Raw genomic sequence first — 72,089 nt, 5'->3', positions numbered from 1 at the left:
ATTGAAGTTAATTGGAGCTAGTCTGTTTAGACTTTTTTTTTTCGAAAAAGGTGTTTCCTATATAATTATCTAGCGTTTTGTATGATAGAGAAATTCTTTTTTTTGAGATAGTATTACAGAAAAGATTTGGAAGGTTCCCTCTTCATGAGCTTGGGGTAGCTAGAAACGGGCGAATGTAGGTTGAGCAGGTTGAAGGTTTAAAATAAAATTAGAACAATCGTGAACAATGGTCAATGTTTAATTAGACTATGTAGGCTAAATGATTAAATGCATGCATGTATTATAATAATAATAATAATAATAATAATCTTTATTATCCGTAAGGAAATTTGTCTTACAATTTGTGCATTACACCAAACAAAAAACATTATAACTATAAGAAACCAAAGTGTACATTCACATCAGACGCACTCATAATTTACATGTGACAAAGTAAACATACTTACTAAAATTATCTTCTCTCTACGTGAAGCTGGTTTAAGGATGCCAGTAATTATCGGGATTGGTGTCGGAAGTTTTGTCCTTCTGCTTCTGATCTTCTGCCTCATTTTTTGTTGTTACAGAAGAAACAGGAAACGGAAAAGGTATTTTTCTTTTTCATTTTTTTTTTCTCTTTTTCTTTCTTTTCATCATGTTTAAGTTTTTTTTTTTATATTAAAAGACATTTTAAGACAAATCGAGCAAGAACCTTAAACTAAAATGCTCTTTAGACCAATTTTACAATGTGCGTCCTCAAAAAAAAAAAAAAATCTTAAAGAAACTTTAACAGACGCTAAATATATCTAGTCTTCTTCTTCTAGCCAGCTTTTTGCTGCTGAGCTGTAAGTTCTTTCTCAGACTGTGCCAAGGAAAAATAGTGAGCTGTTCTCTTCAGTTGCTCAGCCAAGGGTGTTGGTTATGTTGGGCTGGAGAGGTGGTAGGGTGTGCCTGAGGTGGATTAGGAAGGGGCATTCAAAGAGGATAACGTTTATTGTTTCATAAGGTTGGCCTCAGTGTATATAACGGGATAGGTGTGTGTGTGATCTTTTTTTTGTTTAGAATAGTTTAGATGGTAATTTAACAGAGGTGAATATCCAGTTTGTTTGGCATGGTCATTTTTTAGTACATGGCTCTGCCTGTGTTTTCTGATGCCAATTAGTTGAGCCACTCCTCTCTGTGATTGTTGACTAACATTGACCTTAAGGTGAGGTCTCCGCTTCTTAAAGTAGTATTGGCTTAACAATCGGGATGAAGTGCCTGATCTTTGTAGTGGTGCTTATTTCCCTTGATCTCCAGCTGTTCTCCAGCTGATGGAAGGCTGCTTGAAAATTACCAATGCTGGTTCTCTGACAGATCTACAACAGCTTGGGATTAGGGCGTGGAGACGAAAGGCCCAGAAGAGATCTGAATGGAGGGATGTGTTGAAGCAGACCAGAGCCCTCCATGGGCTGTAGCGCCTCTGGGATGGATGGATGGTTCTGACATCTGCATCTGTTACTCCAGGTTGTGCAAGATACTGCCAAGATAGGTGAAGCTTTCCACCTCTTCTAGCGACTCAACTTGCACTGCAATTGTTGTGTCTAGAAACTCAACGTCTATTAGCTGCTTCTAAAGTCTCCACTGTATAACGTTCCGCCCGCTTCTGGTCTGCTGCTGTCTTTATCACCCAATCAATGGCTAGCATGAGCAAGAGTAACCTTGCCTCACTCCTGTTAAAGCTTCAAGTGTCTGTCATTAGTCTGCCATGCATTAGTCTGCAAGTCATACCTTTATTTACTTTCTGGTGATGTTTCTACTTTTTCCTTTTCTTAAAACTCTGTTTTATTTTAATGGTTGGTTTTCTTGCAGAGCCCAGACAAACCGCAGTGTAGTCTATGTACCGGGAAGTTCCGATGGACAAGTTTACCAAGAAGTTTTGGATGATAAAGTAAGTGTAAATAACTGAGAAGAAATATTATTTAGGGCAAAACTGAATTAAATCGAGACATCGTCAAGTAATTAGCTCGATCTACTACCAATCTCTCTCTCTCTCTTTTTCTAATAAAAATGAATTTATTAAGTTCTTCTTTGAATTCTACAAAGCTAGAAACTGAATAATTTCAAAACATTTCTGTGATTTATTCAGAAAAGTTTTCAAACTACATATAAAACGTGGTGGATGAGTGGTTAAGCATTTGGTTTCCGAACCTGGCATTCTAGGTTCGAATATCAGTGAAAAATGGAATTTTGAATTTCAAGATATTTAAGGGGCCCCTGAATCCACCCAACTCTAATTGGGGAATGACAAGGCGGTTGCTATTTGTGCTGGCCACATGACACCATGCGTTGGCCAAAGAAACAGATGACCTTAATATTATCTGCCCTATAGATCGCAAGGTCCGAAAGTGGAACTTAAGTTTCATCTATTTTGGTCTAATAAGTTACCTTCAATCTGTAGATCTACAACATGTGGAATTATGTAGGCCCCTATCTTAAATAGTGAAGATGTTTTTAATAACTATGTGATAGGTAACTAAATTTTAATTTTAACAAAAATTTATCACCAAGTTATATGACACTGAACGTTTTCTATTAATTGAGTTGGCGCATATCTTACTATAGACCATGTGCAGTAAATTCATAAAATAGATAAATTGTCATTTGTGTTCATTGCTTTGTTTCAGTCTTACAACAGCTACAGACAGTCTCCTCAAGTCAATCCTCCGTCTCTACCATCCAGATACATTCAACATACGCCAGGAGCTCAGGACGACGGAGGTTATTTGGATCCAGTCATGATAGGAATGAAGTACAGGTAGATAACTCCTTATTATGTTTTCCTTAATTTAATTGATCTAGATCACGTGATCGTTGACACATTCCAGTGTGTAAATCAGAAGAGGAAGAGCCTGCTAGCCACACGTGTGTGTTTTGTGAATGCTGTCACACATGACAGCACATAATAATGGCCGATGGAGCTACAGTCTTTTTTAGAGATTTTTTTTGTATTGTATTATCTCCACAATCATCTTGCAATAGGTGGATTCGGAGGTGCCTAGAAATCTACCCACACACCACTAGGACACAGTGAAGCAATGCGCTGAATATTTTTGTTTTAAGTTAAATATTTTCAAACTCAATCCAATAAAATTGTTAATCCAAAATATGAAATACTTTTCTCTATTCAAGTCAAAACTGCGCGGAACCTGAACACGGATCTCAGAAACGGCTCTAACGACTTTCCCAGAAATTCAACAGTTGATTTATATCGCTGAGAAAAGAATTACTAGCGTTTCGGTCACACTAGGAAAAGTCTAGTTTGACCATTATAATTTTTCGACGTTTGGGGTACAATTTAAATTTAGCTTGAGAACTGGGTCTAAATCTAGATCCAACTTATGTTTTGAAAGGACTATCGGTTCGGGTAACGGTAAAAAGTTTGTACATGTTATACCCACACCCAATCTCGGATCAAGTTGAAAATTTCACAAATATTTCTTTTACTTGACAAAACACAAAATCTATGTAAAAAAAAATCAATTAATATATTAACTCTTGGCAATTAATTATTTTGTTTGGAAAAAAACATGAGAAAGAAATCGTTCCTGACAGATGTAGTGAGCTGAATTAGTCCCCTTGAGGAGGTTTGAGCCTCGATACTCCTTTCTTCCCCGCCCCCTTTTTTTCCCACCTGGTCCAGACAAAGTGATAGGATCATAGCACACTGAGAAAGCTAAAAGCTAAACAAAAACAAATCGTAAACATATTTCTAGTCACACATCGATATTATGTCTGGTATATACGATCACATGACCGATCCAAACTAATTAATACAATTCTATTTAATATAAGCATTGATTTTTTTAAAAATGTCTTTCTTGTTTGTAGACCCATGCCGCCAATTCCTCAACAAAATTCAAACCCTGAATACGATAACCCACCCCGCTACAGCGAGTGTGACAAAGACGATGTGGACAATGGCTACTTCAAGCCTTTAGCAGACCCCGTCAAGGACGTCGCCAACAGCAGCAAGCCATCCACAGCCACGTCTGACGTTTCTGGCTTGGAGCGAGCTAGTGATCCAGATCCTACAACCCCACTGGAGGACGCCCCTGTACCGTCAAGTGTTCTGTTGGGTCCCGTGCCAGCGAAGAGAACTAAAAAAGATGATAGAAAAGTGGAGTCTCACTATTACTTACTTGAGGACGGCGCCCAAAAAGATGGCTTGGAAACAACACATTTGAGCGAATAGTTAGAATTAGTAATGAAAGTATTTAGAGCTAAAAATAATTGAAATACCCGACGCATAATAGACCTATATCATTATAAGCTTTTTTTTAAAATCCAAAATAATGCGTGGATTATAAGAACAGCAAGAGTATGAAAGACTGTTACGTAAAAGAGTGTTACATAAAATAGTGTTATATACAAGAGAGTTACTCTTTTTTTAGTGTTACATAAAAGAGTGTTACAGACCTTGTGTGTAGTTCGTCCATAGTGGTTCGATGATGACCACTTTTGTCATCAAGGGGGCTGAGGACTTTACAGATCATAATGTGTATATTAAACACTCTAACTCTTAATCAGACTTATTTCAATGTGTTTTTGTCAAAGTTTTAAATGCATGATTTTAAGTAGAATGTAAGGTTTCAACTTGATACAACTTTGAAATATTATAATAAGTACATACGTTGTTTTGAGATGTAGAACTCTGTAATGTAGGCGTGCAAGTCTGTGAGTATGTAACATATAGATATTAAGACAATGTACCCAATTAGTGAAAACACATTCAGTGAATATTTCACTAAGTTTTTCGACCCAAATCATTTCATTATTTTGAAATCTTTATTTCTGAAATATGTTTTTAAGACTCTCGATCTACTTCTCATTTCATCCCTTGGCTTTCGTCAGTGGGCGCTGCGACAGTTCGTAGTTTTGCTGTAACAGTTCATAGTGGTGCTGTGACAGATCGTCGTAGGGGCGCTGTGACAGTTCATCGTAGGGGTGCTGCGAAAGTTCGTTGTAGGGGTGCTGTGAAAGTTCGTTGTAGGGGTGCTGCGAAAGTTCGTTGTAGGGGTGCTGTGAAAGTTCGTCGTAGGGGTGCTGCGAAAGTTCGTTGTAGGGGTGCTGCGAAAGTTCGTCGTAGGGGTGCTGTGACAGTTCGTCGTAGGGGTGCTGTGACAGTTCGTCGTAGAGGTGCTGTGACAGTTCATCGTAGGGGCGCTGTGACAGTTCATCGTAGGGGTGCTGCGAAAGTTCGTTGTAGGGATGCTGTGAAAGTTCGTCGTAGGGGTGCTGTGACAGTTCGTCGTAGGGGTGCTGTGACAGTTCGTCGTAGGGGCACTGTGACAGATCGTAGTTTTGCTGTAACAGTTCGTAGTTGTGCTGTGACAGTTCGTCGTAGGGGTGTTGTGACAGTTCATCGTAAGGGGCGCTATGACAGTTCGTCGTAGGGGTGTTGTGACAGTTCATCGTAGGGGTGCTGTGACAGTTCGTCGTAGGGTTGCTGTGACAGTTCATCTTAGGGGCGTTTTGACAGTTCGTCGTAGGGGCGTTTTGACAGTTCGTCGTAGTGGTGCTGTGACTGTTCACATAACCAAATCCCTGCACAGCAGCTTAGCAGGCTATCAAAAGAGAGGCCGGTCCATTCTTTTACGTTATCCAGCTTTTCTTTGGACGTCCCTTTCTTCGTGCTCCCTCCACTGTACCATGAAGAATGACTTTTACTATTTAATCATGTCTTACAATAGGACCGAACCAGCTCAGCTTTCGTCTCTTCACAGTATTGAGTTCTTCCTTCTTGCCAGCCAGAGAGTACAAACACTATCTAAGTAAGTCGGAGTATTAAGGAAGAGTGCGGTATTTTACGAGGCTACGCTAGCCCAGCCGTGGCCTCATATTTGATCACATCCTTACAGATAAAACCACTGTCTCTGCCCACATTTTCTCTACCACCATTGCAGTCCTTTGTAGTAGGTTATTAAATGTATACTTTAATTATATTCTTTTTCAATAATTAATTATAAATACATGTACAGCCATTTGATTCAGCTATTTGTATATGAATTTTTTAAAAAGTGTAATCAATAAAACTTTAGAAACGGATCCATTTCGTTAAAGATATCCTGATGAATTTAAGTCTTAATAATAATTGCAACGTGTTTGATATCACAGATGAAGGATGAACGCTGAGTTTAATTAATGACTCAACATTTCAATGCATAGCATCTCGTCTGACTTGTATGGGTACTTTAAGCGGTACCTGACATTAGTTGGGGAAAGTAAAGGCGGTAGAACCAGTGATCATCACAATCATTTCTCTTCTTGATCTAGTGAAAATATTCAATGTACCCAATATAGTTCCGTTTAGTTTATAGGACGCTACAATAACTTCTCAAGTTTATTTAATTAAACGATCTAATTGTGTTTGTTGTTTTTTATTTTGTTTTGTGATAAGTAAAAATAACATTAATCACAGTTTCACAGCTAAATTTATCAAAATAATTAATTGAATAAAAAGATAATTTGATAAAACATCATCAGACGTATCGATATCTCATATAAACGAATACGCTGTAATAAAACTGTCCACTTTATACAATTACACATCTACAAGTATTCGCTTCTGTAGATAAGAAAAAGATTCCAAACACTAATTGACTGAAGCAGGAAATATATATATTTGTATTGTCTCCCTTGGACTGCTTACGAATTTATTAGTACAGAAAAGTATACGCTGTTTAAATGTCGACGATCTGATAAGTCAGACATTTTTATCCCAGGTTTATCTCAGTTATCTCAGCGTCATTGTAACCATAAGTCGATTTTATGTCAAATTTACGTGTTTTTTTTTTCAATTTTATCTCAACGTTATTACGAACTGTCGCAGCGCCCAGAAGGATATTCAGTTACCTTGAAACAAAATTGGCTTGAGGTTCTGAGAGCGTCTAACATGATGAAAGTAGGCCGTACCCAACTGTAAGATGTAGACACTCAACAGGAGTTTCAAGCAGATGACGACTAGGAGGTGAGCAGTTAAAAGAAGAGACTGAGGATTTCAATTTGGAAACGGGCAAATGATGATATAATCCTGCAGAATTTTGAAGATATACACTTTATTGACAGGGGTGTTTCTAGTAATTATTGTTTCATTGTTATGGAGTCTGTGTGTGCGTGTGAGAGAGAGTTTCTATGGTGACGGTGACAAGAAGTTAGCGATTGGTTGGTGGCTATGCAGTGTGAATGATGCAAGAGAAGCAACATTGCTGTACGCTGATGGGTAGGCAGTCGACTCCAAAATGCCAGAGTGATAAGACGTGTTTTTATAGTGAGTTAGATTTTGCTTAAAATTCTATTTTATATTATTACTAAAGTCTCAAGTTGAATTGCCTATAATGCAATAAAAAGTTGTTTTTACTTTTGTTCACAAAGAAGTAATGTAATTTATTTCAAGTTTTACAGAATACAATATAATACGCCTACAGAGTTGTCTTCCAGCACTTTGGTCTACAACAGTCTGTGCACACAAGTAGCTTGGGAAAGAAGTTTATACACGTTTACATAAAAAAAACCAGCAAGGCTTAGAAGCATCATGACACAACACACTTGCATGATTTTATGTTAATGTCTGTCAATAAAAACAGTCTACAAGAAATTAATTTGGACACAATCCTAAACAATTAGGCAGTGAGAAGGTCATCTATAAGGTATCTTCTTCTGCTTTGAACATTTGAATAGGGACGTCAGAGCTATGTTAATACACCAAGAACTTTTTATTTACACTAATTTACCGTTTAGTAATATAAAATAGTTTAAGAATCGTGTACTAAAAATTATTATACAATTATTCACTATTCCTAGCTATTCACCTTGGCTGCTAGTAGAAATACAATTCGTTATGTAACAGCAGGCTTGTATGAAGTTAAATGTTGTATATATATATATATATATATATATATATATATATATATATATATATGGCTCCTTTTGTCTCGAAATTCAATGGATGCGCCCAAATGAGTCACTGGTTTTGGCTTAATCTTGAGACGGGGCAGAATCTGGTGTGGCTAATCAAGCCAATTCTAGAACGGCAGACTTTGCCACAATTCGTACATGTGTATGCCTCTGATTTAGGGCTAGCAGACAGGGCAGCTTTCTTTTTATCCCTCTTGATTAAAGCCGCTTCAATTCTTTTGTTCTCAGCAAGGGTTGTCCCAGCACGCACAGTCTGTCTCCATGCACTCCGGTCTTTGGCTATATTTTCCCACATACTTTCGCTGATGCCTGAGGCTCTCATGTCTCGCTTGCAGACATCTCTATATGTTAGTCTTGGGCGGCCCTTGGGTCTGACTCCTTCCACAAGCTCAGAATATAAGATATCTTTCGGGATTCTAACCATCTGGCATGCGGGTGACATGTCCGAGCCAGCGTAATCTTCTTTGTGTCAGGAGAGCATACATGCTGTTCATATTGGCCAATCTTAAAACTTCCTGATTGGAGACATGGTCCCTCCAAGAGATGCCCATTATGCGTCTCAGGCAGCGCAAGTGGAAACTATTCAATCTGTGCTCTTGGTACATGTATGTTGACCAGCTTTCACTGCCATAAAGGAGAGTGCTCACAACACAGGCGTTGTAGACTAGGATTTTGGTCGCTGTGGTCAATTTACCATTTTCCCAGACGCACTTGGAGAGTTTTGCCAATGCTGTGGTAGCTTTTCCTATCCTTTTTGTCAGCTCGATGTCTAAGTCTAGGTTACTGACAATTGTTGAACCCAAGTAGGTAAATTCCTGCACCACTGAAAGGGTGTGGTTCCCAATTTGTATTATAGGTATTTCTGCGACGTCTTGTGCCAGGATTTCGGTCTTGGAGAGACTTATAGTAAGGCTAAACTCTTGACAAGCAGCTGCTAAGGCGTTCACTAGCTTCTGTAGACCTCCTTGTGAGTGAGATACGAGTGCCGCGTCATCGGCAAACAGCAGCTCCCTTATCAAGATACGACTCCTTTTCGTTTTGGCTTTAAGACGTGCCAGGTTAAAGAGCCTTCCATCGGATCTGCTATGGATGTATATTCCGTCTTCCAGGGATTTAAAAGCCCTGGATAGTACGACTGAGAAGAAGATGCCAAATAGTGTAGGGGCCAGTACACATCCTTGTTTTACACCGCTCTTAATGGAAAATGGCCTGGAGGAAGAACTTTCAAACTGAACGGTGCCCTGCATATTTTCGTGAAAAGCTGACACTTGTTTTCTTAACTTATTTGGGCAACCGATTCTCTCTAGTACTGCAAACAGACCGCTTCTGCTAACAAGGTCAAAGGCCTTGGTCAAATCAATAAATGCTATGAAGAGGGGCTGCTTTTGTTCTCTGCTCTTCTCCTGTAGCTGCCGAAGAGAGAAAATCATATCTGTTGTAGATCTACCTGCCCTAAAGCCACACTGCGACTCTGGATAAACACGATCTGCCAGGATTTGTAATCGCTTTAGTAATACTCTAGCAAAAGCCTTTCCGACTATGCTAAGCAGTGAGATGCCTCTGTAATTGTTACAATCAGAGCGGTCGCCTTTATTTTTATAAATTGTAACAATGTTGGAGTCTTTCAATTCCTGGGGGACCATTCCTTGTTCCCAGCACAAGCTTAGCAGTTCATGGAGTGGTTTGATTAGGGCATGTTTTCCAGCCTGAATTACTTCAGCAGGAATGCCATCTCCTCCGGGTGTTTTCCCATGTGCAAGCATGTCAATGGCAATGCTCAGCTCCTTTACTGAGGGCGTTTCGTGTAATTCCGTCAAAACTGGAAGTGATGGAAAGTTGGAAACAGCATTTGGTGAGATGGCGTTTTCAATCTGGTAGAGTTCTGCATAGTGTTCTACCCATCGTTCCATTTGCAGCGCACGATCGCTGATGATTGAGCCATCTTTTGACTTGAGCGGAGCACACTTGCTGGTGTGAGGTCCAAAGGCTTTTCTCATGCCCTCATATAGTCCTCTTATGTTACCACAGTCGGCACAAGATTGAATATCTTCGCATAGCTCCTGCCAGTATTTGTTAGCACATTGTCTCGCTACTCTTTGGGCATTGTTACGTGCAGCTCTGAGCCTTTTAAGTTGCTTGGGGTGGGATCCTTCTTGTAGATTAGCATGGCTGCTCTCTTGTTCGTAGTGGCAGTTTCCATTTCTGGTAGACTAGCTTCAAACCAGTCTTCGCTTTTCTTGGTTTTGTTTCCAAAGACCAGTGATGATGTTTGGTAGATTGTATCACGCATAAACGTCCAGCTTTTTTCTACCTCAGTCACAGAGAAGTTTTTAAAAGCTTCCTCTAATTTGTTCTCAAATTCGGTGCAAAGATCAGGATTTTTTGTGCTAGTAGTATTCAGGCGTGATTTTTTTTCCCTGTGATGTGTGGATCTTAGTTGGCAGCAGTCTTGTCCGGCAGGACACTAAAGTATGATCAGTATCACAATCCGCGCTTTGGTAGCTACGTGTCAGCAGTATATTTCCAATGTCCTTTTTTCGTGTCAGTATCATATCCAGCTGGTGCCAGTGCCCAGACCTAGGGTGCCTCCATGAGACACAGTGCTGTGGTTTTGTTCTGAAGTATGTGTTGGTAATGCAGAGCTTATGGTATGTGCAGAATTCAAGCAGTCTTTGTCCGTTCTCATTCATCTTTCCGATTCCAAAAAGCTTAAGACAGTCTGGCCAGGTAGTGTGATCTGATCCTACTCTGGCATTGAAGTCACCTAGAAGGATCATATGTTTTTTTTGAGGAATGTTTGCAATGGCTTCTTTGAGGTCTTCATAGAACTTGTCTTTGTCCTCCTGAAGCGAGCTTAGTGTGGGGGCATAGGCACTAATTAGAGTGACTTTTCCAGATGCTGTCATCATACTTATGCTTAGTAGCCGTTCCGAGCCACCAACTGGAGGGACTATCATGGGAAGATGACTGTTCTTGACAGCAAAGCCCACACCATGTATTTGAGTCTCATCCTGTGCTTTCCCTTTCCAAAAGAAAGTGTAGTCAGTCTCGCGGAGCATGCCGTTTTCGGCCAGTCGGGTTTCTTACAGGGCTGCAATGTCAATATGTAGCCTTTTTAGCTCGTTGTTTATAACTGCCGTCTTCCTTGCGTCGTCGATCTGCCTAAGATCATCAGTGAGACCAGGACACATTGTCCTGACATTCCAAGTGGCCAGTCGCATGACAGGGATTTTCTTTTTCAGTTTAATTTTTCTTCTTTTGTTGCTTGGTGCAAGTTTCCAGCCTACTTGTCGTTATATATATATACTCTGGTTCACTTGGACTCTAAAGGGCTAAATCAAGTAAATCATGTGAATGCATAAAAATGTTGTTGTTTTTTAAATCACACGGTACATCAATCCATACTCGGTGATTTCGATTCACTTTTACACAAAATGTGAGTTTAGAATTTATGACATCTATGGTATGTGATGTTATCGTGTCTCAATACGTGCCCCTCTGTGCAAGTCCATTTAAGTCAATGTTCTAGAACAGGGGTGGGCAACATTTTTGTATCGAGGGCCGCATTAAAAAAAAGTTTGGGAATGGCGGGCCGCATATATATATATAGTGTTACGAATGAACAGTGACAGGTAGAGGTCACTATGTGTGACCCCGGCGAGATGACACAGCACCGAGTGTTATCTGGAATCTATGCATGTAAACAAAGACAGGATGGGACGTGCCTCACGTGTTGTTCCAGAGGACGAACAGATTTACGAAGGGGGGCATTGTGACAAATGAACAGTGACAGTTAGAGGTCACTACGTGTGACCTCGGCGAGATGACACTGCAGCAGGCATCCTCTGGAATCGACATGTATAAACAACAACAGGATGTGATGTTTCCTCCCATGTTGTTCCAGAGGGTACTAGCAGTGTTTTTGCAACAATAGACAAGCGATTAGGGACTCTTTATAAACCAGAGATGTTCATGTGAAAAGAGTCAGTACAGTCGTCGATACTGTTCTCTACTGTGCGAGACAGTAGAAGAGAGTGGACTTGAGCCGTTACAGTCGATACAGTCGATGTAAGACGTATACGCTACATGTTACAGTGACGAATTGTTATAGTTATAATTCAATAAAGTTATTTAAAGCTGAAAGTTGAGTCGTCAAGTTCTTTGCAGTGTTTCTTTTATTTGTGTGCCTAGTACATTTAGCCAGAAAATCAGAAATACGTAACAATTGGTGTCAGAAGTGGGATGTTTTCTGGCTGAAATGTCTTCGAGGAAACTACTTAACCAGCTGTTGGTCAAAGAATTAAGGCAAGAACTTCGTGAGAGAGGTCTGCAGCTCAATGGTAACAAAGAAACACTAACAGAACGCCTAAGACAGGCCCTTATTGAGGAAGATCAAGATCCAGATGAATACATATTTGAATTAAACCCAGATATGACAGAGATCCTGAGTAACATGCAGGGCCAGATGGACTTAATGAAGGAGAGCCTCAAGAAAATAAACGCCATGAATGAAAAAGTAAATGAACAGATGAGCTCTATGAACGAGAAGATTGACCAGAGAGTCAACACTGTGGAAAAAGAAATGGAAGAGATAAGGACTCATGTCCAAGAACAACTGAGTAAGGAACGGGGTACTAGAACAAAAACATTAGTGCCCGAAATCTCTGGGAAGATAAAGCCGCCTGTGTTTGATGGATCCATCTCATGGACTGTTTACAAAAGACAGTTTGAGGCAGCGGCCAAGGTTAATAACTGGAACACTGAAGAAGAGAAAGCGACTGCTCTGGTGTTAGCTTTAAGAGGGAAGGCAGCAGAACTGCTCCAGTCAATAACAAATCAACAAGATTACGCTGCCATTGTTAAGGCTATGGAGCTCCGTTACGGAGACGAACATTTACAAGAAGTTTATAGAGTTCAGTTGAAAACCCGACAACAACGCTCCGGTGAAACCTTGCAAGAGCTAGAGGCGGATATAGAACGTCTTGCTCATTTGGCATATCCAACAGCAGCACAAGACTTTCTGGACGTCATTATCACTGATGCATTCATTGATGCTATTCGAGATCCAGAACTGAAGAAGGCAATAAGAATCAGTGGTAAGCGCAAATCCAGCGAAGCTCTGGTCTACGCCCTCTCCTATGAAGCCGCCAAAGACGCCTCTAAGAATATCCATCATGGGCGTATGCTGGAAGTCCAAGAAGAAGATCTTACACAACTTCTCAGAAGGGTAACTGAAGTGCTAGAAGAACGCAGACCAAATAAGAAGCAAGAAGGACAGAATAGAACCAGTGTACGTTGTTGGAATTGTGGAGAACCTGGCCATCTACAAAGGAACTGCACGAGAAGATTTCCCCGACAAACAGAGTATCAGCACAGACCGGAGACAGATGCAAGGTCAGGTGCTCATGTCTACCAGGGAAACTAACTTTCGCCGGTTTTATGGGGCAAAAATCGGCGATCAAGAACATGACAGCCCCTGCAACTATAATTCCAGTCGCTGTGTTAGGGAAGAATAAAAGTCTGTACATCAATGGTAGAATTGGATCTCGAAATTACCGTTTTCTTCTAGATACTGGTGCCTCACGTTCAGTCATTCGTCCAGACATTGTCAAAAAGAACGAAATCAAGAGAGTGAACTCTTACTCCTTGAAGACGGCCAGTGGAGAGATGATGCCTATACATGGACTGACAAATATAAACTTTGAGCTCGGGCATCAGTCATTTATACATGAATTTCTGATCGCTAACATTACGGATGACTGTATTATTGGGCTCGATTTTATGCAGAAATGTGAATTCTCTCTGAACATCGGAGGTGGTACTTTGAAATGTGGTGATGTTGAGATTCCCTTGCTCGGGGATGAAGATGAAGAGAATGGTCAAATAAGAAGAATCCTTTTAACAGAAGATACAAGTTTGCCAGCTCAGTCTGAAGCAATTATCTGGGGAAAGTTAGAGCATGGTCAAACTGCAACGATGACGGCGATAGTGGAAGGCATTGAAAATGACAACAGCGGAATGGCAGTAGGAAAAACATTGGTCCTTGTCGGAAAAGATCAAAAGGTGCCCGTCAGAATCATGAACCTCGGCCTACAGGAGAGACATCTAGAGAAAGACAGCCCCATCGCAATATGTAATAATCTTGACCTGATAAAAAACTGTAATAATGATATCACGATCGTTAATTCCACCAAACCTTTCAATCCACAAATTACCAAGCTCCTGACAGAAATGAAAGTGAATTTATCAGATGAGCAGTTCAGCAAAGCGGAACAGTTGATCATTGAGTTTGAAGATATTCTGCCATCTGATGAAACAGACTGCGGACGGACAAACATGGTACAACATCGAATAGACACTGGAAACACCAGACCGATTCGACAGCCACAACGTCGCTTGCCGCTAGCAAAGCAACAAGAAGCTATGGACATGATAGAGGGCATGACGCAGCAAGGAATCATTGAGCCCTCAAATAGTCCTTGGTGTTCGCCTATTGTCTTAGTAAAGAAGAAGGATGGATCTATGCGATTTTGTGTAGATTACAGAGCTCTGAATGAAGTCACACATAAAGATAGTTATCCACTTCCTAGAATCGACGATACTTTGGACACGCTTGCAGGGTCCCATGTATTTTCTACTCTCGACCTAAAGAGTGGGTATTGGCAAGTTGAAATGCATCCCAATGATAGAGAGAAAACCGCCTTCTCTGCTGGCAATGGCCTCTGGCAATTTACTGTGATGCCATTCGGTCTCTGCAACGCACCAGCCACCTTTGAACGATTGATGGAGAGGGTTTTACGAGGACTTCATTGGACTACATGCCTTGTTTACCTTGATGACATTATTGTCATTGGCAAAACGTTTGAAGAGCACCTTGCAAATCTGAAGGAAGTATTTCAACGGATAAGAAGTGCGGGAATGAGACTCAGCCCAAAGAAGTGTTCCTTATTCAGGAAAAACGTTAAGTACCTTGGTCACATTGTGTCAAATGACGGAGTCAGCACTGACCCTGACAAAGTTGAGGCAGTGAAACGATGGCCTACGCCAAGTAATATCCATGAGCTGAGAAGTTTCTTGGGACTCTGTACATACTACCGACGTTTCGTGCCAAATTTCTCAAACATCTGTAAGGTCCTTCATCAACTGACAGAGCAAAAGAGGCCATTTATTTGGACATCTGAATGTCAAGAAGCTTTCGAGAGGCTGAAAAACACACTATCCTCATCACCAGTATTGGCCTACCCCATTCCAGGGAAGACATTCATACTCGACACAGATGCAAGCAACACTGGAATAGGCGCAGTCTTGTCCCAAAAGGTGGATGAAACTGAACGAGTCATCGCATACTTCAGTCGAAGCCTATCGAGAGCTGAAAGGAACTACTGTGTGACGAGACGTGAATTGCTGGCTGCTGTGGATGCAATAAAACATTTCCACAAGTACCTATACGGGCAGAAATTTATCTTAAGGTCAGATCACGCAGCTCTGCAATGGTTGCTTTCGTTTAAGAGCCCTGAAGGTCAGGTGGCAAGGTGGATCGAACGTCTTCAAACCTATGAATTTGAAACTAAGCACCGAAAAGGGCAAATTCACCAAAATGCTGATGCACTGTCTCGACGACCTTGCAAAGCAGAATGTAAGCACTGCAAGAGGGCTGAAGAAAAGGAGGTAGCTGTCAATTGTCTTCGGCTCGGAGTAGATGTTTCCGGACCCTGGTGTGATAAAAGGATTCGAGAGGACCAAATGCAAGATGAAGATCTGGCTCCCATTCTTCTATGGAAAGAAGATGGACAACGGCCAGATTGGAAAGACATCTCTGAGAAGGGGGTAGCCACCAAGGCGTACTGGGCTCAGTGGGACTCGCTGACGTTAGTCAATGGTGTCATCAAAAGAGTTTGGGAATCTGCTGATGGAACATCCAATCGCCTTCAGCTGATGTTACCGAAGGTGAGAGTTGCTGAAGTACTGAAAGAGATGCATAATGGCGCTAGCGGATCTCATCTTGGTGTCAATAAGACTCTGGAAAAGGTTCGTCAGCGGTTCTACTGGTTCAGATATAGAGAGGATGTAGAGGAATGGTGTCGAAGGTGCGACATATGTGCGGCAGCAAAAGGCCCTCGACGCAAAACTAGGGGTCTTTTGCAACAGTATAATGTTGGTGTTCCATTCGAGAGGATCGCAATAGATGTAGCAGGCCCATTTCCTGAAACCAAGAAAGGAAACAAATACATCTTGGTAGTCATGGACTATTTCAGCAAATGGCCAGAAGCTTATGCCATACCAAATCAAGAAGCTATCACAGTGGCCGAAACACTCGTGGATAACTGGATCAGTCGCTTTGGTGTACCTAATGAGTTGCACTCTGACCAGGGCAGGAACTTCGAGTCCAAAGTTTTCCAGGAGATGTGCAAGACACTTGGCATCGAAAAGACTCACACGACAGCTCTCCATCCGCAATCTGATGGGATGGTGGAGCGATTCAACAGAACCCTAGAACAACATCTGTCTAAGGTTACTGATGACCGACAAGACGACTGGGACAGCCATATCCCCATGTTCCTCATGTCATACAGAGGATCCGTTCATAGCACCACAGGATATACCCCAGCGAAGATGTTATTTGGTCGTGAGCTTCGTCTACCATGTGACCTGTTATTTGGGATTCCGAGAGATACGCCAGTGTCTTCAACTGAATATGTCACCAATCTCCGAAGACGATTGGAGAATGCTCATGTATTGGCCCGCAGAAACATCAAGACCAACAGTGACCTGATGAAAACGAGGTATGACAAACGGGCCAATACGTCGGGGTTCCATGAGAATGATCTAGTGTGGCTCTATAACCCACAGAGACGAAAAGGCAGATCCCCGAAACTCCAAAGAGACTGGGAAGGTCCATACCGTGTCGTAAAAAGAATAAACGACGTGGTCTACCGGATACAGAAAAGTCCACGGTCCAAGCTGAAGGTTGTCCACGTTGACCGACTCCATCAGTACCGTGGTGAAATAGAATCTGTTCGGGACGAACAGATCTAAGAAGGGGGCAGTGTTACGAATGAACAGTGACAGGTAGAGGTCACTATGTGTGACCCCGGCGAGATGACACAGCACCGAGTGTTATCTGGAATCTATGCATGTAAACAAAGACAGGATGGGACGTGCCTCACGTGTTGTTCCAGAGGACGAACAGATTTACGAAGGGGGGCATTGTGACAAATGAACAGTGACAGTTAGAGGTCACTACGTGTGACCTCGGCGAGATGACACTGCAGCAGGCATCCTCTGGAATCGACATGTATAAACAACAACAGGATGTGATGTTTCCTCCCATGTTGTTCCAGAGGGTACTAGCAGTGTTTTTGCAACAATAGACAAGCGATTAGGGACTCTTTATAAACCAGAGATGTTCATGTGAAAAGAGTCAGTACAGTCGTCGATACTGTTCTCTACTGTGCGAGACAGTAGAAGAGAGTGGACTTGAGCCGTTACAGTCGATACAGTCGATGTAAGACGTATACGCTACATGTTACAGTGACGAATTGTTATAGTTATAATTCAATAAAGTTATTTAAAGCTGAAAGTTGAGTCGTCAAGTTCTTTGCAGTGTTTCTTTTATTTGTGTGCCTAGTACATTTAGCCAGAAAATCAGAAATACGTAACAATATCTTAGAAAGATAAGCTTGCTGTGTAGAATGTCTTTTAATTCATATATACACTGTATTACGATTTTTTTAAAATTGCTGTTGTCTTTTTATATCACAATAGCCCCACAAATATACAGTTGTACTTAATGTGCAGTATTTTACTTCTTACACTCGTGCATAATGTTTCTTAACTGTGAAACTATCTTACTAGTTGCTACCCCTGTGTGTGACTGCTGTCAAGTTACAGTCAGTCAACATTGACCAGTAATTATACTTGTTTAGTTTCCACAAAAAATACTTGCTAAATGAATGAGACAATTTATGCTCTGGAAGTTAAATGTCGGGACGAACGAGGCCTTCCTTGTGAAGCATCACCAGAGAATGCTGACCATGTCCGTCAATGGTGCATACTAAATCAAAGGACCCGAACAAGAATCTCCAAAGACTATTCGGAGAACTGCCTGATCTGGAAGCCACTCTAACCACTACGCGGTTCATTTCAGATATAGGATTACTGATCTGAACTCTACAACATGTAAAATGAGAACGAAGAAGAAGAACTGATGTATGTGTACCCAAATAGTGTGAACAGCAGCAAGGTTTTTTAAAGTGTAGAAATACAGCTTCTGGCAACCAATTATACTCCCGTGGTAGTGCTGACTGGAACTTCTCTTTGCTCTGGAGCTGAATCGGCTTCTCTTAATAAGTGTTGTACTTTTAATCATTTCACTAAAGATAGTTTCACCTTTCAGCAAAAGAAAATGACAAAACTATTTTTTTTTGCTTGCCTGTAGAAATGGGAAAGCCTTGTTTGAAAAGATTTAACATGCATTTACATTTCATATGTAAACAATCAATTGGAGCAGTGATGATAGAAAACATGAAATTTAGTCTTCCACTCTTCAATAGAAATATTGGTAACAAAGACACAGTCATTGTCCTTCAAGTAACATAACAATTTCATCCTTGAGATTTTATTCTTCTCCGTTGCCTTGCTCATGCTAAACTAGAGTAAACATGGGATTATTTATCAGAACTACCCGTGGTTAGCTCCCCTAGCTCTACTTTGTTTTATTATTTATAATTGTTGGTAATGTTAAAGTGAATATTATATGCAGCTTTGTGCAAACTTTCCTGTTTCAAGTTTATGGTTCTCACTCAAAGATCGAGCTCCATCAGTTGTCACACTTGCCATCTTGTTCCAAGCCTACCCAACACTCAGACATTGTGTCTTGAATTGAGTGTATTGATGTAGGCCTATAGCCAATAAGCAAAATCTTCTTTTACTGAAAACTTTTTATAATGAGACAGTTTCAATAATTTATATAGATATCATTTTTTTTAAATATTTGCATTTTTATACATATATACTGTGGGCACACCTGATTTCTGCAGGTGTCGGCGGGCCGCATAAAACACCTTGGCGGGCCGCATGTGGCCCGCGGGCCGTAATTAGCCCACCCCTGTTCTAGAACATTGATGCAAGACCTAATTCGAAGTACGGGCCATTTTAATTTCCGACACTCGTGTCGCGTGCTATATGAACGAAAAGTTACAGAAACGAAATGAAATTGACCTGAAACTATTTGATTAGAAGCCTGTGGAGCTAGTACTTACATTAGTTAATGGTATATTTCACTAACATCTTTCTTTCTTTTAAGCGAGAATATGGCTTCATTTCTCTACTTCAAAAATGAACAACATTGTAGCTAGCTTTACCACAGACTCATTTTCTTGTTTTCTTTTTGGTAAATATTCCCATCGATCCTCCAATCTCTAGGCGAATTATAACAATTTTTTATTCTCTGTTCAAATCAAGAATACCGTCATATTTGTTATATCATGCCGTTTATATGTTGATCTTTTTTTTTAAAGAACTGGTTTGATCATAATGTTAGACAAGACTAGCTGTCAAACATCATCATTCAAGATACAGAAGTAAAAAAAATACAAAGAAAGCTAGATGAACATCTTGATGTACAAAGTCTGCCTTTCTATTCTTTTTAAGCTAGGAATATATATTTATTCAAACAAAATTATTTTATTTTTTTAGGTTATCGTATTACAGATTCTTGGTTTTTAAACACACACACACAAAACTGTAAATAAAAAAAAGTTTATTTTAAAAAATACGCCTATTAGACTTTGAACCATGTACCTTTGGCTCTAAAATCCAACATTCATCGTAAAAACCACTGGAACGATGTAAATCTGACAAATATAAATATATTTTGAATTGAATTTTCTTTTTAAATCTACAAATTTTCTTCTTTACTATTACTTCAATATTTCTTTAAAATGATGAAATTTATAAAATCAAAACATTAGGTTTGATTTAAAACAGTTTAGTGCAAAAAAAAAAGATAATGTTTTGTGTAGTTGGCTTTAAAAATGGAAAAAAATAGTAATTTTTTATATAAATTAAAAATAACTGACATCTTTTTCCAACAGTTATCAGCCTTTGACGATGACCTTTCGGTAGAATTTTTTCGTAGTACATTGATATAGAGAACTCTGTGGACTTTTTATTAGCAAAATTTTGCATTTTACGTCCAAAAAAAATTGTTATTTAAAGTAAATAGAAAAATTATCATAACATATATAAATTCTAGTTAGTGTTACATATTTTAATAATGTTAACAAATAAATTATATATTATTTATCTATTTAAAACACAATAATAAAATGTTTAAACTTGTACATTTTGAATAAAAACCAATTTTACATTGTATATCATCTTTATAAAAGTTTGAAGACATAGACACCTATGTGTTTGCATCTACTATAACGGAGTAACAATAGTACCACTTTTCTTCACTCTGTAGTTCACGTGGACAGGGGAAAAAATATTTGATAAAAAAACAAAGGTATTTAAAAAAAACATGACTTGAAAGTCTATTCGTAGTTAAAATCGTCCTCTCTAAATGTATTGTAACACCTTTGGTTAATGAGAAAAGGAATTACGTACACTTACTGATGATATGCTTTACCTAAGTTTACCCTTAATTTAAATAGATTGGTAGGAGATACTCATAGAAGTGCAGCAAAAAATGCATTCTTTCCTAGACAGTGGCCTAGAAAAATGCTCGACAGTAACGCTAGACAGAGCATATATCATGCATTAGAAATGACCTTGCGCATAGGTAATTACTTTGGTAAACTGAAAGTTGATAGGCGTAACAAAAGTGACTCCCGAAAACGTTTAAAGATCAGCTTAGGCGCCATCTTGCTTGAACTTACATAGAAGAGAGAAACATAGACGCAGGCAGCTTACGAACAAGGCAGTTGGAGATTTAAAAAAAAATAACCTCGCCCTATTAAATAGAAGAAGCGCCCATCCTAACATTTTGTGAGCATATCACACATACACATTTTGAATTAAATCCTAGAAATCTGTGACTTATAGAAATACCTTGCAAGTGCAGTGGTGGCGCAACGCGTAGGTGACGTGAGTATCCACCCAAGGCCACGCGGTTTGTGGGGCCTCGCGCAGGGACAGAGCACCAAATAGCAATGCAGACAAGCTTCAGGCATTCAGCAACACATTTTTACGACATATATCTCAGCTGCAAGAGACCTGCATATCAGCTGTAAGAGACCTGTATATCTCGTGCCAGAGACCCGTATATCATCTGCAAGAGACCAGCATATAAGCTGCCAGAAACTTATATATCAGTTCCAAGAGACCTTCATATCAGCTACAAGAAACCTGCATATATGCTGCCAGAGACCTGTATATTAGCTGTTAAGACGTGTTTATCAGACTGAAGCATACCACAGTCATCAGATTCTATAAGCGTAGCCAAGAGTTGTTTTTTTTTGTTTAAAAACCCACTCCAGAGGACTTTCAACACCCTCCTAATGGTTTTGAGTTTAAACCCCACTACAGATAGTTTTGTTGTAAAAAAAAAACCCTCTTCATTGTTATTCTAACACAAACTATAGTCACCAAATTCTAAGAGCGTAGCTAAAGGGGTTTTGAGTTTGTTTTTAAAAATGCAGGATAATGCACCGTAGATACCTCAGAATATGCATTTTTTGTGTGTTTTAAATAACGGAAATAATGCTCCGCACCGCACCCAGGGAGTTCGCAGCGCTCCTCCAGACCCCCCCCCCCAGCTGGCAAGGGCAGGGTGTCTACAAATTTTCTACTAACTCCAGGAATAACGTATTCTAGTGTACAATAAACGTCTTTCAAAAGAATGAAGGATCAGAATAGAATAACGATTAATTACGTGTGCGTGTACACACACCCACACACACATACACACACACACATACATACATACATACATACATACATACATACATACATACATACATACATCGAGGGGGGGTGATACCCCGAAAAAAAGATCCTGGTTACGCCCATGTTGACATTCATGGCTGGGAAAAACTAGCTCTCGATAACTCCTCATGACGTGAAGACGTCAGTGTCGGAGTCTCAAGATACGAGTCAAGGAGAGCGGCCAGTATGAAAGAATGCAGAGTTAACAGGATGAGAGAAGAAGCAGGCTTAGACCACCCAACTTACCCATGCCAAGTGTGTGTCCGGTTTTTTAAAAGAGGGTCGGACTCTATAGCCATCTTCGTGTTCATAAGAATTGAGAGATGGGCTCATCTTCGACCACGAAGGAGGAGCTTTCATTCTAAACTATATCTTACAAACAGAAGTTCACAACTTAATACTTAATCAAATACTGAATTGAGAGTTGTAAAGCGTAGCGCTTTGTTTAGTGTGAGAGTTTTTGCCTATGGCAATTAGACCAAACATGACAATAGGACAAACTGAAATCTGGAGCAGCTGCCAACTACGCTGAATTTGATCCTAAGATTCTGTATCGCAAATGAGGAAGTGATTTGATGACTACGTTCTGACAACAATGGTCTCTGTCTCAGTTTCAGTGTCAGTGACACACTTTGTATAATTGTATTGAAGTGTCTGACTTTATCATAGGCAGGCTTAATAGTGAGTAAAATCAACAACAAATGAAATGAAGTTTACAAACATTATTATCTCTAAATTTTCTTCTTGATAGCTTTCTGTAGGCCAAAGGACCCCATTGTCAAATTGGTGAGATATGAACCTCTTAAGTGAATTTGTGAAGGGATCTACAGTTGAAGCCGGAAAGACAGAAACACTTTGAACACATTATTGCTTTGTGCAACACTTTAAGATATTTAGTTTCCATACGTTGAAAATTTTTTTTTAATCAATATAATGTCCTTTTGACAGCTAGAGTTTGAGGTTGTTGGTAATCTGAGATGTTTGCTGGTGTTCTTTTTTTATGCAAATTTAGGAAAGCTCTTTTATTTTACAGTTAAAAGTAAAGATTGGTGCTCAATCTCATATTCGGATTTACTAATAGCGTAGGAGATTTTTTTATATTAAACAACAATGGCGGTAGACACATGTAATGCAGTTGGTAAGTTTCAAATGTGGCTGATATAAACTCTTTCTACTTTATTCTTCAAACATTTCAAAGTACTCTGTTTAGTTCAATCGCAGAATAAGTGTGGAAATGTTTATAATAGATATTTTAAATCTTATAGATTACAGAGGTCACCTCAAAAGAGAAGATAATTACGTTCTATGCATTTAATGTCTCAATCTAGTCATGCATGTTAATAAACTTTTTTTTATGACACGTGAAATTAGTAAACCTCCAATATTTTCGTGAATAGAGATACTTCATTCATTCGTGGTTAGTATAAGATTTAAACCAATTCAAAGAAAAAGTTTTTGCTTGCATTTTTATAGAATGAATTTTTAAAAAAAAATCTTCTACAGGAACCTATGCTGATTACATTAAAAAATATGCAGATATCCTGAAAAAGAAGTGCTCTAAACTGACTGACTGTATAGACCAACTACTGGCAGAGGAGAATCAACTGACAATCATTAGAGGGGAGAATCTAAGTCTCAATAAAACATGCGGGTATGTTTGAATCAGGCTTAAGAGAAATCCAGGCTTTTTATTTTGTGAGGAAAATGGTTGAGTTTAATTGGGTTTTTGTGGGTTTTTAAATGCATTGCATTGAATTATATCTAGTTTTTATAAAGATAATATAAACATAGTCGCATAGTAATAGTTAGCTTTATAATTAATTGGATTTTTTAAAATTCTTAACGAATCTCGTTCTTGGCAGTGCTAGGAGGAATTATTGACTCATGGAAAAAAAACAACTAATATTTTTAGAAGCTCTGTTAACCTAAATAATGTATGCTGAATGCACATCCTAGAGGCACCTTTCTTATTCTATATGCTAGGACTAATTCATACAAGTGCTGATTCTTCCTTAGTGCCATTAGAGAATGGAATGGGTTGTCTGAATCAGCCAGGAAAGCCAACGACTTAGCAGAGTTTAAGTCACTGATTAAAGAGCGTGACTAGATTGACACATGAAATGCGTAGGACGTAATTATCTTCTTTTTTTGAAGTAACGTCTGTAATCTATAAGAAGATAAGAACGACAGATAAAAGAATAGCCAAGTGTGGAGGTAGGCCAGGTAGGGTACACTGAATGCCATTTTTTATTGTCATGGTTCGCTCAATGACCAATACAAATATCAAGGACGGATAATATGTATCTAGTCACATCGGGTGAAGGGAGTTGACCTACATTTTAAAAATTATTTAAAAATTTAACTTCAACTAATTATAAACTTAAAAAAAAAAATATTTTACTAAAAGCTAATCACCAATATTAAAAAAAATATATAACAAAATTGAAGAAAAATAAATGTTTAATGGCATCTACGATTATCTTTATCAATACGTGCAAATGACGCATAACCAATTAATGTTCACATCAAACTGTAATAACGTTAAGTTTATTATGTAATAAACTGGTGTACAATAGTTATACCTAAGCGAACTCTAGATTAATAATATCAATGATTTGCACAATCTAAATGTTATTGACTGTATTGTCGTTATGACGTTTGTATGTAGAAAGTCAGGTTTGAGGATACTGCAATGAACATTCCTTCAACGTCTGCTGAATTTGGAAGTGTTCGAGTGGCTATTATTGACTACTTAACGTTCCCAATTTCTCTATTTCATGCTTGATAAAGATCCCTCGCATAGAATCATTTCTTTCATCCATGTCCACTCGTGGCTTGGAAGAAACACCTTTTAAGTTTCGGATGCAGTATTGACGCTATCTCTAGTGGTAGCTCTTTATGACATAATAGTCTAATTATAAGAAACGCGTCTAATCCACGAAAAGGGAAAGAAGTTTAATATGATTTTAACAAAGCTTATATCAGCTCACTCTGTCTGTTTGTCTGTCTGTCTGGCCGAAAATTTTTACACGTTATTTCTCCGGCACCCAATATCGTATCCATCTGAAATTTTGCACAACTATTTCTTCTACCTGACAACACAAGAATCAATTTTAAAAAACAACAACCAATTAGTTACTTAACTATTGGTAATAAAGTTCTAAGTTTGGTATCTAAAATAAGTTGTAAGGTTAGTACTCCATTGAAGTGGTGGTAGAAGCTAAATTAGTCCCCTTTATAGATTTTCGACTGAGGCTTATTACATACTAATTGATACACTTAATATAAGATTTGATTTTAGCTTTTAGCTGCTGAGCCGTGAGCTCTTTTTAAGTTGTTTTTTTTAAAAGTATTTTGCTTGTTTTACATTGCGTTTTAATTTTTAAAAAATTCTGCTTTGGTTCTAGCCTGGTGTACAGAACTAAGAATGAGACATACACAACTCTGACAGGAAAGTGCTCGGCCACTGAACGGGAAGAGATTCGAGAAGACCTTGAAAACAATTTGCGGAATCAACTCGACAACACCAAAAACAAGACGTGGCAGGCCATTAATAAATGTTTGAAAGAATTATATGGGCACACTGGGAGAACAAACAGAGTTGAGGAAATATGTCTGTTAGTAACACAAACTTTTGATATGTAACATGTTATATAAAACTGGGTCGTTCTTATTAATAAGTTAAGCTCCATTGATGATGAAGGTTAGAGGTCAACTAACTGAACACAATGGCAGAATTGTCACCAAGTGTTGTAAAGTGTTAAACGAAAAATGCCAAAACATATTTTGTGATGGTCAGTGTTTAGTGACGCACTCTTGGTGTCAACTAAAAATAACAACTATTTCTTTTAACAAACCTTATTTCAACTGACTCTGTCTGTCTTTCTGTCTGTCTGATAACAAATTTTTACACGTTATTTCTCCCGCACCCATTCTCGGATCAAATTGAAACTTCGCAGAATTACTTATTGGCATTGACAAGGCATGAATCATTAAAGAAAATTAACCTATTAGTCAATTAATTACTAGTAAATAATTATTTTGTTTGAAACGACAAGGGAAATTAATCCTTCAGTATGCACATATATGACTAACTTTATTGGGTTTAATCCCTATAAATAACTGTTAACGCTATTTCTCCCTCGCGCATTCACCGATCATGTTGAAACTTTAAACAAATATTTATGGTACCTAACAAAACATGAGTCAGTATTTAAAAAAAATAAATAAATTTGTCCACTAATTATTGGTAATTAAATATTTTAATATCGAATAAGGGAAATAGCTTGTCCTTTATTGAAAGATATTGTTTTAAGTCGGAGCTCTTCCCCTTTAGATAAGCTTTTGTTTTTTTTAAAGGATTTATTTTATTATTATTTTTTTAATCATTGTAATATATACTACACATTAAAATGAAAAAAAAAATTACCTAACTGTCTCATGCGACCAACACAATGACCTAACGCCTTCATGTTTTACCCTAATTAATATCATGAACACATTCTAGCTTAGCGTGAAACATAAATGTAAAAATTAGAAATCTAAGACGTCACCAGGATTCAAATGTATAAACATTTCTATTCCTCCTCTCGTTATTAAAGCGCAGCAACTGCGACTACTTCCTCATTCCATTCTTTACACCTTAAACCTTATTATTTATTTATTTTTTTGCTATAACCATGAATTGTGAAGCAGCTTAATATCATCACTACGTTGTACCCACTGGGCAGGATTTCGGCGAGATCAGGCGGAGCTACTGCCACGGGATATCCACACACACAAAAAAATAAATATCCAAATATCGACGAGTCATCAACTTTTTTTTTTTTTAAGCATTTTTACTTTAAATCTAAGTCTATAAAACTATCTTTTGTTATTTATGATATGAAACTACATGCACTGTAGCTAGCCATTATGCTTTTAGTTACTAAAATAATAAATGGCACCCAGTGTTGTTAAACGTTTAGGCTTAAAAAAAACAACACTCTTTGTTTTTGAAACCCGATTTGCATCCCGTTCCGTTTATGTTTGCAGTTTGGTCTTCACCTACTGAAAATCTTGGGTAGAGCAGACCCGGTTACACTGTACTGCCTCAACGTGACACTCGGGTGGAAAAGATTGTTAGAGGAAGCGATTAGGCTGAATAGGTAGCAACACAAGACACCAGTGGGACTGTGAGAGCATTCCCATCGCACAGTGCGGAGTTGTAAGAGAAATCTCCACGACCTTGTCAAAATCCATGCGCCGTTCGTCAAAGGACCGTTACGTCAATGGCGAGTCCTGCACGGTTAGCTTGGTAAACTGTATGACAATAGCGGGGTTTCCCGGTGTGCTCGGCCTTTGGCCACGTACTCTAGTCCGTGCGTCCGGTGAGTCCGACCCATTTGTGAGCAGGTCAGGGTGGCGCTAACTGAGTGAGGCCTTTTTATGGTATCTGCTGCTCATCATTTATTCAATATTTTTACAGTAGGCAGGTGGTAGCTCTACTGGGTGGGCCCAATCTGTGCACCTCGGTCAGCGACCAAGGGGCTAGAGTCGCCTAAGCAACCAGACAGCACAATTAAACTAAACTAAACTAATCTAGCTAACTAAAAGAACAAACTAAACTAAATTTATAAAACAAAACTTATATACAATTTATTTACAACAAACTTACAAAGCAATAAAAATATAGATGAATACGAAAAAAAAAAAAATTTACAAAAACAACTAAATAAACTTAGAAATAAACAACTAATCAACCTGACTATACCACTACAAACACTAATAAGAAACCCAAATGTCTAACTATCTTTACTAGATTACACCTAAAAATACCAACACTAAACACAACAGTACAGCAGACAGCTTAACTGTGACAGTAATATACTAATAAAGGCAGCTAGGCAGCAGGCGGTAATAATGGCGGTACTACCGCACAGTTAGGCAGTAGACGTAACGACAGGAATTATAGCAGGCGGTCCCAGCTGAAATTTACACTACAATTAAATAACTATTAACTCCTACATTGTCACACTGACCAACGGTCAACACCGGAAAAAGAAAGAACTGACCGCACCCTTTCTATTTATAGAGCCAGGTCATGACTCACCTAAACTAACTCTAACATTAAAGAGCTGGCGGGAACCATGCATGCACTCGGCACTAGCCTAGATAGTTTACCAATTAAAATACAGATATAAATAGATAAAAAATTAGATCTAGGAGCGCCAGCTCACACATTGTATATTAAAGTGTTAAATATGAACATTAGCTTAGACCGCACCCAGACAGTGCGCTTTGTTCAATCAAGCTTCAAGAGTTTCGGCTCAACTCTGTTGACAGCACAATGGATAGACCCCAGAATTAATTATCCCAACAATAACGTAATCTAAGTGTGAAAAGGTGTGAACTTTATCAAGAGCTATTTTCCTAATTTAAAAAAATGTAAATAGTTGCTCCATTATGTCTGGGGGAGGGGAGGGTACGGACTGAGTGGTAAAGCGCTTGGCTTCCGTACGGAGAGGTACCGTGCTCAAATCTCGGTGATTTTAAGGACGCCCCTGAGTCCACCCAACTCTAATCGGTACCTGACTTTAGTTGGGGAAAGTAAAGGTGGTCGGTCGTTGTGCTGGCCACAAGACACCCTTCTCGTTAACCGTTTGCCAAAGAAGTAGATCATCTGCCCCATAGATCGCAAGGTTTCAAAGGAGGTACTTTACTTTTAAGATAGTGTAAGTCTAAACTATTTAAAGACATTAATTAATTGATTAGAAATATTCGTATGGTTTCAATACATTCCCTACTATAAGCTATCACTATAAGCTCCCACTATAAGCTACGACTCTGCATGTAAAAAAAAGTTAGGATGTGAAAAGGCGTGGCTGTAAGTTTGAAATTCCCGAAACTGGCAATGATAGAGTGTCAAGCTAATAACGCAAATGTCTTGGGTTCGATCCTCATACAGGCAATTTTCAATGACGAACTGATCCGATCCAATCCAATCCGATCACTCTAATTCTATCCAACTGTATTTGAGCATAAAGTAGGAGTCTAGGAATCCCTTTTTTTTTGTTACAAAGCTTACATCAACTCATTCTGTCTGTCTGGTACAAAGTTTGTACACGTTTTTTCTCCCACACCCAATCTCGGATCAAGTTGAAATTTCGCAAATTTTTTTGTTACCTGACAAAACAAGAATCAATTAAAAAAATTAAATTAAATTACTATAGGTAATTAATTATTTTCTTTGTTATTAAAAAGGGAAAGAAATTGTACTTGACTGAAGTGGTGGTATAATTTGAATTAGTCTTCTTGAGGAGGCTTGAGCTTGAGTTCGAAAAAAGACGTACAACTTTTTTTAAAAATACATTTAAAAAGCAATCACGGTAACATTCCCACAGATACATATTTCTCTCTCTTTGAGAAAGCTAAAAGCATGAAATTGTGCTAAACGAAAACATTTGATAAAAATATTTTTAATAGCACAGATTTATAATTTTTTTTAGTCTAGATCAATTGCAAATGACTGATGGCTGGCTGATCCAAGCTAATTGATACAATTACAAATAATTGTTAAAATTTTTAAAAATATTTATGTTTCTATTTTTGTTTAAATTTTGAATTGCTTTAAAAAAAACGTTTTGTTGTGTTGAATCGAGTGTTTGTTTGCGTATCCTTTTAAATTATCTGTTTACATTCCGATTAAGGCGTGCCAAAATCAGAAAGGAAATCTGTAATTCTACCCAAAATCATCGGACAGTGGAATCATTCTTCAACAGTGAAATACAGAGTCTGCAGTGCAAGTGTCAACTTTTAACACAGTCAGGTAGATAAGTTTCTCTTTTCCTAAGTTGTCGCTTATGTAGACTTAGAATTAGGTCCTCCCGCGCCGTTCTACGCATTGGGCAGCAAGCTGTCTCCACAAAGATATGTCAATGTCTGAAGCCTCTTCCCAGCTGGTGTCTACTGCCCTGAGGTTCTCCATGAAAGTGTGGCGCCAAGTTATACGAGGACGTACCTGTTTGCGCTTTCCTCGTATTGGCCTCCATGTCATTGCGACTCTTGGTATGTGTAGTTCATTTTGTCCCGCAAACCTCTTGCGACAATCTGTCACAACCTCACTAAGTGGTGGACTTCCAGTTCTAAAATCGTGGAGATCGGGTCTCAAACGAGGAAATCCTATGCCGAACTGGGAGTCAACCACTTAGGCTGATAAAAAAAAGGAAAATTGCAGGGATATCTAAGATTTCGATAAATTTAGTTGTTGTTTTTTTTTGTTTCTATTAATCTAGATGTGTGTACTGGATGTAGATCTGGAAAAAAAAATTGCACAAGGTTTTTGAGAAGAATGGTGGTTTTTACAAAGCTCACTCTGTCTGTTTATCTGTCTGTACGTCCGTCTGTCTGTCTGGCCAGAAGCTTATCTGCCACATTCTATTATTAGTTCCTTTTTTTTGTTATAACAAAGCTTATATCTACGTACTCTAACTGTCTGCCTGTTAAAAAGTTTGTACATGGTATTTCTCCCACACCCAATATCATACCAAGATGAAATTTTGCACAATTATTTCTTTTACCTGACAACACAAGAATCATTTTTTAAAATTAACCAATTAGTTAATTAACTATTGGTAATTCATTTGTACTTGACTGAAGTGGTAGTATAAGCTGAATTAGCCCCCTTTATAGATTGTCGTCTGAGGCTTAGTGGACACAAACATGAACTAGAAACAATAGATAACTCTACAATCTTCCATTTTCAGAGACTATTCGCTAGTAGAGTGGTTATCGCGTTGGCTTCAGAAGTAAGAGAAAGCTTGAGCCATTAGTTCGAATTCAGTTCGCTCTCTTTTTTTTTTTATTTTGTAAATACACTTTTATGGTTAGTCTAGAGTCTAGTAGATCTATTACAAATTTAATTACACGACTGAACCAAACTAATTGATACAAGTAACGCTTGACATAAGCTTTGTTTTTTTTTAAAGTATTTGTTTGTATATTTTACTTGTTAGTAATTTTCTTTTAGATTAAACGTAACTTTTTTTTTACTTTTTCAATTTCTTTAAATTTCTCTAAAAGAAACAAAAAAATAATTTTGAAATTATGGAACATGTTGACATAACAGGTTTTAAAAAGTAATTAGAAAAATGGTCAGCAATCATTTAATGTAAATGTATGCATGTATTATGTAAACCTATTTACTAAAAGCTTCTACTCTTTACTTGAAGCTGGTCTAAAGACGCCAGTCATTATTGGGATCGGTGTCGGAACTCTTGTACTTCTGCTTCTGATCGTCTGCCTCGGCATTTGGTGGTACAGAAGAAAACAGAAATTAAAAAGGTATTTCTACCATTAGCTTATAAAAAGATTTTAAAAAAGGGAAAATAATTATTCTTGAATTTCAAAAAGTGGTATCAATTTCCCTAAAATATTGACAGTTTATGTAAATCTTCTTTAGTTACACAGTGAAAACTCTGATTTGATCGTCATAGTTTTTCCTAATTATGCAATCATCTTAAAATTAAATCTAACTTTTTTTTTAAATAAATGAAATTGTACAAAATGACATCAAAGAATATTTTTTTTACAAATAGTTTTACACAGCTTCAGAGGGAATTCCCGCACTTGACTCGAATGTTTCCTTGTATTCAATAAGGAGTTGAATAAGGAGTTGAATAAATAAATAGACGAACTTGGACATTTTCTTTGGAAAGTTTTCTTCAGTGTCTACGTTTTTTGACTGCTTATGATCAGCACCAAGAAGGTTTTGAATATTGGAGATTTCAACTAGATAATGTCAAGGACGCTAAATTGACCCTCAAACTAAAAAAAAGGGTTTACATTCTCAATGTATTCTTAAATACCTGTCAAAAAAAAAAACTATTTTGTAAACAAGAAGATATTATTAAACTTAATTCATATTATAATTTATAAAAACTTGCTGACAAATCTCTAGATCTAGTTTTAAATGCAATGCTATTCTTTTCAGATAAGTAGATCCAATATGAAAATAGCTATGAAGCATTACTTTAATTACAAGATTTAATTGAAACGCTTTTTTTTCAAACAAAACGTATACGAACTCAATCTGTTTGTCTAGGTGGATTATTTTACCCTTTTTTTCTCCCACTTCCCAATCTCGAATTAAATGGTAACTCTTGCAAGGTTATTCCTTGTCGATGACAACAAAAGAATCAATGAAAAAAGAAACAAATTACTCGTAATTAATTAATATTGTTTTTTTCGATAAACATTAGTGTGTACTAAGTTAATGGAGTGAGTTTTGTGTAGAGAATAAGATCGTAGGATAACATTTCTAAATTAAGTATAGGCCTATTTTAATTAAAGTAATTTGAGAGCTCAGTGGCTAGCACTAGTCGACCTTCCTTCGTGGGGACTTCGAATTCAGAATCAAGCAGCTTTTCTTTTTAAAACTGTTTTTGAAAAAGCAGCACGGAAACCTTCTTCCAGATATCCCCCCCCCCCCCCAATGGTCCACACAAAATGAAAATTGATCGTACAATAGCGCACTGAGCAATTTGAAAGCATGAATGTTGCGTTAAACCAAAAATAATATAAATAAAATTATTTCCAATCGCACTATTGCATTATTGTTATTTAATGTAATTTAATGATTGGTTCAAATTAATTGGTGCAATTTCACTCAATGTAAACTTTTTTAAAATTTTCATTTATATTTTATTTGTTTTATTTCTTTTCTTCTATCTCTGTCATTTTTTTGTAATATCTTCTTTCAGAGCCCAAACTAACCGCAGTGTAGTCTATGTACCGGGAAGTTCCGATGGACAAGTTTACCAAGAAGTTTTGGATGATAAAGTAAGTGTAAATAACTGAACAAAGGACATATTGACGGAATACATTCTTTGGTGTGGCCTCCTATAAATTGAGATGTTAGATCATGTTACAATGACTTAGTAAAGTCAAGGTACTCCCAATGTCTTTTCTAACAAAAGATAGTTTGTGTGGAAACACTACCACAGTATCGGTCCCCCGAAGTGGTCCACTTAGGCAGGTGGAAGGGCAGGTTTAAATATTTACAGCGTGAGTATCAGAAACTATGAACTATAAGCTATCAACAACCGCAACCCTATCTCCGTCAATACAGAATGAAGAGACATTTATGTATCGAAAGTGCTGTCGGTCTAATTTTTACTGCAGCGCGACAGTATGACGTCACATGATACTAGAATTATTAATTCACAAGAATTTCTTGGATTTTTTGAAAGGAGTATCCAAGTACGATCCAGCCCCTGAGAGAACATACGCTGGTACAGGCCGACAGCACAAATACAAAATAAATGTATCATGTTACAGGACGATCCCGTTAGATCGCAATACTGTAAGAAAAAAAGGCCAATACGTTTTACGTTTTATCTTGCACAATGTAAGTTATAATAGATGACGAGGTGTTAACAAGTTCAAGTTCTATATCGACATAGACATACGTCATTCTGTAGATGTTGACATCTTTGTTCTTTTTTAGCGGCCCCCGAAAGGGGAAAAGACGCTATTAGTTTTGTGTGAAATGTCTGTCCGTCTGTCCCGTTTAGATCTCGTAAACTAGAAAAGATATTGAAAATCCGACATCACAATATTTTAGACCATTCAAAGTTCTGATGCAAAGGCTACTTTTTTCCCCTGAAAGCGAAAAATCTAATTTTTAAAATCAGTTATGCAAGCAGTTTTTTAAAGAGAAAAAGCTAATTAGTATGCATTATAAGTTAGAACTAATTTAAAACGAATAGTAATGTTATAAATTTCAATTTCTTGATCTTTTTTTCTTTATAGCGGATTTTTTTTTTAAGGATTCGAATAAGAGATTGAGCCTTTTCAAAACAATTACATTATTTATAAGACTTCAGTTAGGCCAGGAGAGGCGCGGTAGCTGAGCGGTAAAGCGCTTGGCTTCCGAACCGAGGGTCCCGGGTTCGAATCCTGGTGAAGACTGGGATTTTCAACTTTGGAATCCTTGGGCGCCTCTGAGTCTACCCAGCTCTAATGGATACCTGACATTAGTTGGGGAAAAGTAAAGGCGGTTGGTCGTTGTGCTGGCTACATGACACCCTCGCTAACCGTAGTCCACAAAAACAGATGAACTTTACATCATCTGCCCTATAGAACACAAGGTTTGAAAGGGGAACTAGTTAGGCCAGGTTCACATCTAACTTTGCATTCACTTGCACCTATCCTTTGATCTTCTGCACCGTTGGGGCACTACACAAGATCAGTCAACCTTCTTTCTCCATTCTTATCGCTCATTTGTCTTTGATATAATTTCATTTGGATGTTCTTTCTGAAAATATTGAAGCCTGCCTGGGTGGACCACTTCGGGGGCCGATTTTGAGTTTGTGTTTCCACACAAACTGTCTTTGTAACCTTGTTTGTTTTTGTTTTAGTCATTAAACAGATATGGACAGTCTCCTCAAGTCAATCCTCCGTCTCTACCATCCAGATACATACAACATACGCCAGGAGCTCAGGACGACGGAGGTTATTTGGATCCAGTCATGATAGGAATGAAGTACAGGTAGATAACTCCTAATATGTTTTCCTTAATTTAATTGATCTAGATCACGTGATTCGTGAGAAACAGTGAGAGAAAAAAAATGATGAGGGCAAACATTTTTTTTTAATAAATCGAACTACTTCCTCAATAGTATGTATATCATGAAAACATAAAACAAAATAGCTTACTATGTTAATTTTCAATTTCAATAATGAGTAAATTTATGTCATTTTACAAAATTAATATGAACTCAGTCTATATGTTAATGTACCCGCCTGTTTGGCCAAAAGCTTGTACACATGATTTATCCGGCACCTAATCTCGGATCAAGCTAAAATTTTACACAATTATTTCTTAAACCTGACAACACACGAATCAAAATTAAAAAATGTAACCAATTAGTTAATTACCTATTGGTAATAAATTACTTTGTTTGGTATTTTAAAAAAGGGAAAGAAATAGTACTCGACTGAAGTGTTGGTATAAGCTGAATTAGACCCCTTTATATTAGGCTTCCATCTCAGGCTTAGTGAACACAAACATGAAATGGAAACAATAGATAACTATACAATCTTCCATGTTCATAGACTCTTCGCTAGCAGAGTGGTTACAGCGTTGGCTTGAGAAGCCTCTGAAGGCTTTAGCCCACAACATGATAACATAGAGTAACAATCTGCTGCAACTACAAATAAGCTTGTATGATATATCCCAGAAAAACTGCATATCATTTTAACTTCTGCAAAAGTCTGCATAGACCATATAGAAAAAATAGTGCATTGAAGACTCCAAAAGAATATTTTTTTTTTTTTTTACATCTGATCCTAGGTCTTGAAGAATAATTCATTCTGTTGTTTTTCTGTTATTCTTAGACCCATGCCGCCCATTCCTCAACAAAGTTCAAGCCCTGGATACGAGAACCCACCCCGCTACAGCGAGTGTGACAAAGACGACGTGGACGATGGCTATTTCAAGCTCGTGGCAGAGCCCCTCAAAGACGTCGCCAACAGCAGCAAGCCAACGGTTGACTTTTCTGGCTTGGAGCAAGCTAATGATCCGGATTCTAGCACCCAACTGGAGAACGCCCCCGTACCGTCAAGTGTTCTGTTGGGTCCCGTGCCAGCCAAGAGAACTAAAAAAGAAGAAAGAAAAGTGGAGTCTCACTATTTCTTCCTTGAGGACGGGGCCCAAAAAGATGGCATGGAAACAACACATTTGAGCGAATAGTTAGAATTAATATTGAAGCGATTTAGAGATAGACGCATTTCAGTAGCCAACGCAAAATAAGCATATGTAGTATCTAATTCTCTTTTTTTAAATCAAAATGAACCAAAAGAAGTGTGAAAAGAGTATTATCTTATCTTATCTGTTACAGACGTTACTTCAAAAACAAAAAAAAAAAAGAAGACAATTATGTCCTATGCATTTCATGTTAATCAATGACTTAAACTCTGCTAAGTCGTTGTTTTTTTCTGGCTAATTCAGGCAACCCATTCCATTCTCTAATGGCACTAGGGTAGAAATAGCGATTGAATGAATTTGTTCTAGGGTATGGAATAAGAATGTGCCTCTATCATTGTGTCAATCTGAGTATTTCATAAGGTTTTGTTTTTCTATTCGTAAGTTATGGCTTAGTGTTTTATGTATTATAGCTACTTTAATTTTTAGACATTAATGTGTATTTTAATACCTTATTTTTTTTATCAGACATTTTAAAATTTGTTTTTGTCGACGTCTTAAATCCATAATTCTAGATAGAATGAAACGTTTCAACGTGATAAAACTTTTGAAGGATTACAATTGACTTACATATCAGTAATGTCTGCATACATTGTAGAATACTAAATATAATATACTTATTATACTAAATAAAATATAGACAAAATCAGCTTCCGATATAATGAAATAAATGTTAGTAATAATATCTTTTAACAAAATCTAACTCACTACAATAACACAACCTTTCAGTGTCACGTTCCTGAGTGGTCTGTCCTAAGACCAAATGACGACACTGCCACCTATGTTGCATCATTTACAACCAATAAGACTAAGACTAAGACTGCTGTATTGATCCTAATGGAAATTTGTTGTGATAGCAAGGACTCTTTACTCATATAAAGACAACACAACAGAAACATACACATAAATAGAACAGACACACATAAAGAGTTAATTCAGCGACTACACACAAGCATCTTGGTCCTTTTCATGTTTCCTGATCAACGAGTGGCGTTGATATAGTCTGACCGAGTAAGGTACGAACGAGTTTTTGTACCGCTCTGTTCTTGTCATGTCAGTAGCTAACCTCTTCCCACTGTCACCATAGAAACACACACACACACACACCATAACAGACATATTAAATAATAATTGGTACTTCATTTCGTTAATGATTCAACATTTCAATGTCTGACACATTTCTTATCTTATTTCATCTTATAAAATAGCGACGTTATTTAAAAAAAAAAGATGAGTACGTCCTACGCGTCATGCATCTAGTCATGCATGTTAAACAATGACTAGAATTCTGCCAAGTCATTGGTTTTCCTGGCTGGCTCAGGCAACCCATTCCATTTCTGCTTTTTAACCATTGTGGGGCCCTGTGCGAAACGGATTTAGCGGGGGGGGGGGGGGCAAGTTTAGGTAGGAATACGGATAATAAGTGAAATTTAAGAGTTTGTATTAGAAAAATAATATCGTCTTTGCATTTTATTCATTCTTTACTACGTACAGAATTACTTTATGAGCCTTGCGTGTAGCAAAGTCATACAGTATGTAATAAAAATTCTATTTCCTAACCAGATCACGCTCATTAGTTTGAGGCGCGAGAAGCTTCTTTCACCAGATTCCACAATTACGGGTATTGCATAATGCCGTTTTTTTTTTGTCGTGCGTACGGTTGGCGTTTTCCATATTGAATAACACCCCAAAATGACTATTTTTGTCTTTATATTTAAAGTGATTTTTATGAGTTTTCAAGAGATTTTAATAATTTTCGGAGATTTCTATGACTTTTTCGTGTATTTTGCAATTTCAGGAGATTTTCAGGAGCTTCTGGTAAATCAGGAGGCCGCGGGAAATCTGTTATAAGTTATAAAATAGTTTAATTTAATAATTTACACCTAGAATTAGCGCGGGTCCTATGAAAGTGCGGGGCCCACTGCGGTCGCAGATGTTGCAATGGCCTGAGGCCGGCCCTGCAAAATAGCGGGGTATGCTACGCCGCGGGTCGACTAGTATGAGATATTGCATTTCGAGACTTAAAGTGTCTTAATGATTTTGTTCATACATGAATATATAAAGTAATAACTATTTGCATGGCCAGCGCCATAGAGATGGATAGTATTATTATTCTTGATTATATTCTTTATGTTCATTAAACCACATTCCTGTTTATATCGGACTTTTTAAAGTGTATCGTAACGACTTATTGTAGATGATGAAAGTTAATCAGAGTCCAAGCTCCACACAACGCACTCACAAATGAATAACTCACGCTGACGTCAACCAGTAAGACTCTACAGTATTACAAGCAAGCAAAAGGACGTGACATGGTAGCTACAACTCAAGTGATCCAAGTTATAGTTTTCTTAAGTACCCCTTGAGCCAAGTAAAAAATAGAACCTGACACTTTTGCTAACGGAACTAGGCAATGGTCTCTGGATAAATCAAGTGGAGTGAAATACTGTAAAACCTTTAAGTTTAGCTACGACAGAATCCAAATCTTTCACAGTAATGGCGTTCACTATCTCTTTGCTTCAACTAAGACTACTGAAACTGAATATGGAAATGAAAACAATGCATCAATATATTGTTTCCATATAAGATGTAAGGAAAATGAATGTTTGGCTCTTGTGAGCCTAAAATCAGTTAGTTGAATAGTGTGTGCGATGGTGGTCGTTCTAAGGTTCTACCCGGTCATTCTGTGGATATTTGTGCCTATTGTTCAATCTTACTGGACATTGCCGATGGGTTAAACTATTTCGTAGCTTTCAATAATGTTCATCTTTTTGATTCTATCATCATGCAATGTCATATACAGAATATTGAAGGACTGATTCTAATAATGCCTACTGCTATCTACCCAAAAAGGCTATTCACATAGTTCTGGGTTTTTTGGGGAACTTTGATTTCTTGAGTAGCTTTTGGACAGTAGAATTCAATTAAGATTCTATTCAATGTTCCCTTCACTCCCGTGTGACCTGCAAAAGAGGGGGGGGGGAGTTATCAAGTGAAAGATTTCAAATCTTTGCACTATATTTGTTGGAGTTGTCTTGCCTGCTTTCAGATACATTTCTCTGCCTTAGACACCATCATTAATATGATGATTAAGCCACGTCTTGTTGAGGTTTCGGAGACTCGGTGGCTGAGCGCTTGACTTCCGAACTGGTGGTCCTTGATTCGAATTCCGGTGAAGATTGGGATTTTTTATTTTCAGGATCCTTAGGGCGCCGCTGAGTACACCCAGCTCTAATAGGTACCTAACATTAGTTGGGGAAAAAAAATTTACTTGTTGCGGCTTCGTTACCTATACGTTTTCTCTGATCTAGATAACCCATGACTTAACTGGGTATTTAGTATAAATAATGGTTCAACATTTCACTGCCTGTAATGATTCTGACTTATCAGGGTAGGTATCCTCCCTTTCTAAAAAATAGATTGTGGGGCTTGGTGGTCCATGCTGAGTGGTGCACGTTTGGTTTCCGAAGAGACTCGAGTTTAAAACATTTGAAGAGTGATTTTGAAACACGGAAGTTTTAAGACGCCCAACTCTAATCGATAATCGACATTGCTTAGAAAAAGTAAAAGCTGTCGGTCGTTTTGTTAGCCACATGGCACTATCACTGACCGTAGGCCATAGAAACATGAACTTTGCATCATATGCCCATTAGATCACAAGTTAGACTGAATACTTACACATTACACACTTCATACTTAGAACCGCGCATACATTCTGGTAACACGCACTACCATGTATGATTAATTAATGTCATTAGGTAGACCTATATTTTACATGATTGTTAGTTACTAGATAATGATATATATAGACGTCTGAATTGAGTCAGTAATACAAATTTTCAAAGACTCGCATGTTAGCGAGGCAAGACGAGAGATTTGTGTAAACTTTAAACAATAAGACTCGTACACATTGGGAGATCGATACCAAGAATAATCTTGTTTTATCTTGTAGGATAGCTTTTTTTTTTACGCTAGTGCACCTTGACATGCAGGAAAATATAATTATATTAGCGGAGGTAATTAAACATTGAAAGAGCATATATTTGGGTTAGTTCAACAGACATTTCGTTAGACAACAGTGCAAACGAACATAGACCAGAAGAATGTAAGACATGTAGAACTTATTTATTCAGTGTGCGTTTCAAGCTTTGTTGGATTAACTTTCGTAAAGAAACTCTTCTTTGTTAGCGGTACAGCCAGTGATTATTACAATTATGTCTTCATATTTACCTAGTGTAAATATTAACTGTAATTCTTTTTTTTTCAAGGACATGTAATAGCCCATCAACCCTTTTAACAAATGTATTTAATCACGTGATCTGATGTTAATATTTACTGTAATTCAGTCTATTTCCATATGAACTAATAATAATGCTTATTATTGGAATTTCATACACGGCGAAACAATATATAAACACACAGGATGGATTTTTGGTGTCTCCGTGTACAAAATAAGGAAGTCTTGATCAACTTTGTTTTTTTAAAAGGAGTTTGATTTATGTGCACATTTTTAGAACTGCAGAATCTAAGCGAGTCCACTTGTAGCACTAACTAATTTCACTTGTAGCACTAACTAATTTCACTTGTAATTTCACTTGTAGCACTAACTAATTTCACTTGTAGCACTAACTAATTTCAGTATTTGACTGTTAGTACTATACTTCAATATTTGACTTTAAGACTATGTAAAAACAAATAAGTAACTAACTAGTGGTAAAAAAAAGATTAGAATCAAATTCACTCAAAGAACAACTGCGACGCAGTCATATATTGTTAAAATTTTAGCTCGATTACATGTCTATACTGTGTGTGGAAGACTTGCAAGCAGTGAAAAGAGAACCGAAGATAAAATTAAAGAAACAATGGAAGAGACAATGGTTTATTCGGAGAAGCCATTGCATACAATCGTAACTACAGTGACAACTGAGAACTCATCTTCAAAACTTCGTATAGCCATGACAAGTCCTGCTTCTATCACTCCAACTAAAGTTAGTTACTATTTATGCGTCTTTAAAGCCAACTCATTAGAAGACCTGCTCCTGTTACATTCTATTCAGTGCTACGTCAATCCAATCCTGTCTCTTCTAGGATTCATCGCCAACTCGATAAGCCTGGTTATACTGAGACGCAGTGGGTTCCACAAACCTTCCAACATACTCCTCTTCGGTCTAGTTCTTGCAGACAACATGTGTTTACTCACTACCATGAACTACGGACTGATCATATTCTACTTTGGACCAAACAAATTTTATCCAATGCTTTGTGGTTTTCAATACGATGAAAATCTAAACTTGTTCTTAGCGTATTCATTACAGATATTTCTTTTTGTAGGCTATTGGGGCCGCTCTGTCAACACATTAATACCAGCGCTAATTACACTTGAAAGGCTTCTCGCTGTTTTTAAACCTCTAAAGTTTCGAAGATTTGTGACAAGAACTAGAACAACGGCTGCCGTAACTATAGCTTTTATGTTTTGGTTACCATGGACGCTTTTTTATGAAGCTATAAATGTTACGTTAAGTATACGACTATTGAACCATGTGATATGGACCATTGTTGCGTTGGGAAATGTATACTCTAGTAATAAAAACATTATTGACATTATGGAATTATACGTGGTAGACTTTTGTGTATCTTGGTTTCCATTGGTTGTCATCGTTACTGGATGCAGTGTTCTGTTCCTCAAAGTCAAACTAACTCTTAGACGTAGAAGACATTTAACCTCCAGACAGAAGCTAGAGTGGTCACCAAGAACGACTCGAACCTTGCTTCTAACGTGTGTAATATTCGCCCTAACACACTCGGCCTCCTCTGTACTGCACTATACTTGTCCCATGGATTCGCAAGTACGTGTGTTTATCAGAAACCAGTTCATCCACCTCCTCTATCTCATCAATGCCTCCAGTAATTTTGTTGTCTACATAGCATCTAACAAACAATTTTTCAACATTTTCAGCAATATGATTGGCTGGACGAACTCGGGTTCCAAGAAATCTTAGACTCATTAACCATTTTAAAGAAATATTACGATGACTTTATAAGACATTTTAAAAACAATAATTGAAATACCATATAATCGCTTCGACGTCAAGAGACTTAGTTTTAAAAGTTGTATGAAGTCGATGACGCACAATGCACTTTAAATTATTAAGTGCAGGGGAGACAAATATGTTAGAATGACGCAGACGATTTTCTTTTACTGGTAACATGCTAGGAAATGAGGAAAACCCCTTGCTGCCTGTACAACTTCCTGATAGTTACAGTCATCCTAAGTAATACGTGCTACTTTATAAGCCTTGGATTGGAAGCATGCTGTTAATTTACTACATTCTAGGATATCCCGAACGGTTTAGACCTACAATTCACTTAAAACATAATGAATCTCGGAAACAAAAATTGACTTAATCAGGTTACACTCAGGCCAGACATCCGTTGATTCTGAGACACTGCGAATATTGGATAATGCGTAATGCCAACAATCATCTTCCCTATTCCCTTGTAAAAACATTGTAGCAAGACTCAACTTCCTCTCCCCCGGAAAACATCATCAAAATATTTTGCATTTTACTAAAGATATTGTTATAACCCTAGTGGCGGACTGAAAGGGTTAATGTGTGTGTGTGACCTACTGACACACGAGACTAAGGCGAATCACGCAGGTCAACGGCTGTTGGACAAGGGGCAGTACTGCTAATACAGGCAAATATGGCCCGTGCTGTGGTCATGTGACGAGAGCCTTCACGGACCAGAGACAGAGCGTGTTAGAAAGAGAGTTGAATCCAGGACAGAAAAGCAGAAGGACTGTGATGTACCTTTGAGTCCTCGAGAATGTAGCTGTACGAGCTAGAGAGACTTGTAGTGTTAGTTAGGCAGTTCTGTTAAGTACAAGACAGCATCTCAAGTTAGTGTGGCCAACATAGGTTAGGGTTGAAAAAAAAAAGCCTTTACTTCTTATAACTACTTTACAAAACAACGCCTTGATCCAACTTTCTAAAACATTTTCACGACATATTTGTAGTGTTAAAAAGTCTCCATGTCCAGTCTAGATATAGTATATATAAGTCTATGGTCTTACTCTTAGTCTAGAGAGGATATGTTTTATCTTGTAGTAAAGTCTCACTCTTAGTTTAGAGAGGATATGTTTTATCTTGTAGTAAAGTCATACTCTTAGTTTAGAGAGGATATGTTTTATCTTGTAGTAAAGTCTCCCTCTTAGTCTAGAGAGGATATGTTTTATCTTGTAGTAAAGTCTCACTCTTAGTTTAGAGAGGATATGTTTTATCTTGTGGTAAAGTCTCACTCTTAGTTTAGAGAGTATATGTTTTATCTTGTAGTAAAGTCTCCCTCTTAGTTTAGAGAGTATATGTTTTATCTTGTAGTAAAGTCTCACTCTTAGTTTAGAGAGTATATGTTTTATCTTGTAGTAAAGTCTCACTCTTAGTTTAGAGAGGATATGTTTTATCTTGTGGTAAAGTCTCACTCTTAGTTTAGAGAGTATATGTTTTATCTTGTAGTAAAGTCTCACTCTTAGTTTAGAGAGGATATGTTTTATCTTGTAGTAAAGTCTCACTCTTAGTTTAGAGAGTATATGTTTTATCTTGTAGTAAAGTCTCACTCTTAGTTTAGAGAGGATATGTTTTATCTTGTGGCAAAGTCATACTCTTAGTTAGACTTGGACTCTGTTTTCATAGTTGCACTTGATGTTTGAACGAAGAAGTGACTAGATGACATTGTCCTGATTACAATGACCCCACACTTTAAATGTGAGTGTTATGCTTAGTGAGACAATTATTTAAAGTGTAGGACACCATCATTGGTAGGCTTAACAGTGAGTTAAAAACAACACAACAATAACAAAACAAACAAAACAGCAGTTTACAAACTGTTTTCTTGGCAACTCTCTCTCTTGTATGCCCCAGTGTCATAAAGGAGAGTAACCAATAAAGCGAAGAACAAACGAATCGAATTGCGGAAAGACTAGATCTACTCTACATTAACACACGGACTCGCGAAGGACGTACTTATCTTGCCTTTTAAAGCATCGATTGTGTTACGTATTATTATATAATAAGACATTTCAACGATTCACTCACACCAAAACGACTAAATCATAGTTTATAAATACTTTAATCTTAGTTAACACTATAATCACTCAATTGTCTTCATTCCTCCATTTAGGTTCTCCTCCTGCTTTCAACACGCATTCGCACCATTCCACATTTACACTACGATGCGCAACATAACAGTTTGTACTTTATACAATTTGTCAAGAAGACAAAAACACTTAAGACATGTCCTCACTTGGTGTATCACTTAGAAATAGTATACAGTACGGACAAAACCTCTCCCAGACACCCGTTCCCCCCACTCCTCCACAAATGTGATTGGAACATAGCGTTCTGAGTATGCTATTAGCACGAAAGTAACGCTATGTTAAGGCTATAATTTATTTTATTTCTATAAATATTTGTATCTAAACATTAAACAGCAATTTTTATGAGTAAATGATTTCGATGTTCTGAGAATACTTTCTTGATATTTTTTTTACAAATTAAGGAATTTTGTTTTAAGTTCAAAGTAAGATTAACTTTAAATTAGGGATAATTTCAGCTTCCACAGCTACGTAGTTACCATAGTTTATTTCTATTTGCATTAAAAAAAATTAATAATGGCAGCTGTTCAATGCAAGGCAGTGGGTAAGTTTTAATTGTTGGCTATATTTATTTAAAATATATATCAATAGTCGTCCGGCGGCGTAGCATACGCCGTTATTTTACAGGGCCGGCCTTAGGCCACTGCAACCAATGCGACCACATTGGGCCTCACACTTGCATAGGACCCGCGCTTATTCTTGGTGTATACATTATTAAATAAAACCATTTTATAACTTATAACAGATTTCCCGCGGCCTCCTGATTTACCAAGAGCTCCTGGAAATCTCCCGAAATTACAAAATATACGAAACAGTCATGGAAATCTCCGGAAATTATTAAAATATTTTGAAAACTCATACAAATCTCCTGAAATATATAGGCAAAAAATGTCATTTTGGGGTGTCATTCAATATGGAAAACGCCAATCCTACGCGCGATAAATAAAAACGGCATTATCACATAATTGTGGAATCTAGTGAAAGAAGCTTCTCGCATCTCAAACTAATAAAGAATTACTAAAGGTCAACAATTCTCAATGATTGATTAAAACATTTGGTAATTCTTGCTATCGAGCGTGATCTATGTAGGAAACAGAATTCTTATGATATACTGTATGACTTCGCTACACGCAAGGCTCGTGTAATAATTCTGTGCGTAGTAAAGAATGAATAAAATGTAAAGACGAATATATTTTCTAATAAAAACTCTTAATTTTCACTTATTATCCGTATCCCTACCCAAACTGAGCCCTGCGAAATCCGTTTCGCATTGGGCCCCAAAATGGTTAAATCCAGCCCTGCTATTTAGTGACGAGTGAATACTACTTGTTCTCCCCCACCCCCTCTTTTTTTTTTTTTGGCCTCTAAAATTACGTGGGGTAACTCTAGTTCGTCCGAATTGTAGAAAAAAAAAAGAATGATCTTTCCATTACTTGGTGTCCAAATTCTTGAGCCATGAAGAGAATTATATATGTAGATAGATTCTTTATGAAAGCAGTCTGATGAATGTATATCTTTAGTACATTCAAATAATAAACTACTTTGGAAACTAAGGCAGAAAGAGTTTATAAAACGTACATAAAAATTAAACACCTAACCCAAAAAGCTGCAGAGTGAATACATAAACAATGTAATATCTAAAGATAACAACAAAAACATTTGGTCATACATTGAGTCTAAGAAAATGGAAACAACAGGCATAGCGCAATTAAAAGGAGAAGACAACTTAACACATAATGATAATGAAAGTAAAGCTAACATCCTAAACAAATACTTTGCATCAGCATTTACAGCCCCAGGAGACAAAGACATATTACTTAATTTGAACCAAGTAGACAAAATAGGATATAGAAGTACAAGAAAAGGGAATCCAAAAACTATTAGCCAGCATCAAACCTAATAAAGCATCTGGACCTGATGGTATTCCAGCTAGATTACTCAAAGAACTAAGCAATGAGCTAGCACCAGTGTTCAAAATATTTTTTTAGGCATCGCTTAACCAGGACAGAGTACTAAGGGACTGGAAAAAAGCTAATGTCACCCCCCTATTTAAAAAAGGAGACAAATCTGACCCAGGAAACTACAGACCAGTATCACTTACCAGCATCACATGTAAAATCCTAGAACACATAATATGTAGCAACATCACACAACACTTAGACAAACATAATGTCCTAACTCCATACCAACATGGCTTTACGAAATATAGATCATGTGAAACACAACTAATAGGACTAATTGATGATTTTTCAAAAGGTTTAGATAATAGTAAGCAAATAGATGCTATCTTACTAGATTTTTTTCAAAGCTTTTGACAAAGTTCACCACCATAGTTTGCTTAAAATTTTTTAATATTTTGGCATTGATGGTCAATTGCATCAATGGATTAAAGATTTTCTGATAGGGAGAGAACAAACTGTAATAATAAATGGCTCTAAATCAACACCGATCACAGTAAACTCAGGTGTACCTCAAGGAACAGTCTTGGGTTCACTACTATTTTTAATTTACATAAATGATTTACCAAATTGCATTAGTTCAGGAACAAAAGTCAGATTATTCGCAGACGATTGCATAATATATAGAACAATAAAAACAACACAAGATACAGAAATTTTACAAAGAGAATTAGATGAATTACAGAAATGGGAATCAAATTGGAGCATGTCTTTCTACCCAGAAAAATGTCAGTTGTTAAGAGTAAAAAAAAAAAACTAAAACAAATTAATTCCACTTATCTTATTCATGGTAAATCAGTAACACAAACTTAATACGCAAAATACCTAGGTGTTATAATAAATGAAAAACTGTCATGGAATCCCCATATTGATGAAACTATAAAAAAATCAAACAAATCATTAGGCCTCATTAGGGCTTATTAAAAGAAACTTCTATAAATCAAATAAGAACATAAAAACTAAAATGTTATTTAACCTTGGTTAAGCCAATAATAGAATATGCATCCTTTGTTTAGGACCCCTCAACTCAAGAAATCATTAAGAAACTGGAACAGACACAAAATAGATCAGTGAGATTCATAACAAACAAATATTCACATTTGACTAGAGTAACACCTTTAGTAAAATCACTAAATTTAAAAATCCTTCAGCATATAAGACTTAAAAGTAAAGTAGCACTTATACATAAAACACTGAACCATAATCTTCAAATACAAAACTAAAATTTAATAAAATACTCAGAAAGACACAAAGATAAAGGCACACTCCTCGTTCCATATGCTAGGACAGATTTGTACAAATGCTCCTTCTTCCCAAGTGCCATAGAAAGGGTTGCCTGAGCTAGCCAGGGAAAGCAGTGATTTGGCAGAGCTTAAGTCATTGGTTAATGTGCATGACTGAATGCATGACGCGTAGGACCTAGTCATCTTCTTTTTTGAAGTAACGTCTGTATTATATATGATAAGTATTTTCTTAAATTATTGTCGAATGTGCATCATTCTGTTAACATCTTCCACAGAAGGGTATGCTGCCTACATAGATAAATATGCAGATTACCTGAAAGAGAAGTGCTCTAAATTGAGTGATTGTATAGACAAACTGGTGGGAGAGGAGAATCAACTGACAATCATTAGAGGGGAGAATATAAGTCTCAATAAAACTTGCGGGTACGTTTGAATAAGTTGTAAGAGTAACCTAGGCTTTTCATTTTGTGTGGATATTTGTTTGGTTTAATTAAAATATTAAGGGTTTTTACATGCATTACATTGAATTATATCTAGTCTTAATTATAGTGAATATTAAGTCTCAATAAAACATGCTGTTACGTTTGAATCATGAGTAATCTTTAGATAACCCATCTCCACAAACCATATTATACACTATAAACACCCTAAAAAAACAACAAAACGGTTTTAATATGCCTTTATATTCAAAGGGATAATTTTGGGGGGCTTTTAATTTTAGATAGATTTACAGTACATCTTCTGCATGATGATCTAGGCGTTATAAAACTGTGTTATCTGTACACGTTTTCACCTACAGTGTTCACATTTCATACTGAAGTACTTGAAAAGCTTGAAATAACTTGAATAATTTCTCTTGTAGACAATACTAAATGCGAGCCGACCCGCGTAGAATACGCCCCCCCCTCCCCCTTTTTTTTTTCTGAGTCTCCCTCTCTGTCACGGTAGCGAAAGTGACGTGGGATAACTCTAGTCCGACTTGCAGAAAAAAAAGAGTTATCTTTCCATGACTTTTTCATCTTGGTGTCCCGCATGGTTGATCCTCAAAGAGAATTATATATATAAGTTACTTATTTTTAATATATATAGATTACTTTTTTTATAATATAGACAAAATCAACGTGATTAAATGCAGTAAATACAGTAGACTTTTGTAATAAAATAAAAGGATATTTTAAATAAATATATCTTTTCAGTCTCACATTCTGGAGTCACCTCTCCTACCTAAGACCGCTGACTACAATGTCACTTATCTTGTATCATTCACAACCAATCGCTAGCCTCTTCCTACTGTCACCATAGAAACACACAAATACTCACACACACAAATTCCATAACAATGCTCTTATATGCGTTCTTTTCTGCTTTGATTCTAGCCTGGTGTACAGAACTAACAATGACACATACACAACTCTGACAGGAAAGTGCGAGGCAACTGAACGTGAAGAGATTCGAGAAGATCTTGAAAACAATTTGCAGAATCAACTCGACTACAACAAGAAGTGGAGAGTCATTAATACATGTTTAGGAAATGTATATGGGTACACTGAGAGAACAAACAGAGTTGAGGAAATATGTCAGTTAGTAACACGAGCTTTTGATATGTAAAGTCTTCAATATCTTTTGTAGTTTTTTTGATATCTAAACGAAACAGACGAACGGCCAGACCAAATATAGATAACAGTGGCTTTTCACCTTACGGGAACTGTGACTGTGACTGTCGTTTGCATTTTTTTTTATAGAAGAGGGGGTTTTAACCTCAAAACCCCTAAGGAGGGTTTTAAATTCAAAACACAAACTCTAAATCGGCCGTCGAAATGGTCCACTCAGGGAGGTAAAAAGAAGGTTTCAATATTTTCAGAAGGAATCTGAAGGTGCAGTGCAATCAGAGACAATTGATAGAGAAGAATGGATTCGTATTAAGTGTTGTTTTAAATTATGTCCAACTTATATGCATACTAAAAGGATTTTTTCTCTTTAAAAAAAAAAGGAAACAATTTTTGCGTAAATGTAATAGTTAGTATAACGCAACTTACTTAACTTAGCAATACAAATGTAAAAAAAAATATTTTTTGACAAAACATCTTAAAACCATTTGCATAAATATGTTTAAAATATGGTTAATTGTAATCTGCCCTACTAAAGAGCTTCCCTTGTTTGTTACTATTAATAGTGAATAGTTGTAAAAGTGGTGTATTTTTATGAAAAAAAAACTGCTTGCTTAAGTGATTTTAAAAATTGTGTTGTGAATGTGTATCTATTTCATGTGTGAATGTTGTTCGTATTTGCATCTATATTGTTATTGTTACAGTAGCTACGCTGAGGTGGTTAATTGTAGTCTAACTGACTTTCTGACTTTCCATTTAATTGAACCAATAAAAATTATCTTATCTTATCTTAAAGGAGGTATTGTCTTTTTTATAGCATTTTTTAAAAATATTTTTCTTGTTTGTCATTTTGAAAACAGGCGCGCCAAAATCAGAAAGGAAATCTGCAATTCTACCCAAAGTCATAGATTAGTGGAAGCGTTCTTCAACGATGAAATACGAAATCTGCAGTGCAAGTGTAAACAAATTGCAAAGTCAGGTAGATCCATTGTTTTTTTTTCTTACACCACTTAGTTGTCACGTGATGTCATGTGTTGTCATATGATGTACATTTAAAAGGGAAAGGGAATGAAATGTAGGGTCCTTAACGTGACTAAGATATAGATACGATTCCATTTTGTTTTCTATGTAGATCTATGTCACAGCAGATGGCGGGGGAGAGGGTTGGGCGAAATTTAATACATTAACTAAATTTTTTTACACAATTATTATATTTTTTGGAAGAATATATAGGCCTACCAATTGTTTATATTTTAATCAGTTTATATCTATATCGTCACCCCCTTCCGATGTCAAATACAATAATTTGTAATATATAAATATAAAGTGGATAGAGAACATATGTGATGAATTGTTTACATTGTATTGCCCCTTCCTTTTCCACAGTAAATATGATAGTCAAATATGGCGACAGTAATTATGTAATTCCAAATGTTCTAAAATTTTGTATTTTCCAACGTGAATCAGTTACAAACATGGGCGTAGCCAGGGGGGGGGGTTCTTGGGGTTCAAACCCCCACCGAAATGAAATCCCCCCCCCCGCAGGGGGGAGGTCGAAATTTAGTGACTGATTTTTTGCATTGATTTTGTTTATTTTAGGTGAGATTTTAATACTAAACCATCATTTGCCCCAGCACAGGGGGTTTTGAGTTTAAAAACCCCCTACCAGGGGGGTTCGAGTTTAAAAACCCCTACCAGGGGGTCCGAGTTTAAAACAACCTACCAGGGGGGGGGGTTTGAGTTTAAAACCCCCTATCTGGGGTTTTCGCTGTTAAATTCCCCTTTTCTATAAAAAAAAACAAAAAAAAAAAATGCAAACGAAAATCCCCAAATTCCACTTGAGGAAGATTTTGATTTTAAACTCCCTCCAAAATATACGATATACCCCGTCTTTAATATAAAAATAGCAAATTACACACTCAAAATGTTATGAGCGTAGCTAAATGTGTTTTGACTCAGTTTTGAGTTTAAACCCCACTTCAGCGGGGTTTGAAGGTAAAAAATACCTCTTTAATTATAAAAACAAAGCAAATTATACACTCAAAATGTTATGAGTGTAGTCAAAGGGGTTTAGAGTTTAAACTCCCCTCCAGTGGAGTTTGAAGCTAAAAAGTACCTCTTCAATATAAATAAAAGCAAATTACTAATATCTATGAGCATAGCCAAATGGGTTTTGAGTTTAAACCCCCCGCCAGGGGGGTTTGAAGCTAAAAAATACATCTTCAGTGTAAGAAAAAAAGCAAATTACGCACTCTGCTATGAGCGTTGCCAAAAGGGGTTTTGAGTTTAAACCCCCCTTCAGGGATGTTTGATGCTAAAAATACCTCTTCAATATAAAAAAAAGCAAATTACACACTAAAATTATTTGAGCGTAGCCAATCCATCGGGGGTTGTGAGTTTAAACCCCTCTCCTACAGATGGCTTTTTTTAAAAGATGGTTTTGAGTTTAGGATCCCCCCTACAGAGCATTTTGAGGTGGAAAACCCCTAACAGATGATTTTGACGATAAAACTTCTCTTTTCGATATAAAATCTAAAGCAAACTACAGTCACTTAATTCCAAGAGCGTATTCAAGAGAGGTTACACATTTTTACCAGTGGCCGGGCTCCATTAATAAAGTGCAGTGAATAGTCATCTGCCGAAATTGAAAAAACACTAAATGTGGCTCAACAAAGATGGCTAAGACAGATTTTAGGAGTCAGTTATAGAGATCGGGTCTAAATCAAGGAAATCCTTTGCCGAAATGGGAGTCGACCCCTTAGTAAGATAGTGAGAGAGCGTCGCACGAGGTTTGCGGGACATGTTCTCCGACAAAATGAATTACGCATAAGAAGAGTTGCGATGATATCCTAGTACAACTTGACGCCACACACTCATGGAGGTCCTCATGGCAGGTGGGAAGAGGCTTCAGACATTACCAGGGACAGATTTTTATGGAAACAGCTTGACGGCAAATGCTCCGAACGGCGCTGGAGGGTCTAAGTCAGTAAGAATAGCACATTAGTTTTTGAAATAAAACTTTTTATTAGCAAGAAAATGCAGTGTAGATACCTCAGAAAATGCATTTTGCTGGCTTTCAATACCAGAAATACTGCTTTCCTAGCGCTCCCCCAGACCCCCTTGCTAGTAAAGGCGGGGAATCTACAATTTTTCCACTAACTCATGGAAGAACATATTCTAGGGCACAATAAACGTCTTCTGAAAGAATGAAGGGTCAGAATGTAATAAAGATAATGTACACACACACACACATAAATACATATAAAAAAAAATTCGCGGGGAGGGGGGGCGGGGGAGAAAAAAAATCCCCCCCAAACCCCCCCCCCCCCGAAAAAAATCCTGGCTACGCCCATGGTTACAAATATGGGAAGTAAGACTTTGTTTTGGAAAATGTAGAATTTATAAGAAACTTTTAAGTGTAACAAAGGAGATGAGTTTTTTTTTTTAACCCAAATACTTTTTTCCAAATCGTCTTCCATAACACCTTCTCAAACTTGGATTTTTATATTGCTTAAAGAACTTTTGCCTATTGCTCTCATTCACAGTGGATGTCTTTTCTTGGTCACAATGTTTAAATCGGCCCTACTATTTAATGACGGGTGAATACTACATATTCTCCACCCCCCTCTTTTTTCACCGCTAAAGTAACGTGGGGTAACTCTAGTCCGACTTGCAGAAATGAAAGAGTGACCTTTCCTTTATTTCTTGGTGTCAGAAATGGTTGAGCCATGAAGAGAATTACATATATATATATATATATAGTCGACCCAAGGCGTAGCATACGCCGCTATTTCGCCGGTTCGGCCTTAGTGCAACGCACTGTCATAGGCCTCACGAGAATCCTCGATGTAAATTATTAAATAAAACCATTTTATAACTTATTACAGATTTTCCGCGGCCTCCTGATTTACCAGGAGCTCCTGGAAATCTCATGAAATTACAAAATATACGAAACAGTCATGGAAATCTCCGGAAATTATTAAAATCTTTTGAAAACTCATACAAATCTCCTGAAATATATAGGCAAAAAATGTCATTTTGGGGTGTCATTCAATATGGAAAACGCCAATCCTACACGCGATAAATAAAAACGGCATTATCACGCAATTGTGAAATCTAATGAAAGAAGCTTCTCGCATCTCAAACTAATAAAGAATTACTAAATGTCAACAATTCTTAATGATAGATTGAATGATTTGGTAATTCTTGCTATTTAGCGTGATCTATGTAGGAAACAGAATTCATATGATATACTGTATGACTTCGCTGCACTCAAGACTAGTGTAGTAATTCTGTGCCTAGTAAAGAATGAATAAAATGCAAAGACGAATATATTTTCTATTACAAACTCTTAATTTTCACTTATTATCCGTATCCCTATCAAACTGGGCCTAACAAAATCCGTTTCGCATTGGGCCCCACAATGGTTAAGTCCAGCCCTGCTATTTAGTGACGGGTGAATACTACTTGTTCTCTCCCCACCCCCTCTTTTTTTTCGTCTCTAAAATCACTTGAGGTAACTCTAGTCCGACCGACTTGTAGTAATAAAATAACGATCTTTCCATTACTTGGTGTCCAAACCTTAAGCCATGAAGAGAATTATATATATATATATGAGAGAGAGATTCTTTATGAAAGTACTAGACAGATATTACTCACTGCCCCTGGGTCTTAACTTGCGTATTGCTGATATAGTCACTGATATAGTGCATTAGAAACAATTAAAGAAAATAATGTTATAAAAAAAGCGAATGCATGAATGAATAAATGAAAAAAATAGCTAATTGACCTGCATTCATTTTTTTTATGAAAACATTGGCGAACGAATGTAGGTCTAGAACTATGTAAAATGCTTTAGAAAAACAAATTTGAATGTTTGATTAAAATATGAAATGAATGGACTATAATTAATGTTCATGTGTTTAATTATAAAACTTTCTTTGCGAAGAGAAGTTCTATCATCTTTAGAGTTGAATAAGAGTTTTAGACCTAGGAAAAGAGAGTTTCGTAACATTTCGCATAATGTCTAATGAAAGAATGCTCCTCAGAAATTATAAATTCGCAGATATAAGGAACGAATTAATGTAAAAATGCTTTTAAAACACAAATTTGAAGGTTAATTTTAATTTTATTAAATAATGAAATCAATAGACTATATCTTATATTCTCATGTGTCAAAGTAAAAAACTATCTGCGCAAAGTGTAGTTTCTAAAATTAGATCTAGATCAGTGATCAGTGGTCTATATAGACCCCAGGGGTCTACGAAGACTTCCAAGGGGTCTACAAAAGATAAAAAATAAATTGGGGTTCTATGAGATGTCCACGGGGGTCTACGATAATAAATTTCATTTAATCAGGTTGCGACTTCAATGCTCACATCCCATTAATGTAATTATTTCCTAAACTAACTATGATTTGTACCTTAGTTAAACCTTTAAATATGTATCATGCTATTCAAGCGAAAAAGTGTTGCATTTAATTTCTATACTTATTTCAATAGCTTAATTTTGTCTACATGTAACTAATGTTTAACAAAAAGAAAGACTGTACAGCGTTGATTATTTAAAATTGGGACTCATTCTTTCCATGTCAAATAAGCGGTTCAGAATAGACCCACAAAATCCCTCTTCGACATCATGTATAGAAGATGATGGTTTGTAGGCGTCTTACAATATCTCTTAACCAGGGGCGTAACTAGGGATTTGGGGGCCCGGGGGCATTGACCTCTTTGGGGGCCCCTTGGATTTTGACATTCGACATATGACACGCAAAAATCAAATTGGTTCAGTATATCAGTAAACATAACAAAACAATAATCATTAAGACTCTTATAATGAATAATACCGTTGTTTATTAGTTAAATAATGCACAAGTGTCAAATCTCAATTGATATCGCTTCACGACGTGCATTATTTGTCAATCAAATATATTAATTTATGTATTAACAAATATGTATTAACAAATAAATTTTGAACACCAATTTGGGGGCCCGGGGAATCTTAAAATTCTCCCCCCCTCCCCACTGCTCTTAACTTATAGCTAAAGCAGGTAAACACATTGATTTTATCAGCCGTTGTAGTTTTAAAAACTGTTTTGCACAAACCTACATCAGATGTTATTATTATTATAGCTTTTATATAGCGCTACTTTCATGCTTATCTCATTTGTGGACCATTGGGGGGGGGGGGGAGGGGGGTATCTAGGAGTTGTTTTTCCGTGCTGCCTTTAGGCGCTTTGTAAACACAACTCTGCCCGAGTCGGGTGTCGAACCTCGCGTTCCCTTCTAGGTAGCCAAGCCAAGTTCAAGCGCCTCTCGACCACGCTTCCCATTATTAAAACAATTTCTTTAAGCAACAATACAGCTCAATGGCACATTGGTGGCATGAGTTATAAAATTAAAAGCTTCTTATGTAATTCTTTGCAAACAACAAACATACAGTGTTTTGGATAAGCGGTGTCACAGGCTCTGACACAATGTAATGCTGTGTGATGCAAGCTGCCTAAGGGTCGCCAGCTCCTTATTTTTAACAGGGTTGACCCACAAAACGTCTCCAGTGTTTGGGAAAAGCTGCACGTAGCGGAGGTTAGAATTCAGTTTTCCTTCTGCTAGGTGGGCAGCAAGTCAAGGCTAATGAGCCCTTCCTGCTCAAAGTTACTGGCCAGTTACTCACCTTCACCCCTTCTCCTGTAGTGAAAACAGTTCTGATTACCCAATATTTGAGCCACACGTGAAAGATAAAAAAAGATACACGAAAAACTTCGCTTTTTTGAAAAAAATTTACAATGATACTTAAGGCAAATTAATTAATTATTAATTCATATTTAATGTTTGATGATTACATCATAGAATAACAAATTCCTATATAAAAGATAATATCCATAGCAACGGATAATAGACGTGCAAGAAAAAAAACACATTTCCAGTGTGTTTGGTGATTCCAGTAATAAATATTCATTGTTATTTTAATTGGTTTAAATTTGAATTTTATGAATAAAAAAAGATAAATCTCCGTAACTTTAAATGTAGCTTTAAATTACTTTTTCATTCTTCCACTCAATACAGTTAGAAACTAGTTTTAAAAAATGGAGTTGATTAATTTGCAAAAAATGCAATATAAGTTTAGCAGGGGGTCTACCGAAAACAAGAAAACATGGCAAGGGGTCTACGAGATAAAAAAAAGTTTGGGAACCACTGGTCTAGATCCTTTCGATTTTTTCATGTAAATATGGTAAACATAGCCTAGATCGATTTTAAGTTATAATGCTTTCATAGAGTTGGAAAACTTTTTTTGAGGGTCTTAAGTTTGTTTTAGGGCTACAATACATACACTACGATCTAAGTTAGCACCCAAGGAACATTTCTGCCAAGTTTTATCAAAATTGGTCAAACGGTTTTTATTTTTATTCGGCACATACATACGCCTTACATTCTACTTTATAGTATAGATTTTGATGAATTTTTATCTTGAGTACATTCAAATAATAAACTACTTTGGTGAGATGTCTATATATTTACCTTTTAACAAGCATATTTTATTGATACTAAATCGATATCTGTGTAATACTTGTATCTATCCATCCATCCATCCATCCATCAATCCAAACATCTATCTATCTATCTATCTATCTATCTATCTATCTATCTATCTATCTATCTATCTATCTATCTATCTATCTATCTATCTATCTATATCTATATCTATATCTATATCTATCTATATCTATCTATATCTATATCTATATCTATATCTATATCTATATATATATAATCTATCTATATATCTAATCTTCAATACCTTTTATATTAAAACACCTGCCTGTCTATACAACTTATACGACATCTTGATCAAATGTCTCCAGATAGGTCAAATGTCTCCAGATAGGTCAAATGTCTCCAGATAGGTCAAATGTCTCCAGATAGGTCAAATGTCTCCAGATAGGTCAAATGTCTCCAGATAGGTCAAATGTCTCCAGATAGGTCAAATGTCTCCAGATAGGTCAAATGTCTCCAGATAGGTCAAATGTCTCCAGATAGGTCAAATGTCTCCAGATAGGTCAAATGTCTCCAGGTATGACCAATAAGAAATACACAAATGTCATGTAGCGTAAAAAAAAATCTTTTGAAATGTATTTTCTTAAATTATTCTCGAATGTGCATCATTCTGTTAACATCTTCCACAGAAGGGAATGCTGCCTACATAGATAAATATGCAGATATCCTGAAAGAGAAGTGCTCTAAACTCACTGGTTGTATAGACAAACTGGTGACAGAGGAGAATCAACTGACAATCATCACAGGGGATAATATAAGTCTCAATAAAACATGCGGGTACGTTTGAATCAGTTGTAAGAGTAATCTAGGCTTTTTATTGTGTGGGGAGAATGGTTGAGTTTAATTGGATTATTGTGGGTTTTTAGATGCATTGCATTGAGTTATATCTAGTTTTAATTATAGTGAATATTAAGTCTCAATAAAACATGCTGGTACGTTTGAATCAGTAGTAAGAATAATCTAGGCTTTTTATTGTGTGAGGTTAGATGGTTGAGTTTAATTGGGTTAGTGTGGGTTTTTAAATGCTTTGCATTAAATTATATCTAGTTTTAATTATAGTGAATATTAAGTCTCAATAAAACATGCTGGTACGTTTGAGTCAGTAGTAATCTTAAGATAACCCATCTCCACAAACCATATTGTACACTATACACCCCCCTAAAAAAACACAACAAAACAGTTTTAATATTCCTTTATATTCACTGGGATAATTTGGGGGGCTTTTAATTTTAGATAGATTTACAATACATCTTGATCTAGTCGTTATAACACTGTGTTATCGGTACACGTTTTCACCTACAGTGTTCACATTTCATACTGAAGTAATTTTCTAAACTTGTATAACTTGAAATAATTTGAATAATTTCTTTTGTGAATAATAATAAATGCGAGCAAACCCGCGTAGGATAAGGTGCCCCCTTTTTATTCCGGAGCCTCGCTCTCTGTCACGGCGAAAGTGACGTGGGATAACTCTAGTCCGACTTGCAGAAATAAAAGAATTATTATTCCATGACTTTTTCATCTTGGTGTCCCGCATAGTTGGGCCATAAAGAGAATTATATATATAGATATATTTTGTTATAATATAGACACAATCAACCTTGTGATTAAATGCAGTAAATACAGTAGACTTTTGTAATAATATAAAATGATATTTTGAACAAATATATCTTTCAGTCTCATGTTCTGGTCTCACCTCTCCTACCTAAGACCGCTGACTAAAATGCCACTTATCTTGCATCATTAACAGCCAATCGCTAACTTCTTCCCACCGTCACCATAGAAACACTCAATACTTACACAAACTCCATAACAATACTCTTATATGCGTTCTTTTCTGCTTTGATTCTAGCCTGGTGTACAGAACTAACAATGACACATACACAACTCTGACAGGAAAGTGCGAGGCAACTGAACGTGAAGAGATTCGAGAAGACCTTGAAAACAATTTGCAGAATCAACTCGACAACAACAAGACGTGGAAGGGCATTAATACATGTTTAGGAAATTTATATGGGTACACTGAGAGAACAAACAGAGTTGAGGAAATATGTCTGTTAGTAACACAAACTTTTGATATGTAAAATCCTCAATATCTTTTGTAGTTGTTGATATCCAAACGAAACAGACAAACAGCCAGACCAAATATAAATAGTAGTGGCTTTTCCCTTTACGGGAACTGTGACTGTGACTGTCGTTTGCATTTTTTTAATAGAAGAGGGGGTTTTAACCTCAAAACCACTAAGGAGGATTTTAAATTCAAATTTTAAATCGGCCGTCAAAATGGTCCACTCAGAGAGGTAAAAAGACAGGTTTCAATATATTCAAAAAGAATATCAGAATGAAATTCTACCAAAGACAATTGACAGAGAAGAATGGAGAAAGAATGTTGACAGATCCTGTGTGGTGCCCCAGTGGTCCAGCAGACCAAAGGATATGTGAAAGTGAATGTAAAGTTAGATGTGAACCTTGCCTAACTGATGTCTTATAATGATTATGTAATTGATCTAATTGTTTGTAAAGGGTCCATCTCTTATTCCTCAGGAAAAAAAAAATTCTGAATATTTTTTTTCCTTTAGTTAAGTGTTTGTTCTATGGCAGTGTGGCCCTAATACGCCAGATCCGGCCCGCTACGTGGTACCTTCCGGCCCTCCGAAACGTAGGCACTAAGTGGAGAAAATCCCTCCACCAAAACAAAAAAGGTTAAAAAATGTATCTCTACCTACATTAGGTCTCTCATATTTTCTCTGATGTATTGATACCATGACCTTTCCTTTTTGTGCGTTTATGAACAGGAAATGTAGACTCTTACAGGAAAAGTTGGCGGATCATTACTTTTTTTGTATGGATAATAAGCCAATATCTTTGTGTTATAAAGAAAGTGTGGCTATTAAAAAACTGCAACAGCAAATATATCAGCATTATAAAATAAATATGGCGGTATCCTTGTTTTGAACCCCGAATAAAAGATTGATTAACTACAACTAAATGAGTCGGTTTTAAAGTTACCTACACTGTTGCTAACATTTAAGTAGAGAAATGAAGTTATTTTCTGAAAAAATATAATCGTCTAATATCACATGAATGTAGAACTAAATCCAAGAGGTTCTGGAAAAATATTTTCAGAACAATTTTATTTAATTGATGTAGCTTTTCGGTCAGGTGGCCCGCGAGACGAGTGTTCGAAATTAAAACGGCCCACAGGTCGAGTTGGGTTGGGCATCACTGTTCTATGGCTTATGTGTTTATACAGCTGCTCTGCGTTAAAAAAAAAAGTAAACAATTTTTGCGTAAATGTAATAGTATAACACAACTTACTTAACTTTGCAATACAAATGTAAGAAAAATTTTTGACAAAAAATCTAAAACCATTTGCTTAAATGTGTTAAAAATATGGTAAATGATCATCTCCCTTACTTAAGAGCGTCCCTTGTTTGTTACTATTAATAGTGAATAGTTGTAAAAGTGGTGTATTTTTATGAAAAAAAACTGCTTGCATAAGTGATTTTAAAAATTTAGGTTTTTCGCTTCCAGAAAAGACAAAAAGTAGCCGTTGTATCAGAACTTTGAATGATCTAAAATATTATGATGTCGGATTTTCACTATCTTTTCTAGTTTACGAGATCTAAACGGGACGGACGGACGGACATTCCACACAAAACTAATAGCGTCTTTTCCCCTTTTGGTGCCGCTAAAAATCAATCACAAAATTTCGGCGCCTTTGTTTCTTTTTTTTTATCTCACATTCATTAGTTTTTAAGAGCAAAATAATTGCTCTATTTGTTGTATAAGTTGTATATCATCTTTTGAAGAACTTTTTCATGAAAGATGCCTTTCCAAAACACTCACGATTCTTAAAGACAACTTGCACTCATTAAAACTTGTTACAACAGATCTAAACGAAGTGGTCGTCTCCTTTCCATTAGGACCAAAACAGAAAGATTTTAAAACTCCTTTATCCCACTTTCGGTCAGAGTGTTAGAAAGTCATCTATCGTCATCGAGAAGTACATAGAAGTCTAATTCATAAAGCGCTTGTTGTGAGTGTGTATATACCCCGTGTGTGAATGTTGTTCGTATATGCATTTATATTGTTATTGTTACAGTAGCTACGGTGAGGTGGTTAATTGTAGTCTAACTGACTTTCCATTTAATTGGACCAATAAAAATTATCTTATCTTATCTTATCTTAAAGGAGGTATTGTCTTTTTTTAAAGCATTTTTTTTAAATAATTTTTTTTTGTTTGTCATTTTGAAAACAGGCGCGCCAAAATCAGAAAGGAAATCTGCAATTCTACCCAAAGTCATAGATTAGTGGAGGCCTTCTTCAACGATGAAATACTAAATCTGCAGTCCAAGTGTAAACAAATTGCAAAGTCAGGTAGATCCATTGTTTTTTTCTTAAACCACTTAGTTGTCACGTGATGTCCTGTGTTGTCATATGATGTACATTGAAAAGGGAAAGGGAATGAAATGTAGGGTCCTTAACGTGAATATGATAGTCAAATATGGCGACAGTAATTATGTAATTCCTAATGTTCTAAAATTTGTATTTTCCAACGTGAATCAGTTACGAATATGGGAAGTAAGACTTTGTTTTGGAAAATGTAGAATTTATAAGAAACTTATAAGTGTAACAAAGTAGATGAGTTTTTAGTCCAAATACTTTTTCTAAATCGTCACATACTCAAACTTTTGAATCTTGAATTTTTATATTGCTTAAACAACTTTGGCCGATTGCTCTCATTCATGGGGGATGTATATTTAAATTGTTTAAAATACATACAATTAAGATTAAAGGCTGACTTTGCTTTGATAGTTGTCTCCTTTTTCCAAAGTTTTTCAATGGTAAATATAGTTCTGTAACAAAACGCAGTGTCATACAAAATTAATTACTTAAACATTAACATCTTTTTAAAATATTTTTTTCTAAAACAATTACTTTTTGTTTTCAGGTAATCTCCCCTCAATCTAAATCAGCTTTTATACGATGTGGGACGTGACGGGGGCTAGGGGGTATCTTATTTTTTTCTAGGGAAAAAAAAATCGGTTGTATTTGCAATGAGGTTAGGGCCAATATATTCATAGTTTAATATTTATCAAGTAAAAGCTTTATTCAAAAGTTGCGTTTTTTTTAAATAATTAGACATTTTAATATGTATCCGCCAAATCAATTTTATCCGTTTTGCGCGGGGTAAAAGTGTCGAATTTATCCCAGAGTGTTTAACCATTGTTATGGAAATTCTGTAGAATTCTTACGCTGACCGAAAATAAGCCTATACTGAAGGGAGGCAACTCAACGAGGACATAGACGTTTATTTACACGGAGACATGACAAACACAAAGGGGCATCTGCCTTGAGCACAGCATCTCCATATTGGCTCTCTAGCTTGGGCGGAAATCGTTTGTCTCTTAATGTCAACATCCTACTTGTCTGGTCACAGATAGTGCGCACCTTCTTTCTGCACTATCTTGGATGGCGGTGCGCATGGCAAAGTCATAACATTGCCCCCTTCTTAGTATTACAAGAGGTTTCGCTCGACATGTAATGTTACGATTAATATGCACATAAAGGCACACTTACGCTACATTAGCTTCGATTGTCACTCACACTTCAGTATCAGGCCTTTTCTCCCCTGCCCCCACGTTATTTCACCTAATTTAAGATGCCTTTTATAATAGGGTAGATAATGAACTCTAGACGCCATGGCAGTGCGTTTATAAATCTAAAAATCCAAAAGAACGCTTGGGGTCTGAGATGCGCCCCCTAACAAACGCTAGGGGACCGAGTTCTAATCCTGGTGAAGACTGGGATTTTTAGTTCAATCTTTGGGTCCACTCAGAAACAGATGACAATTTATATGAATTGCCTTATAGATTACATCGTCTGAAAGAGGAACTAAGGTAAGGGTTTTGAAAAAAAATCGACTCCCCCCCTCCCCTCCCGACTCAAAAGTTCTGGATTCGCTAGTGATCTATGTAATGTGCTAAATTCTAGGCATGTAGAATTGAAGATGAACTAAAAAAAAGTTTTCGAAGTCAATAGATTTCAATTTAATTTACAATGTTGTCAAGTTCTCACGCTTAAATTTTTAAATATATATATTCTACAATAAATAGATGATTTAAAACCTACGGAACATGGTGACCTTACGTGCTTTAATAAAAATTAAAATAAAGGTTAGCATTCTTTGATTCTTGTTAGGTTTAGCTTTATTATATCAGCGGTGCTAACAGAGCGTAACTATGGATTAGGGGCCCGGGGGGATTTACCTCTTTGGGGGCCCCTTGCATTTTGACATTCGAAATATGACATGAGATAATGTACGCAAAAATATATAAGCCCAAAATAAATTGGTTCAGTAAATCAGTAAACTTAACAAAAAATAATCATTAAGACTCTTTTAATGAATAATACCGTTGTTTATTAGCTAAATAATGCACAAGTGACAAATCTAAATTGATATCGCTTCAAGTCGTGCATTCTGTGCAGCAAAGAAATCTATAGCATCAACTACATTGATACTTTCTAGTATTTGTGACTTCACTGACATTAAAAGCAAAGACATCTATAACATCAACTACATCGATACTTTCTAGTATTTGTGATTTCACTGACATTAAAGCCATGCTAAGCCTTTCTTGCGTCATTGTGCTCCTCAGATAGTTTTTGATGAACTTGAGCTTTGAAAATGATCTCTCACAAGACGTAATTGAAGTGTCCTTAGATAGCGGTATTCGGAGGAGGTTGTAAGGTTTGAGCACACGTAATTACCATATGAAGCCGTTTCCTCAATATGTCTATTGGTGATTGTATTACTGGTTTGTTGATGAAAAGTGCTCGTGCATCAATGACAATTAAAAAAGCGATTTGCCATTTATTTCATCATACAAACAGGAAAAGTAGCACAGTTTGTCATAAGCGTGTCTTCATCTAACAGGTGTCTTGGTTCAAGAAGAAACCCAAAGGTATCCATTTTCTTTCCAGCCTTTGGAATCTGTCCTTCATCTCCATATGAAATCTGTCCAGCACTTCTGTCGCAACACGTTTGAATTGCAGTTCTATTGACAGTCCTACATTAGAACTCAACTTCCCATTAAGTCTTTTCTTTCTTCTGGTTGTTTTGATTACAGGGAATCCATAGTATTCACTACCTTCTTTTGCTTTTTCGATGGATTGTTTTTTTGTCAGTTTCTTATCATTTTGCAGAAAGCATGAAAGGTTACTAATTTCTTCAGCAGCTACCCGTATATGCAGTCCAGACTTTTGTAGTTTCTTCTGAGCTATATTAATAGGGCGCAGGAGCTTTGACCAGAATTCCAGATAGGCAAAAAATTCATAATTTTCCACTGCATGAAGAAGATTCTGCGCTAATATTATATGATATTACGTCATTGTTGGTTGTTTATGTTTTGTGAAAAAGAAAAAGTATTCAAAGCATACAAAAGTGGGAAAGATCCAAATATCGTTATGCTCGAGTATAGAAATATTCCGATAAGCGGACTGCCGTATTCACCATCACAACAACACATAGACACTCATAAACCAGCGCTTTATAAATAGACTTCTATGTACTTCTCGATGATGACAGATTGTTAATTTTTAATGTTGGTCATCTAGGGTCTATTATTACTGAATGTTTTTTTTTAATTTTCTTCTTTTATATAATTATGTTTTCACAGAACTGGATGTACGAATTAACAGTTGTGTTAAGTTCATCTGTCTGGGCAGTTGTTTACAAACATGTCCCAATCTGCTTCAGACAACTTTTTAGCTGTAAAACAGCGTCATCAGACCGTGACTGGATGGACTGTACTTCGGGTTTTGTTGTTTTTAAAACCGGTTTGTACGTGTGTGTAAGATGGATAATTGTGTGGTCTGACTCTCCAAGGCGAAATGACGATTGAGATGTGTAGGCCACTTTTATGTTGCTATAACACATGTCCAATGTTTTATCGTGCCTTGATTGACAATTAAGACTATAAGTTGGCAAGTGTTGAACTAACGAAAAATGATTGCAATCTCCCATAACTAGTCGGACAGCATCAGAACTTTTAGTCTTAAGTATATGTACAATTTCTAGTAAATGTTTTGCTGCTTTCTCTTTGTTGGCTGTAGGTGGTATATACACAAATATGGCGTAAAATTGTGTAAACTCTCTCGGTAGGTAGTATAGCCTGAGATTGTTACATAGAAGCTCAATATCGGTCGTGCACATTTTAGTTTTGATTGAGATATTGTTGACACAACAGTACTGTTTATTGACATAAATGACCAGTCCTCCTCCTCTTGTTTTGCCACTATCTGTTGTCCTCTCTGATCTGTACAAAAGAAACGCATCAAAGTCTACTGATGTGTCGGGAATAATTGCATTTAGCTATGTTTCAGTGAGACAAATTAGCGAGCTTTCACGGAATGGTAGAAATGTCTGCATCAACAATCAAGTTCATTTTGTTATTTAGTAATGTCCAACGCCAAACCTCATGTAAGAAAGCAGGGGATGTCGGATGCAGGGTTTGAACACAGAATTATCGTGACGACAGTCCGAATAGCATGCCCACTCGACCAGCATCCACCATCACGCTTGGGCTACATCACCACATAAAATCGTGGAGTGCAAAGGCTTCATGGTGCACTGTGAGAAGAAGTTTCGTGGCTAAATAACACCGCGCCCTTTGGGTGGGAAGTCTGGGTATTTTTGCATCACGTAAATGTATTGTAGTAAATCTAAGGTAAAGAAGGCGCGGTGGCTAAGCGGTAAAGCGCTTGGCTTCCGTACCGGGGGTCCCGGGTTCGAATCCTGGTGAAAACTGGGTTGTTTTTTTCGGGGATCTTTGGGCGCCTCTGAGTCCACCCAGCTCTAATGGGAACCTGACAAAAGTTGGGGAAAAGTAAAGGCGGTTGGTCTTTGTTCTGGCCTCATGACAACTTCGTTAACCGTAGGCCACAGAATCAGATGACCTTTACATCATCTGCCCCTATAGACCACAAGGTCTGAAAGGGAAACTTTACTTTACTTTACTAAATCTAAGGTAAGCACTGGACGAATGGGGTAATAAGAGACGATTTATTCATTTACAGTTATAAAATACACACTGAGACATGGACTCAATACAGTTCACTTGTGGCACGCAGGACGGCACTAAATCCCAGACTGTTCAGACTCCCATAACCTGCAGATCACTTCAGGAGGATCTAAAACTCCGTCCTCTCCAATCAATATGTCGTCTATCCATCGTGTTAAACTGTGTGCTCGTGCGCACCATTAGTGTCGGCGCGGGAGCAGGATTAAAACAGTACTAGCCGACCTGCGGCGTAACATACATAGTGACAGGTGAACACTTCCTGAAGACACATTGTCCAAATGGGTGGTTTTGGGCTAACGACTGTGTGCGCATGCATGGAGAGCGAGGAAGGCGCGGGTGCAGGCGGGAGGGAGGGGAAGGAGGGTTAGAGAGTCGGCGTGCGTGCGTGGTGTCCCGCATGGTTAGGCGACGTAAGAAGAAGTAGATTACTTTTTCTCCCCCCTCTTTTTTTTCCTCAGCCGCGCTCTCTGTCGCCGCGAAAGTTAGGTGGGGTAACTCTAGTCCGACTTGCAGAAATAAAAAAGTAATCTTTTCATGACTTTTTCATCGAGGGTTAGAGAGTCGGCGTGCGCGCGTGGTGTTCCGCATTGTCAGGCGACACAAAGAATTATATATACATATATATATGTATCTTAAAAACATTTTTTTTCATACCTTCTACTCTCTAGATCAACATCAAGTTCAAGGCGAGAGTAAGTTGCCAGTCATTATTGGGATTGGTGTCGGAAGTTTTCTTCTTCTACTTCTAATCCTCTGCCTCGGCATTTGGTGGTATAGAAGAAGAAAACAGAAATCAAAAAAGGTTCCTATTTTTTTTTTTTCGTTTCGTCTTTTTTTGTGGTTTTTTATTCTTCTTCTGTACTCTTTTTCTTTTCCTCGAAGTAACCGTCACTGATGCCTTCATCGATGCCGTTTGAGACCCAGAGCTAAAAAAAAGTTATTAGAGTTAGTGGCTAACGTAAGGCCAGCGAAGCTCTTGTGTACGCTATGTCCTATAAAGCCGCCAAGAATGCAACCAACAACATTTTATCATGGTCGGAGACTGGAAGTCCAAGAAGAAGATCTAACACAAGTGCTCAGACGGATGATGGAGGTTCTCAAAGAGTATAAGCCAAGCCGGTCACAGGGAGCTCATCGTGCGATCAGGGTCCGTTGCTGGAACTGTGGTGAATCTGGGCATATACAAAGGGTGTGTAGAAGAACACCTAATCAGCAAGAAGCGATTCAGCACAGATCAGAAACGGGTGCATGGCCTGGAGCCTATGGCTACCATGAAAACTAACACTCGCCGGCTTCAAGTGGCAGAAACTGGCGATCCAGGAAATGAGAGCCCCTGCCAATGTCATTCCAATAGCTGTGCTGGGACAGAGTAGGAGTCTTATGGTAGAAGGAAAAATTGCCAAAAAATTGCCAATCATCACCCCAGTGGTCAATGGTCACATGCCCCAGCTAGCCCAACCCCCACCCCACCTCGCCACATCCTTGTTCACAAACAATTTCAACATCGCCGACACAGACAACCGTTAGGCATGTACTAGACAGTTTTAAATATTTTCAGAAAGAATATCAGAAACTATACACTACAAAGTATCAACAACTACAACCCTGTCTAGGCCACATTTACCGATTGCCCAAATAGACTCTTCGCAAGCAGAGTGGTTACCGGGTTGGCTTGAGAAGCCTGCGAAGCCTTTAACCCACAAGTACAAATTCAAATCGTTCCCTTTTTAAAATACATTTAAAAAGCGATCACCCAGATGTGCCGTTCTTTTTTCTCTTTCCAACTGGTCCATACAAGTGATAGAAACATAGCGTATTGAGAACGCTAAAACATTAAATAGCGCTAAATAAAAACAATTGGTAAAAAAAATTCTTATCACACAGATTTATTATTGTAAGTCTATAACTATTACAAATTTATTTACATGCCTGATTGATACACATTAGTATAAGCTGTTTTATTTTTAAATATTTTTTTTTTATTTTGCTTGTTAGATTTTTTATTCAGCTTCTAAAAAATATCAAAGTCTTTCTAACAACACAAATCCACCGACAAATAAATACTGTATTAATGTTTTTAAAACAAATTCAATTCAGACCAAAATGCTTGTCAATTGCCCCGTTATGAGATTTGGTATATCTCCTTCAGAGTTTGACGTCACTGTTCATTGCTTTGTTTCAGTCTTACACCGGCTACAGACAGTCTCTTCATACACCAGGACTTCCAGGAGCTCAGGACGACGGGGACTGTTTAGAGCCAGCCGTAACAGGAATGATGTACAGGTAGACGACGAGTGGTAGTTACCTGTGTCTAGGAGATCTACATCGTGTTAGCGTTTGTGACCCGATGGGGGAACAGAAAGAAAAAAAAAGCAAAATACAAAGTTTGTTTGTACAAAGTAAAAAAAGCATAGTTTATATTAACCCTTAAAACGCGCGTGATAGTTTAGCCTGTAAACATCAGGATTGTAATTCCATTTTGTTTGCACTCACTGTAAAAAAGCTCAGCACTTTAAGGGTTATGTGTATCAATTAGTTTCGATCAGTCAGTCATCTAATTACATTTGTAATAAGCTTCAAATGACAATCTATAAAGGGAACTAATTCAGCTTATACCACCACTTCAGTCAAGTACTATTTCTTTTCTTTGTTTGAGATACCAAACAAAAAATTAATTACTAATAGTTAAGTAACTCATTGTTGTTGATGTTTAAATTGATTCTTGTGTTGTCAGGTAAAAGAAATAATTGTGCGAAATTTCAGCTTAACCCGAGGTTCTATGTGGGAGAAATAACATGTGGAAAATTTTTACCAGTCAGTCTGACGAAGTGGCTTGATATAAGCTTTGTAAAAAAAAGCAATATGGAGAAATACTATTTGGACTTGCTTGAGAGGTGGAAGCATTGATTCATAGATCTATCTAAACGAACTTTTGTTGTTTTCAAGAAGACATTTCAATAGCTCACCGCTATTGGGAATTTATTTGACCATTTTCATCACAGAACGGTAGATTTTTTACCGACTACCGTTAATCGCCCTGTTGACAACTTTTATGTCTTGCTTTAATAGAAAAATGATCTTCTTACGATCACGCCTATTACAGACGTATGAGCGATACATGTACCCCTAATGTCCCTCCCTTGGCCAGTACCGCCTTCTTCTTTGACTAAGTTTTTATTTATTTTTGTAATGTTTACAAGGAGGAAATGTTCTCTAGACTTTAGAAGAATGCATTTGTGCTGCTAAGAATATTGAAAAACAACTCAAGCTGTTGTGGAAATTTTTTTTTTTTTCGTCTGGGGGGGGGGGGGAGCCGTTAAAGGTGGACGTTTGAGAACCAATGATTTACATGTTACCTAGATGTCTAGCTTTTGTAAGCGTATTTTGTACACCTGACTCTATACTTGAATAATATTTTATTTTATTTTATTCTTAGACCCATGCCGCCCTTTCCTCAACAAATGTCTAGCCCTGGATACGAGGACCAGCCGCACTATAGTGAGGCAGATAAGAACTATGGGGAAAATGTGTACGTCAATACCGTAGCAGACTCCGCCAAGGGCATCGCCCACAGCACTCCACAGGAGAACGCCCCAGTACCGTCAAACGTTCTGGTGAGCCCAGTAGAGTCTCACTATGACCAACTCGAGGATAGAGCCCAAAATGAAAGCGAGAACAACTATACAAAGCTCCTAGTATAATTAGAATTAAAATGTCGGTTAAATCATTAAATTAGCCGACACACATTAACAATAATAATAAGGAATAAGGCTTGTCGTAGAGTCCGAAGATTAATGATAAATGTAGTATTTCTCGTGGCTACGCAGCCCCAGCTGCGGCCTACGGCGATACATATTAAACAGATTTTAAAGATTTTCTAAGTCAATTAAATAAACTATTGCTTTATTTTCTTTTTTTATTAATATTATTATATTATTAGTATATAAAACGTAGATGTAGCTATAGATCTAATTAGATGTAGCTATAGATCTAATTAGATGTAGCTATAGCTCTAATAAAATGTAGCTATAGATCTAATAAAATGTAGCTATAGCTCTAATAAAATGTAGCTATAGATCTAATAAGATGTAGCTATAGATCTAATAAAATGTAGCTATAGATCTAATTAGATGTAGCTATAGATCTAATTAGATGTAGCTATAGATCTAATTAGATGTAGCTATAGCTCTAATAAAATGTAGCTATAGATCTAATTAGATGTAGCTATAGATCTAATTAGATGTAGCTATAGATCTAATTAGATGTAGTTATAGATCTAATTAGATGTAGCTATAGATCTAATTAGATGTAGCTATAGATCTAATTAGATGTAGTTATAGATCTAATTAGATGTAGCTATAGATCTAATTAGATGTAGCTATAGATCTAATTAGATGTAGCTATAGATCTAATCAGATGTAGCTATAGATCTAATTAGATGTAGCTATAGATTTAATTAGATGTAACTATAGATCTAATTATATGCTAGACGCAGCTATAGTGTTCAGATTACTTGTCTTATATCTAATCTGCTCAGTCATTTCCAGATCACCAGCATTCCACAAAATGTTTTTTGTTTTGGGGCCAGTGTCTTAAAGTATCTTATCTTGTCTTATATAATACTGATGTTACTTCAAAAAAGAAGATGATTACGTCCTACTTGTCATGCATTTAGTCATGCATAATAAGCAATGACTTAAATTCTGCTAAGTCACTGGTTTTCCTGGCTAGCTCAGGCAACCCATTCCATGCTCTAATAGCACTAGGGAAGAAGAAGTATTTGTACAAATTTGTCTTAGCATATGGAACGAAGAATGTACCTTTATTTTTGTGTCTTTCTAAATATTTTATTCGATTTTGTTTTTGTATTTGAAAATTATGGTTCAGTGTTTTATGTATAATTGGTATCTTACGTTTGAGTCTTCTATCCTTAAGGCTTTCTAAATTTAGTGATTTTACTAAAGGTGTTACTTTAGTCAAATGTGAATATTCGTTTGTTATAAATCTCACTGCTCTATCTTTGAAGTATTATGGTCGCCATGGCGAATTTCACTACTCCATTTAAAATTAGTAATCTGTACAATTTGGTCAGTGCTTTTTTATAAATTCTAAATAAACAAATTGAAATAGATTGAACGTATTCAAATATTCAAGAATGTTTTTTTTTAATTAGCTTTTTATTAATATTTAGTATTCAGTACTGAATGTTAACAACACTAACTGGCGAAAGCACATTCAGATGATGTTTTTTATGGTTTGAAAAGTAGCTTATTATATTACCATGAAATCTATCGCCTGTTTTTGACTGAATGATCTCAGAATTTAAAACTTTTTTAAAGTTAATGAAATTTACATTAAACGTGATTTATAAAGTCGACGACTTGTGTAGGTGTGTGATTTTTAAATCATCAACGGCTGAAAAAAAAAACGACCCACAAACACTTAACGAGCGACAAACCAAAGAAATTTGTACTTTTTTTTTCTATCACTATGACAATGCTAATAAATTTGGGGAAATACTGAATACCGAGGCACTGTGGTTATTCTAACTTCCAAAGTATAAACTTTAATTTTGATGACGTAATGCAGTCAAATAAATCTTATACAAACATGAAAACTGAAACATCTAGAACAGTTAACAATTAGTCGTAAAGAAATGTATTTGAGATTTTTCATAATAAAGTAATCACAGTTATCAATTTTGATTTCTAAGATTCCTGTGACATTCTTAAACAGTAAAATACAATAAGAGAAAAAAAAAGACAAAGCGAAATTTAGAAATAATGTGGCGAAATAATGGAACTTAAACGAAAGAAAATGAAGAGGAGGATTAGAAGAGATTCTGAAATAAATAGAGAAATAACGTCAAGGACTCCATATTGATAGATTGCTGTAGCTAACTACATAACATGAATTTTATTTTTTTTTGCTACAAGTGAATAATCTTAAAAATTAGATTTGTACTGCTAAAATTGCATTCAAATTGTATAGGGTTTTTAAAATATATCAAAACTTTCGTATTCTATAGACGTGATACATTGAAAGTTTGATTGTCAAGGATTAGCCCCCATTTTATGCAAATACACAAAGGCTTAGACAGCCATTGGAAGACTGAAAAGACTATTATTGATTTCAATGATAATTTATATTGCTATGCATAAAACGATTTTTTTTAAAAATCTAATCATGTGTTGCTTAAATCATTACAAATAGAATATCAACTTTATGTATATTGATATATTGTCATAACATTTTTAAAATTTTGTAATGCAAAGCTCATATTTGTTTCATTTGTTTTATTCTCTTCCTTCTTCACTAACTGAAAATAACATTAGAGTGAATGAAACATAAAGTGTTAATGAATTGATACTGTTTTAACTTTGGTTTCATCGTATCTTTATCTTAGTTTTGACTCAATTTCAAACAACATTTAACGCTAACTTTTCTAACCTGTCTAGATCATTTCCACTTTATCTCCAATCTATATCAACTTTATCTCTGATCATATTGAAACTTGATGAGATGGAGCAAGGGAGGACTGGGTGTCAAAATCGGCCCATCATATGGCCCATAAATTATATCCCATATGATGGGCATCCAACAGGGGCGGACTGGGTGTCAAAATTGGCCCGGGCATTTCTATAAAATTCGGCCCACAAATTCTCAATCATGTGATGGGCATCCATTTCTAGGTGTATCGGTCCTTAAAAATCATTAAGTTTGATAATGTATCGATATGCATGCATACAGTGAACTTTATATCTTAAATCAGCAATTATGTAGGCCCTAAAAAGATGAAGCCTACTAGTAGCACTGTCTACATTCTACATTTTATTTTCGGAAAATGTGTTCGATTAAAAGAGTATTACACTGTAATGTCT

General features: G+C 36.8%; 3 protein-coding genes across 4 annotated transcripts in view; all 3 read left to right on the top strand.

Annotated features, from left to right (window-relative positions):
- The window catches only part of LOC106078599 (uncharacterized), a 13,793-nt gene extending 7,409 nt beyond the window's left edge, over positions 1-6,384 (top strand). The window contains exons 5-9 of one of the 2 annotated variants that reach the window (XR_008776402.1): positions 473-584; positions 1,828-1,906; positions 2,643-2,773; positions 3,847-4,363; positions 4,395-6,384. Coding sequence is in view for 1 of the 2 variants with exons in the window: in XM_013239904.2 (XP_013095358.2) it covers positions 473-584; positions 1,828-1,906; positions 2,643-2,773; positions 3,847-4,210 (686 nt within the window). In the remaining variant the exon portion in view is untranslated. Of the gene's footprint in view, positions 1-472; positions 585-1,827; positions 1,907-2,642; positions 2,774-3,846 lie in introns of both variants that reach the window. The other variant, XM_013239904.2, reaches the window with a different exon arrangement.
- A 16,398-nt stretch (positions 6,385-22,782) lies between these two features.
- Positions 22,783-35,775, top strand: LOC106060494 (uncharacterized). Its single transcript, XM_056018966.1, has 8 exons — positions 22,783-23,002; positions 23,368-23,515; positions 25,272-25,481; positions 29,553-29,671; positions 31,074-31,185; positions 32,604-32,682; positions 34,263-34,393; positions 35,242-35,775. The coding sequence occupies exons 1-8, from the start codon at positions 22,975-22,977 to the stop codon at positions 35,594-35,596; spliced, it is 1,182 nt and encodes a 393-aa protein (XP_055874941.1). The 5' UTR covers positions 22,783-22,974; the 3' UTR covers positions 35,597-35,775.
- An 8,194-nt stretch (positions 35,776-43,969) lies between these two features.
- Positions 43,970-71,571, top strand: LOC106080055 (uncharacterized). Its single transcript, XM_056018965.1, has 10 exons — positions 43,970-44,304; positions 47,238-47,385; positions 48,339-48,542; positions 49,430-49,548; positions 56,752-56,899; positions 57,975-58,178; positions 60,384-60,502; positions 65,877-66,010; positions 67,391-67,491; positions 68,645-71,571. The coding sequence occupies exons 1-10, from the start codon at positions 44,277-44,279 to the stop codon at positions 68,907-68,909; spliced, it is 1,470 nt and encodes a 489-aa protein (XP_055874940.1). The 5' UTR covers positions 43,970-44,276; the 3' UTR covers positions 68,910-71,571.
- The last annotated feature ends 518 nt before the right edge of the window (positions 71,572-72,089 follow it).

This window comes from Biomphalaria glabrata, chromosome 2 (genome assembly GCF_947242115.1).
Source record: "Biomphalaria glabrata chromosome 2, xgBioGlab47.1, whole genome shotgun sequence".
Lineage (NCBI taxonomy): Eukaryota > Metazoa > Mollusca > Gastropoda > Planorbidae > Biomphalaria > Biomphalaria glabrata.
The sequence above is the reverse complement of the archived record's forward strand: the minus strand, read 5'-3'. Positions and strand labels throughout refer to the sequence as shown.

What these genes read in the sequence shown, in the direction of transcription:
- LOC106080055 (XM_056018965.1), top strand. Translation starts at nt 44,277, where the DNA reads ATGGCAGCTGTTCAATGCAAGGCAGTGG. An exon ending in TGTTCAATGCAAGGCAGTGG is followed by an intron (nt 44,305 to 47,237) that starts GTAAGTTTTAAT and finishes CATCTTCCACAG; the next exon opens with AAGGGTATGCTGCCTACATA. An exon ending in GAAAACAGAAATCAAAAAAG is followed by an intron (nt 66,011 to 67,390) that starts GTTCCTATTTTT and finishes GCTTTGTTTCAG; the next exon opens with TCTTACACCGGCTACAGACA.
- LOC106060494 (XM_056018966.1), top strand. Translation starts at nt 22,975, where the DNA reads ATGGCGGTAGACACATGTAATGCAGTTG. An exon ending in AGACACATGTAATGCAGTTG is followed by an intron (nt 23,003 to 23,367) that starts GTAAGTTTCAAA and finishes AATCTTCTACAG; the next exon opens with GAACCTATGCTGATTACATT. An exon ending in TCAACTTTTAACACAGTCAG is followed by an intron (nt 29,672 to 31,073) that starts GTAGATAAGTTT and finishes CTTTACTTGAAG; the next exon opens with CTGGTCTAAAGACGCCAGTC.